The sequence below is a fragment of the Lolium perenne genome, chromosome 7 (assembly GCF_019359855.2).
Source record: "Lolium perenne isolate Kyuss_39 chromosome 7, Kyuss_2.0, whole genome shotgun sequence".
Classification (NCBI taxonomy): Eukaryota; Viridiplantae; Streptophyta; class Magnoliopsida; order Poales; family Poaceae; genus Lolium; species Lolium perenne.
This window is the reverse complement of record NC_067250.2, coordinates 104,689,073-104,761,161: the sequence shown is the minus strand read 5'-3', so window position 1 is coordinate 104,761,161 and position 72,089 is coordinate 104,689,073. Positions and strand designations below refer to the sequence as shown.

At 42.4% G+C, this 72,089-nt stretch overlaps 2 protein-coding genes and 1 pseudogene across 11 annotated transcripts; all 3 read right to left on the bottom strand.

The window, feature by feature from the left end:
• Positions 1-15,135: 15,135 nt before the first annotated feature.
• LOC139833343 (uncharacterized) lies at positions 15,136-18,265 on the bottom strand (annotated as a pseudogene).
• Positions 18,266-21,750: 3,485 nt separating this feature from the next.
• On the bottom strand, positions 21,751-28,081 carry LOC139833136 (uncharacterized). Of its 10 annotated transcripts, XR_011748275.1 has the most exons (8): positions 27,456-28,080; positions 27,311-27,374; positions 26,876-27,217; positions 26,722-26,745; positions 26,593-26,632; positions 26,198-26,476; positions 23,259-25,985; positions 21,751-22,132 (listed from the first exon to the last, which is right to left on the bottom strand). XR_011748275.1 is itself a non-coding variant. In XM_071823310.1 (6 exons), exons 3-6 carry the CDS (start codon positions 26,836-26,838, stop codon positions 25,973-25,975), a joined length of 360 nt encoding a protein of 119 aa, XP_071679411.1. In that variant the 5' UTR covers positions 26,839-27,217; positions 27,311-27,374; positions 27,456-28,067; the 3' UTR covers positions 25,739-25,972. The 10 variants fall into 10 exon arrangements, 2 of the variants coding, with proteins under 2 accessions (XP_071679411.1, XP_071679410.1); XR_011748278.1 differs by lacking the exon at positions 26,722-26,745 and having other exon boundaries at positions 27,103-27,217; positions 27,456-28,081; XR_011748274.1 differs by having other exon boundaries at positions 26,593-26,745.
• A 23,608-nt stretch (positions 28,082-51,689) lies between these two features.
• On the bottom strand, positions 51,690-54,346 carry LOC139833486 (uncharacterized). Its single transcript, XM_071823782.1, has 2 exons — positions 52,052-54,346; positions 51,690-51,955 (listed from the first exon to the last, which is right to left on the bottom strand). Exon 1 carries the CDS (start codon positions 54,107-54,109, stop codon positions 52,193-52,195), a length of 1,917 nt encoding a protein of 638 aa, XP_071679883.1. The 5' UTR covers positions 54,110-54,346; the 3' UTR covers positions 51,690-51,955; positions 52,052-52,192.
• Positions 54,347-72,089: the final 17,743 nt, after the last annotated feature.

Here is a 72,089-nt window from a genome sequence, read left to right as displayed (position 1 = left end):
TGGCATCCCTCTAGCCCAAGCAAACTAATTATTATGATCATCACTGTGTCACAGTTCACATCAGTTATCTGTTTAAGCAATCAAAAATAAACAGATAAATGAAACAGGCAAGTTATTGATGCACTGGATCTTACAGATGATCCAATGGATCATTGCAAGCATCCACTGATGCTTGGACAAGCACCAGCACCCACAGGCTAAGCCTGTATGAAGCACAAACAAAGCCTTTGGTTGAGCACCAGTGAATCACAGAGAGGAGCACACACTTGCTCACAAGCAAGTAATGATAAATTGATCACCAGAGCATCATTAGCTCTTGCTACTGATCACCACAGTCAAGCATAGCATCAACACATGCACCAGATAATTTACATAACCACAAAACAAGAACAATGGCATAGCAGACAATCAAATACATGACATATAATTGTATGCAGAAGCACACTAACAAGGGTTAGAGATGTCTAGTCAACCAACATGCTCAGTAGGACATTCCCATGAGCTACAATTCTATAATCATCACACAGGGGCACTGGTACTTGCATACTACAAGAATCATGCATCATGATTAAGCCAGGGCCCAAATTATGCACACACAGGATATCCCTGTGGTAGTAATTATCATAGAAGCCAGTCAGTAGGCCATGAGCATCACTGGATGCTCATGAGCAACCACATCAGGGTCACAGTAGGATTACAGGATACCACAGTAGTGCAAAGAACAAAGCTAGAAGAACAGCAGCAGCTAGCACGCATGGCAACAGCAAAGAGCATAGCGGCATACGCACAGTCAGAGCAAGCACAGCAACATCATGGCACGGCCACACCTCTGTGAGTAGAGGCAGGCCAGTGACCAAGCTAGGAGAAGGAAGAGAAGAAGCAGAGCAAGGAGAAGAAGAGGGGTGGCGCACTTACCGTGGACGAGTAGACAGGCGCGGCCATGGCGGCCACGGCGGCGCACGCCGGAGCGCAGCGGCGCCAGACCAAGCCAGGCCATGGCGGCACCGTGGTAACACCCGCACCACGGCGGCGAAGCCAGGGCGAAGTCCAAGCACCCGGAGCGCCAGGAACGGCGGGATCGAACGGATCCCGTAACCCTAGCACCAGAGGGGGTCGAGGCCGAGAGCAGCTGGACGCCCGCGTCAGATCGACGCGGATAGGATTGACCGCCGTCGTGGGGCGCGTCGATTGCGCACCATGGCGGGGGCCAAGTCTGGCGGAGCTCGCCGGAATCAAGCGGCGACGGCGGAGGCGACGCGGGTCGCCAGAGCGAGTTAGGGTTAGGGTTCGGACATGCGAGCGAGTGAGAGAGAGAAGAGTGGGGCTGGTCGAGCCAGACCGGACCGGTCGGTTCGACCTAACCCACTGGGTTGCACCGACAGGTGGGCCCAGGGGTGTTTTTGTCTTTTCACAAACAAATAAAAATGCTAAAGCTTTGAATAATAATAGAAAATTGACAAAAGCTCTAAAAAAATAATTAAAAATATGAAAATAGATCAGCATAAAATCCTCTATAATAATAAAATACAAAAGGGAGTTTTTGAAGACAATTAAAAATAATTCTTCATTTAAGGATTTAAATAATCATTTAAATCACACATAAAATTTTCAATAATAAAATAAGTCCATTAATGAATTGGGACTTCAAAAACACCTTGACAACATTTCAAGGTTGTATTTTACTTTAATTCATGTATCCCCAAATTATTCTTAGTATTAACCTCTTACACGAATTAATAACAATGTCGGAAGGGGGGAACAAACCCTAAAAATGGAATCATGCATAAATTGCTTCTTTAACCATTGCCCTTATCGGACAATGATGCTATTTTTCAGAACAAGAGGACAAGGGTCAGTCCATACCTTCCAACTGCAGAACTTTGCAGTGTTCAGGCAAGTTCATCACTTGCTCATGTCACTTGAAGTATTTTTATCAAATTACTTGCAAAGTATTATGGTTATCACTATTGCACAAAAATCAAAACCACTACTTTCATAACTATGAATATGACTATGTGGTGGGCAATGGAACCATGGATCGTGTTGATATGGTGGAGGTTCTATTGCACGGGTTTATATCCATCTAGGATTAAACAACAAATGTCGCCAGTGATTCTTGTGCCGTAATACCCGTGTTAACCATAAGATCCGGAGTGGGACGGAGTAGTCAAAAGTGTTTCCACCTCTCGTTCATCAACGGATGCGCTTTACCGTAGTACACTTGAAATCCAAGGGGGCAAGCTGGTGAGGCTGGGGAGTCCTAAGTCCCCACGGCATAGTCCGTAGTACACTTGTCGCCCGAAGGAGCAAGCTGGTGAGGCTGGGGAGTCCTAAGTCCCCACGGTATTGCGGTCTATGATGGGTTGCAGCTACCGGCGATGGAGTTTGGTTCGATCCCAGACTGTCGTCGTGGTCGGGGTCCACCCTGAAATATGGGAATCATGGGACCGGCGAGGACCCAGGGTCGGGGCATGCAACAAAGGGTGGGTGTTCGAGGTAGCGGAGGAACATGATTGGCTAGACCTTATACCAGGCCTCACACCTAAGGAAGTGTGAACGGGAAAGCTGCCCGGTTGGCACCAAGGTTAAGATCTCTTATGGGTAAAGCAACACACCTCTGCAGAGTGTAACAAACTGTGACCTGTCACTCCCTGTTCCGGGATTGAGGAACTGCGAACGCGGCCGGAAAGGAGCTCCATGAAGTTCTAGTAAACCGGTGAAGGCTGACGGACATAGCTCTTTGAAATAAAAGCAATCTCTTGAAGAAATGTTTATCAAAACTTGCATTGGTATTAGACTTTCTGGTCTAATATCGTAGCTAGTGCATTAAACACCTCTTATCTATAATGAACTTGTTGAGTACGCTCGTACTCATACCACTCTTAAACCCCATGCTTAGATTGTCTGAACCGTCTGGAGGAGGAGGACTACGACAGCAATGATGGAGCCGAGATCATCGGCTACGAGGAACCAGACCTCTCAGGAGGAGTGGAAGGCGTAGACTACATCATCGTCTACGGATCCGGGGAGGCTTCCGGAGGAGAACAAGCCTAGAGATCTCTGAGGAGTAGTAGTAGCCAAGCAGCACAAACTCTTACTACAGAGCTGCTTGATTAAATAAATGTTTAGTTTAATGAGACAATGGTATTGTAAGTTAAGTTGGGTTCGCCTCGAACCCAGGAGTTATCCTCTTAGGACCCAAGAGGAGCTCCGAGACGACTTGTGTATGATGATTGTAATAATCTGTGAATGAGTTATGGACCTTGCTATGTTCTGTTGTACTACTCTGAGGGATGTAATATTTGCGGAATGGTACTTCGCGAATGTTATATCAACGACTGGCATACTACAACATGCAGTGGTATGCAGGGTCACCACAGTTGGTATCAGAGCAAAAGCTTTGACCTTAGGTTGGAACCTAGTAAATGGGACTAAACGTTAGGAGTCAAATAGGATTAGTAAAGAATTCTCTAAAAATATGGTGAATATTCAATTGGGAATATAATAATCATATCTTTTAGTGCGATAATTCTTTATTATCTCTATTATGATGCATTATTACTAATCTTATAATCTTTCTATTTCTACAGCCAACATGGCAAGTGCACGACCGGGAAGAAACGTGAAAGTTATGGATTCCACACTGAACGATTACCAAGGAGGACTTGCTGATATCTTACGAGCCATGCTATTGGAATTTGGGTGTGATCCCCAGATTCCAGTAAAGAAGTACATGTTCTTTGATGGACCGGTGTTAGCCAAGTGCAGAGTAGGACTGCGACTTCCCGAATCTTTGGGAATGAGCGTAGTCATGCCAGCTGGAGAAGCTAGGACAACCAACACAGCCTATCATATAGCTGTTATGAGAGCCATAACCGACATACGGGAACATAAGACAAAAGAGCTTATGGATTCCGAGTTCTCCCATATTCCTCATAATCAGGAGGAGGAAGATCCCTTGCTCAACCACTACAAATACGCCAAACGCAAACCCATAGCAGCGGCAAAATATATGGATAATAGCCGTAACTTCATATCATTACTCTTTCAGCTGAATCATCATCTGATAGGAGCTATTGATACGATGCTAGAGGAATTTACCGAACCCAAGGAGGAGAGTAGGGGGAAAGAACCTATGGAGAATGTAGTGCACACACCAGTTTATTCAGCTGGTGACTACATCAGCTTTGATCCACTTGCACGTGAACCTACACACTACACACAGGAACTACTGAATAGTTCCTATGGGGGATACGAAGGCGGAGCGGAATCCGGAAACAACCAGCGTTCGAGACTCCGATCGAGAATTCTAGGGGTTGGCGTTGGGGTAGTGATACGAACCCATAGTACTACCGAGTATTATGATGGAGAGATGAACGATGATGCAACAACCCAGAACCAGAGCTATCCTAGTAATGAAGGAGTGGATGGAGGATATCCGACACAGGTTGAGTCGGGTATGGGTTTTGGTAACCCTTATGGTGGGGCTACAGGAGAGTACACCCGATGGGTGGACTATGATGCACTCAACGATCAGTTTGTGAACACTGATTTCTCCTTAGGGTCATCATCGGATTCGGATTACAAGCCAACGGGGAGACCTTATGTTCCAGGGTCTATCAGGAGGACGACACGTTCGACCGGATGGAAGCCTGGAATGTATCGGGAGTGAAGAACGATTAGAAGTCCACCAAGGGAGGCGTGGCTATAATACACAAGTACCACGTGTATTATAGTTTGTAATATTTGTATAAATTTGTACATATACTTTAATAAGTGAGTTTGCATACTCACATCGACTTGAGTACTGTAATAAGACCACTTATGTTTGTATATACAGAGTATATGTTTTGTATGATTTGGATTTGCTTCTTGATTTCCATTGCGTGACTAGTTCTGTGCACAATGTTGAGCTCAGAAAACTTGCGCATGGAGTAATTATGAGTATCATCTTGTGTTGCAGAACTAGGGGGATATGTCGGGAACGTTAGGAAACGAGACGGAAGCGCAGCGCATGGAGCGCGAAGCTAAAGAGAAGGAAGAGGCTGAGGGAGCAGCCAGAGACCAGTTTCCACCACCACCACCCATGACGCAGCAAAACTTTATCCAGTACATGCAGCTGGCGGAAGAGAGGCAGCGTGTAACACTGGAGCTGCAGAACAAATTCCTTCAGGATCTGATGCAGCAGAATAGGGTGGAGAGACCTGAGAACCAGGGAGTCACATTAGCAGACTTCCAAAACACCAAGCCGATATCTTTCGCATACGCGCCGAGCCGATGGATGCGGAAGATTGGTTGATGGAATGCGAGCGCAAGCTCAACACTGTTGGATGCAATGACCAAGAGAAGGTCCGATATGCTACCCATCTGCTATGTGGACCTGCCGCATCATGGTGGGACAACATTGTAGCCGTGTATCCGGCAGGAAAGGTATTTACCTGGGAGGAGTTTGCAAGGAAGTTCAGGGAATCCAATGTCCCTGAAAGTATTGTAGAACTGAAGCGTCGAGAGTTCGAGAGTCTAGAGCAGAAGGACAAGGCAATCCTGACCTATGTCAGGGAGTTTTCAAAGCTGTCCCGGTACGCGGTTGAGGAAGTCAATACCGAGGACAAGAAGAAGAAGAGATTTCTGAGGGGGTTAAGTCCCCAGTTCAAGGTACAGCTGCGGATGATGAGAGCAACGGAATTCCAAGAGTTGGTGGATGCAGCCATCACTCTTGAAGATGACTTTAAACAACTGCAAGAAGAAAAGAGGAAGAAGGCCAAGTATGAGCCTAAGAGGTTTGTTAGTAACAAGCCCAATACCAGCTTGAGTTTCAAGCCACGGTACAACAACTACAACAACGGTTACAATAACAGGAGGAACCAAGGAAACCAAGCCGCAAACCAGATTGTTTGCCGCATTTGTGGAGTTAGAGGGCATCTTTCACAAGATTGCCGGAAACCCAAGATCATATGCTTTGGTTGTCGCCAGGAGGGGCATATGATGAAGGATTGCCCTAACAAGAAGAATAGTGGAGGAGGTCAATCTGGAGGAGGAGGAAATCGAGGAAACACCGGAGGGAACTGGAAGAATAAGAAGCCCTTCGGCAAGCTGAACTGTACCAGTCTGGAGGAGGTGGTCAACTCTGACCAGGCGGTGATAGGTACGCTCCAGATACTCACTCATCCTGGCAAAGTACTTTTTGATACTGGTGCAACTACATCATTCATTTCTCAACAATTCATCATCAAACATGGGATTAGTTGCACTAAGTTAGATACACCCATAACCATACTTTCTGCGGGGGGAACGATATTAGTAACCCATGCCAAACAAAAACAAGTCATTATGATCAATAAGTGCGCGTTTGACGCGGACCTGTTCATTTTACCGATGAAGGACATTGATGTCATTCTTGGTATGAACTGGTTAGAAGCTAATGGAGCATTGATCGACTGTGTAAACAAGACGGTGTCACTAAAAAGTCCCGATGGAAGTAGAATGATCTACCAAGGCGACAATCATACTCAGATTGAAGTGGAGCTACAGCTGAATAGCATGAAAGAAGTGAAGTTAGAAGATATACCTGTAGTAAATGAATTCCAGGATGTGTTTCCTGCAGAATTACCTGGTATGCCACCAGATAGGGAGATAGAATTCACTATCGACCTAATTCCAGGAACAGCTCCGATTGCTAAAGCACCATATAAGATGGGGTCTAAGGAACTGAAGGAACTTAAGGAGCAATTGGATGACTTGGAGCAAAAGGGATTCATTCAGGAGAGTGTTTCACCATGGGGATCACCTGTGATCTTCGTAGATAAAAGGGATGGAGGAAGAAGGATGTGCGGAGACTACAGAAATCTGAACAACGTCACAATCAAGAACAAGTATCCACTTCCAAGAATACAAGATCTATTTGATCAGGTTAGAGGAGCGGGAGTCTTTTCCAAGATTGATCTAAGATCGGGTTATCACCAGATAAAGATCAAGAAGGAGGACGTTCCGAAAACTGCCTTTGTCTCAAGGTATGGTCACCATGAATACCTTGTAGTACCTTTTGGATTAACCAATGCCCCAGCAATATTCATGAATCTCATGAATAAGATTTTCATGCCATATCTAGATAAGTTTGTCATCGTATTCATCGATGATATTCTGATATATTCCAAGAACAAGGCAGAACATGCCGAACATTTGAGGTTAGTGTTGCAAACACTAAGGGAACACCAACTTTATGCCAAACTCAGTAAGTGTGAATTTTGGCTAGATCAAGTGGAATTTCTTGGTCATGTCATTAGCAAGGATGGAATCGCTGTCAACCCGAACAAGGTAGCAGCAGTTTTAGAATGGGAAGCACCCAAGACTGTCAAGGAAATCCGAGGATTCCTAGGAATGGCAGGATACTATCGGAGATTCATTGAAGGATTCTCTAAGATAGCAGGACCTATGACAAAGTTGCTAAGGAAGAATACACCATTCGTTTGGTCAGAGGAGTGTGAGAAGAGTTTTCAAACTCTGAAGGAGAAACTCACCACGGCACCGGTGTTAGCAGTTCCGGAAGTCGGCAAGGACTACACCGTGTACTGTGACGCATCCAAGCATGGATTGGGTTGCGTACTCATGCAAGATCGGAAAGTGATATCCTATGGATCGAGGCAACTTAGACCTCATGAAGTGAACTATCCAACACATGACTTGGAATTAGCAGCGGTCGTATTCGCACTTAAAACATGGAGACATTTTCTCTATGGAGCTAAGTGTGAGCTCTACACAGACCATAAAAGCCTCAAATATTTCTTCACTCAGAAGGAACTCAATATGAGGCAGAAAAGATGGCTAGAATTGATCAAGGATTATGATCTAACAATCAATTACACACCAGGGAAGGCTAATGTAGTAGCAGATGCCCTGAGTAGGAAGAGTACCGGAGGAGTGGAACAAGAAATATCACCGGAGTTGAGGAAGGAAATAAGCCAAGCCCAAATACAACTTTGGGAGAAGGAAGCTCATGAAGGATTATCAGCGTTGCAAGTAGCCGATGAACTAAATGTTAACTTGAAGAATGAGATAATGATGGGTCAGTTGGACGATCCATTTATTGTAGAAGAGATGAGGAGAATCGATGAGGGAAGACCATCAGAATTTCACCGGGGAGAATCTGGATCTTTGTGGTTCCAGAAGAGGATTTGCGTTCCGGATATTGCTGGAATTAAGGAAGTAATACTCCGGGAAGCTCATCAGACACCATATTCAATACATCCGGGTAGTACAAAGATGTACATGGATCTAAAGGAACTATTCTGGTGGAATAACATGAAGAGGGAGATAGCACAATATGTGGCAGAATGCCATACACACGAGTGAGTGAAAGCAGAACACCAGAGTCCGGCAGGGAAGTTACAACCTCTACCTATTCCAGAGTGGAAATGGGAGGAGATAGGGATGGATTTCATCACCGGACTACCCATGACTAATAAAAAGAAGGACATGATATGGGTAATCGTGGACCGGTTGACGAAAAGTGCACACTTTTTAGCAGTAAACCAGCAGGATAAAGGAGAGAAACTTATCGATCTTTACATCAAAGAGATCGTAAGTAAGCATGGAGTGCCAAAGAAGATCGTATCGGATCGAGGATCCGTGTTCACATCAGCATTCTGGAAGCAGCTTCACGAAGCTTTAGGATCCAAGTTGGATTATAGTACCGCGTATCACCCACAAACTGGTGGGCAAACTGAGAGAACCAATCAGATCTTAGAAGATATGCTTAGGGCTTGTGCCCTAGACTTCGGAGGATCATGGGAGGAGCATCTACCTTTAGCAGAGTTTTCATACAACAATAGTTATCAAAGCAGCATCAAGATGGCACCATTTGAAGCTCTGTATGGGAGGAAGTGTAGATCACCAATATGTTGGTATGAAACCGGAGCAAGCAAAGAGTTCAACCCTGATTATGTCAAGGAAAAACAACAAATCATTGACATTATCAGAGACAGGCTCAAGATAGCCCAGAGTCGGCAAAAGAGTTATGCCGATCAGAAGAGAAGAACATGGGAGCCACAAGTTGGAGACATGGTTTATCTTAGGGTAAGCCCGATGAAAGGACTCCAGAGGTTTGGAGTAAAAGGGAAACTCAGTCCTAGATTTATAGGACCTTTTAAGATACTGAGTCAGAATCGAGGTTTAGCCTTTGAATTGGATCTACCAGGAAGGTTAGCTCAAGTTCATAATGTATTCCATGTGTCACAACTTCGGAAATGTTTGAAGACCCCAGATGAACCAATATCACATGAGGAGCTCGAGTTACAACCAGACTTGACATACATCGAGAAGCCAGCCAAGATTCTCGAGGAAAGCTGGAAACAACTCAGAAATAAGGCGATCAAGTATTGCAAGATACAATGGAAGCACCACCCTGAGAGGGAAGCCACCTGGGAAAAAGAGGAAGACCTGAGGAAAACATACCCCGAGCTGTTCAGGTATTCCAACCACAACTTCGGGACGAAGTTTTCTTTAAGGGGGAAAGGCTGTAATGTCCCAGGTTTAGAGACGATCGAGGGGTAGATTTTAGAAAGGGATGTGCATTGCATAGTAAATTCTGGGGAAATTTCGCGCTTTTAAACAAAAACTGCATCGAAGGGGGACAAGTTTCTCTCTCGACACCTTACAGGGTTAGGGTTTCGAGAGTGCGACAAACTTGCATTTCTCTTCACTAGTTAGGGTTTCGAGATGAGAGGGGAGAGTTTGTTTGATTGAACTCTAAATGATAAGACATGGTTGAATTCAAACCAAGGTTGAATTTGAATTTCAAATTCCAACAATAAATAATTACCTTAAATAATTCAATTAAGTAAATTCATTAAGTAAATGAACAATAATAAATAAGATGAACAAATATAATAAAGTAAAGCTCATTAGGAAAAACTTTGAGCTTTATTGATCATCACACAATTTACATTGTCTTTACAATATTCATAATTAAGAATAAATAATAATACAACACATTACAAGAATTGCTTTGATAAAAGATGAAAAGGAAAATTACAAGTAAATGAAATATATCCTAAACTACAATGTGATCTTTAACTTGGTGATCTTCATATCCATTTGATCATCATCTTGAAATCTGCACACAAACACAAAGAAAGGAAATCAAGTGTTATGCCAAGTGGCATAGCCACTTGGCAGATTAGTAAAGAAATGGAATTGGAGAGGATATGCACATGGATCTGCCGAGCTGATCCATCTCCAAGTCCTGGTACACCACACCAGGCTACACACACACACAGGCAGCTCACAGTACATGTGTGCATGCTCAACACCAAGGCATGGGGTGTGCATGCATCACAGCACACACACACACCAGCAGTGAGTCATAAGCTGAGCCAGACCAAGCTGTCGACCAGGGGAAGAAGAGGCCAGCCATATATAAACCTCCTCAACAGTGAACCCTAGCCATTCCATCGGCAGCATCTCCAAAGAGTAAGAACACCAAGAACAGGAAGAACAGCCAGAGCTGTTCAACCTGTCCAAGATCACCACTGAACCAAACCAAGATTCACAAGCTTGCAAGGAGGAGAAGGGCAGGCAAACCAAAACCACCAGAAGCAATCCTCTACACCAACAACTCATTCTAGGAGCTGGAGTGAGGTATACACATCATCATGAACAAACCAGAGGTTTTTGTTCATAGATTGCACAGGCATGAGCACAAGCACACAAAAGGGTGGGGTAACCCTGTTTTGATCATCACTTGGTCATAGACCAAGTGTAAACCTGGTATAAATGGCAAAGCCCAGGGATCAATCAAGCCCATGACCATGGCTATGCCAACCAGTATAGTGGTAGCATCTTCCAGATGGAAACAGGAAAGAAAACCATCCCAGAAACTTACCCAAGCATAACCAGTCTACACTAGCCCATTTGAAAACCATCAGAAATGCAGAGATATTGATCTACTGCAAGTATTTGTCAACACCAAAAGCTCTGGCAACCAAATTTGGTCAAGCCAGAGAGTAACTGTCCATACAACTCAAGCCAACAGTGTGGGAGCTTCTGAACAGCCGAGATTGACTGTTGAGGCCACCTCAACCAACCAAATCAGTTAAACCACCAAGCCATCACAAGCATCATCACCCAGAAGGGTTCAGAGTGGGCTAGGGTTCCCAAAAATATATTGGCATCCCTCTAGCCCAAGCAAACTAATTATTATGATCATCACTGTGTCACAGTTCACATCGCCATCTGTTTAAGCAATCAAAAATAAACAGATAAATGAAACAGTAAGTTATTGATGCACTTTGGATCTTCACAGATGATCCAATGGATCATTGCAAGCATCCACTGATGCTTGGACAAGCACCAGCACCCACAGGCTAAGCCTGTATGAAGCACAAACAGCACTGGTTGAGCACCAGTGAATCACAGAGAGGAGCACACACTTGCTCACAAGCAAGTAATGATAAATTGATCACTGCAGCATCATTAGCTCTTGCTACTGATCACCACAGTCAAGCATAGCATCAACACATGCACCAGATAATTTACATAACCACAAAACAAGAACAATGGCATAGCAGACAATCAAATACATGACATATAATTGTATGCAGAAGCACACTAACAAGGGTTAGAGATGTCTAGTCAACCAACATGCTCAGTAGGACATTCCCATGAGCTACAATTCTATAATCATCACACAGGGGCACTGGTACTTGCATACTACAAGAATCATGCATCATGATTAAGCCAGGGCCCAAATTATGCACACACAGGATATCCCTGTGGTAGTAATTATCATAGAAGCCAGTCAGTAGGCCATGAGCATCACTGGATGCTCATGAGCAACCACATCAGGGTCACAGTAGGATTACAGGATACCACAGTAGTGCAAAGAACAAAGCTAGAAGAACAGCAGCAGCTAGCACGCATGGCAACAGCAAAGAGCATAGCGGCATACGCACAGTCAGAGCAAGCACAGCAACATCATGGCACGGCCACACCTCTGTGAGTAGAGGCAGGCCAGTGACCAAGCTAGGAGAAGGAAGAGAAGAAGCAGAGCAAGGAGAAGAAGAGGGGTGGCGCACTTACCGTGGACGAGTAGACAGGCGCGGCCATGGCGGCCACGGCGGCGCACGCCGGAGCGCAGCGGCGCCAGACCAAGCCAGGCCATGGCGGCACCGTGGTAACACCCGCACCACGGCGGCGAAGCCAGGGCGAAGTCCAAGCACCAGGAGCGCCAGGAACGGCGGGATCGAACGGATCCCGTAACCCTAGCACCAGAGGGGGTCGAGGCCGAGAGCAGCTGGACGCCCGCGTCAGATCGACGCGGATAGGATTGACCGCCGTCGTGGGGCGCGTCGATTGCGCACCATGGCGGGGGCCAAGTCTGGCGGAGCTCGCCGGAATCAAGCGGCGACGGCGGAGGCGACGCGGGTCGCCAGAGCGAGTTAGGGTTAGGGTTCGGACATGCGAGCGAGTGAGAGAGAGAAGAGTGGGGCTGGTCGAGCCAGACCGGACCGGTCGGTTCGACCTAACCCACTGGGTTGCACCGACAGGTGGGCCCAGGGGTGTTTTTGTCTTTTCACAAACAAATAAAAATGCTAAAGCTTTGAATAATAATAGAAAATTGACAAAAGCTCTAAAAAAATAATTAAAAATATGAAAATAGATCAGCATAAAATCCTCTATAATAATAAAATACAAAAGGGAGTTTTTGAAGACAATTAAAAATAATTCTTCATTTAAGGATTTAAATAATCATTTAAATCACACATAAAATTTTCAATAATAAAATAAGTCCATTAATGAATTGGGACTTCAAAAACACCTTGACAACATTTCAAGGTTGTATTTTACTTTAATTCATGTATCCCCAAATTATTCTTAGTATTAACCTCTTACACGAATTAATAACAATGTCGGAAGGGGGGAACAAACCCTAAAAATGGAATCATGCATAAATTGCTTCTTTAACCATTGCCCTTATCGGACAATGATGCTATTTTTCAGAACAAGAGGACAAGGGTCAGTCCATACCTTCCAACTGCAGAACTTTGCAGTGTTCAGGCAAGTTCATCACTTGCTCATGTCACTTGAAGTATTTTTATCAAATTACTTGCAAAGTATTATGGTTATCACTATTGCACAAAAATCAAAACCACTACTTTCATAACTATGAATATGACTATGTGGTGGGCAATGGAACCATGGATCGTGTTGATATGGTGGAGGTTCTATTGCACGGGTTTATATCCATCTAGGATTAAACAACAAATGTCGCCAGTGATTCTTGTGCCGTAATACCCGTGTTAACCATAAGATCCGGAGTGGGACGGAGTAGTCAAAAGTGTTTCCACCTCTCGTTCATCAACGGATGCGCTTTACCGTAGTACACTTGAAATCCAAGGGGGCAAGCTGGTGAGGCTGGGGAGTCCTAAGTCCCCACGGCATAGTCCGTAGTACACTTGTCGCCCGAAGGAGCAAGCTGGTGAGGCTGGGGAGTCCTAAGTCCCCACGGTATTGCGGTCTATGATGGGTTGCAGCTACCGGCGATGGAGTTTGGTTCGATCCTGCATCGTCGTCGTGGTCGGGGTCCACCCTGAAATATGGGAATCATGGGACCGGCGAGGACCCAGGGTCGGGGCATGCAACAAAGGGTGGGTGTTCGAGGTAGCGGAGGAACATGATTGGCTAGACCTTATACCAGGCCTCACACCTAAGGAAGTGTGAACGGGAAAGCTGCCCGGTTGGCACCAAGGTTAAGATCTCTTATGGGTAAAGCAACACACCTCTGCAGAGTGTAACAAACTGTGACTGTCACTCCTCGTTCCGGATTGAGGAACTGCGAACGCGGCCGGAAAGGAGCTCCATGAAGTTCTAGTAAACCGGTGAAGGCTGACGGACATAGCTCTTTGAAATAAAAGCAATCTCTTGAAGAAATGTTTATCAAAACTTGCATTGGTATTAGACTTTCTGGTCTAATATCGTAGCTAGTGCATTAAACACCTCTTATCTATAATGAACTTGTTGAGTACGCTCGTACTCATACCACTCTTAAACCCCATGCTTAGATTGTCTGAACCGTCTGGAGGAGGAGGACTACGACAGCAATGATGGAGCCGAGATCATCGGCTACGAGGAACCAGACCTCTCAGGAGGAGTGGAAGGCGTAGACTACATCATCGTCTACGGATCCGGGGAGGCTTCCGGAGGAGAACAAGCCTAGAGATCTCTGAGGAGTAGTAGTAGCCAAGCAGCACAAACTCTTACTACAGAGCTGCTTGATTAAATAAATGTTTAGTTTAATGAGACAATGGTATTGTAAGTTAAGTTGGGTTCGCCTCGAACCCAGGAGTTATCCTCTTAGGACCCAAGAGGAGCTCCGAGACGACTTGTGTATGATGATTGTAATAATCTGTGAATGAGTTATGGACCTTGCTATGTTCTGTTGTACTACTCTGAGGGATGTAATATTTGCGGAATGGTACTTCGCGAATGTTATATCAACGACTGGCATACTACAACATGCAGTGGTATGCAGGGTCACCACATTTGGTCTCGTGCAGTTGCTCCTGGTGGCTTTCCTGCTTCTCTCTGGGCGTCCTTAGGCCGCGGCGGTTTGGCCGGTGTGGTGTGCTCTCCCTTTCCTGGTGGTCGTGTTCTGGGGCTGCCTCGGAGCTCAAGTTTAGCACTTCCCTAGCTCTCGGGTGAGCTCTTCCCATGTCCGATGGTTCGACGCCTTCGAGCCAAGGCGAGAGGGTAGGGGCCCTCTTCGGTGTGGGAACCGGAATGTGTCTTGGTGTTTGCAGTTCAGGGGGCCTTCCTCGCTCATGAATCTCCATCCTGCTCGTTGGCAGTGCCTCGTCGCGCCTTCGCTGCTCGTTGCCCTCGGTGCCGGAGAGTTGTAGTCTTCGCTTTGCAAGTCCCTTTGGTGCTTGCTAGGAGTGTTGAGTTGTAAGCCTTTCAGGGTGTGCCCTTGTATCGTTCGGCCGTTGTGTTGTGTGGTGTGGTGGCCGGTTGATGGCTTTGTTAATTCAAAGCTGGGCTCCTAGCGAGCCTTCTGTTTAAAAAGAAGGCAAGAAGAGGCATAGAAAAAACGAGCAAAGATACTAAGAAGACGCATAGAAAAAACGAGCAAAGACCATAGGATGCAGCAGATGACCATGTTGTTGAGACTACCTGTTCAGCTCTGCTTGACACAGATGTGCCAACCAGATGAACAACAAGGTACTAGTTAACTGATAGATCCAAGCATCCCCCGAAGCAACAACACAAGTTACACAAGTCACTATGTAGGCATACAAGTGGACTCATGTCTACAGATATTAGGTAGTACTAATACAGATAAGTGAGCGAATCACACTTTTAAATCCTGCAAGTCCATTTCATAGGCCATGGCATACACATTGCAAGGGCCAACATAAAGCTACATATCAGGACAATGTCAGGCTGTCAGCATCAACAGCACGTCAGTAGCCACATCATATGAAAGCGGAAGAACAGAAGTGCAACAAAGAGCCATTTCTGCATCTCACCAAAACAGAATATAACTTAGGTAGCCTGCAGAACAATCGATGTCAACAGTCAAAACCAATTTGTACCAGTCATTCACCGAAAAACAACGAAGTATATCTCTCAACAATATACATCAACTGATAATTATGGAGATAATTAATGATAAGAAAAAATAAACGATGAGAATCATCCCGTATTATTAGACAAAACTAAAATCATCCTGGCAATAGAAGAACAATTAGTTTGTAGTGTTTTACACAGCTTTAACATCTATTGTTGCCATGTTGTGAGTTTTGGGCTACATAATTACATATCACCGGTACAAACTAAAAGATCAGTGGCTCAATTCCTCCACATGCAAATACTGAACTTCCTAGATTCTCAAATCATTCAAGATTTTTTTTGTACCATATGCATATCAAAGGCCCATGTAACAAAACGGAGAAGTATGATATCTAACTCATAAATATGGTTTTTCAAAATCCATGAACTAGCCAATTAAGAAATCAATCAAGCTCGTGGCATACATATAGACCTCAAACAAGAGATCATGCATCATCTTATTGATTAAGTAATCAAGCAAGAAGATAAATTTACAGTACCTGTTCAACAAAAATAGCAGATTAGAAGATCTCATGTGTTCACATTTTCAGCTCCATCTCCACCAGCAATCCACCTACCTACAAGCAAAATAAGTCAAAAATTTATGGAAAAGTCAAATCGTTAGGAACGCATATGTGCAAAAGCTTGTACATATGCGATGTACGATTAACCTGAGGATAAAACTATACTTTATGACAGGGATAAAAATACGTAAACAAAGCTAAAAATTGCCAAGTCCAAAGGAAAACGATATTAATCATTTAACAAGTAACGAGGGACATATTATGGCAATTTCGGTGTTCAAAGAAAATGTACTCAACTAGAATTACTTGTAAATATCTATTCAACCTTTAAGTAACCCGACATTATTATAACAAATATGTACCAGAAGTAATGGGGATGAATCTCATCAAAAGATGTAGTTCAATTTCCTACGTGTGCAATGCAAGAGATGAGGTATTACGGTATTACCTGCAGTACAGAAATTTGTATAGGGATAATATATTCTGGAAGTCCTGTATTCTCTTCTACCAATATACTTGAACTGCATGGACTCAAGCTGGAGGATGTAGTCACGAGAATCTGAAGACAGAAAAATCACATTTGTGTCCTCATCATACCCTGGCATCAGGAACAGATCTTCCAAGCACGCAGATTGTGAAAAGAGCTCATCATATTGAACGGTTTTCCGCAGCTCCCATGAAATAATACCATCATAGTTGGACCTCCTCGCCCATAACTGAATGCTCTGTGTTGACTCTGACAAAATGGCGAGGCCGAGGCCATTATCCTCTCCTCGTAAGATCTGAAAGGACTCGTCGACGTCCAAATCAGTAATGTGGGCTTCTGACGGCTTCTGAATCACAGCAAGGGCCAGCCTTTCCAAATCTAACTCAAGGATACCGCCTCCATCAAGCAACCAGCAAAGTGCATTCCCAACCAATATGCTTGGCCTTCTCCAAGAAATCACATTTGTAGTGGCTGTGGAGATATTATCTCCCCATACACCAGACATGGATTCATAGATGCAAAACGGATGCCTTCGTGTGTTTAGCATCATGGCATACGAATACCAGTTTGAATGGGCACAAGTGGCAATCATCGTGCAGGTGCTGCTCGTCACCGGCAGGGCACAACACCGCAGCACTCCAGATGTAGTTATCTTGGTGATTGTCTAATCCCGGTGGAAAAGCCACGCTGCACTGTACTCCGGTGAGGGGGTCCCACAAGACGGCCTCGCGGCTCTTGCGGTCGAGGAAGAGTGCGATGCCGTCGCGGCAGCCGTGGAAGGACATGAGGAGGTGGACGTGGAGGGTGGTCCACAGAGTCCAACCAGCGAGGTTCTACGGTAGGGCGAAGTTCACGACCCGGATGCGGTCGGGCCGGTCCAGCATGGGAGTGAAGACGGGAGCTTTGTCGCATTCTTTGTCAGAGAAACCGATGAGCGGTGGTTTCCGGTGGTGTTTGCAGAAGCGGCGGATGAATCGGGGGTGGGAGAGGATGCAGCGCCAGCGCTTGCAAACGAGGGAAGCACGGGGGAGCGAAGACGGTTTTGGAGGGAGGCGGAGGAGGATATCCTGGAGGAGGTTTTCGTCATCCAGCGGCGAAATGTGGCGGCTCATCTGAATGTGGATAGAGCGGAAGCTCGGAGGATGTGCTAATCGATTGAATGCCCAATGCAACTTGTACCTGGAAGCTAATCGATTAAATTCCCCTTTCTTTCATCTGCACATTGATAAAAGATGCATCCATCTTATTGGAGTTAACCATGTATTTTGTTCCCCTAAATAGCACAAGACTCTGGAGTGGAGAGACTCGCCCAACGGAAGCACAAGAGCCAGGATCCACCGCGTGTGCTGCTGAGACACAACCATCAGCCCAGATCCATTCACCGGGCTAGCTAGGGTTCCTATGAGGGCTTGCAATGGAAGGAAGGAGGACATCAAGAAACAAAATGTGGGATGGAAGCAGCAACTAGAGCTTGCAATGGAGACCGGGAAGCTCACCTCAACGGATGCTGCGCCGATTCGGAGATCCGCCGCCGCTGCTGCGTGCAGGTCGCCGTAGCAGCCGCCGGCCGGACGAGTACAAGGAAGGAAGAGCGGCTCGGGTTGGACTGCTGGACTGCTGCGTTCTGTTTTTTGTTCACTTCTGTGATTCTGCGTCCTTGCCAGCCGAACCAGACGTTTCGATGGATTTGGGTCAGGGTAGTTTCGTCTTTTCGCTACTAAACTTCATCTAGTCTAGTGTAAATGGACAAACATTCCAAAGACAGAAAAAGGGAAATATTGTTTAATCATGGTGATAAATTGGAATGCTCGAATTTGCAGTCTAGTAGGAGTATGATCTTTGTATGTGATTAACTCTACAACCCATACTTTTCGCAAAAAAAAACTCTACAACCCATACCGCAAAAACAAAACTCTACAACCCAAATAGACCCTAAGACAATTTGAATATTTCTTTATATGGGAGTTTAAACTACTGTTTTTGTTTTTTTCTCGAAATATAGGGGCCAGGCCCCCCGTTCCATTAAAATGCAACCAGAATTCATTACAAGTCCAAGTCTCGAGGCCAGCTCAACATTTTGAACACATGAAAGCGATCAGAAGGGAAAAAAAAGAAAAGAACCAGAGAAGGAGACTACAAGAGAAGCTACATCCTGACTAAACAAGCACTATCAATCAATTTCTCATAAGCCAACGATCATTGAGGCTACCTGAGGAACATCTAAGACCAGTTTTGCTCTGTCCCAGATCCATCAGTGTGTTCAAGTCTAGGCAATCTGCAACAGCTCCCCACGTCGATGGTCCAACGACATCAGGTTGTTGTCCAACATGCTCAAATGGCAATCCTTGCACATCGGCATCTAGCTTCTTATGTTTGAGGAGAGCCATTTTAGCATCCGTTTTACACATGGCCATCTTAAACCCTGAAAACACATTTCATTACGAACTGTCCAAATAATCCACATGGTAGCATAGGAGAAAATATTTAAAACAGAGTTCATATTTTCACTAATCCACCACCTAGCCACCGATTCAAAATCAGCGACAAGGTTCTTATTAAAGCAGGAAGAGATATCTTCCCCAAAAAAGAGCAACAACCCAGTCGAAAAACAAGTGATGAATAGACTCTTGTTCATTGCAAAATAAACAAGTCGAATCATCTACATGTCTACGTTTACTCAAGTTATCTCTAGTTAGGAGCTTATTGTTTGAGGCCAGCCACAAGAAAATTTGGATTCGTGGAGGTATATGTAGCTTCTAGACAGCTAGGTATGAACAAGAATGATACCACCATTGTTAACAATCCCATAAAAGTACTTAACAGAATAGACACTAGAAGGATAAAAAAACCAAATGCGAGCATCATCATCATCGGAAAAAAGAGATGGTCTGAACCAAGGCAACCAGTTCAAGCCTTATAGAAAACAAAGCAGGGCTAACAGTTCTACGAAAGCTAGGTAAACTTCAAATTAATCCCATCCCAAGTGTCAGCAAGAGTGCAATGTTGCTCATTAACGATAATGTAAAGATCCCAAAACAAGATAGTACAGGAGCAATTTCCTAACCAAATATGTTTCCACAAGAGGATCCTCTTACCGTTTCCCACTTGCCATTTAAACCCAACCTTAGTCACGACTGCCCTCTATCTTACCGCTTTCCAACAGGGAGAACAATGCAATGGGTTGGCCCGAAAGATGTTGGGAGACAGATTATACTTATAGTCAACTATCAATTTCTAGATTTTATTATTATCAAGATGCTATCTCTTAATCCAAGAAGCTAGAAGACATAGATTGAAATATCGAAGGTTATGGATACCCAAGCCACCAAATTACTTTTTCTGACTAATAAAGTCCCAAATAGCTAAGTGATATATATAGGAATCCCCAATATTGTTTTAGGAAAAATGGGCCATTTGGGAGTTAATTATCTTGATGGCCCACTTTAGGAAATTTCAAGAAAGAAAGAAGATATGTGGGAATAGATGCAATACATGCTCACGGCAAGATCAATCTTTCCTTATATGATAGGAGCTTCCCTTTCCAGCTAATTAAAGATGCATTTGATAATTTTATCAATGATAAATTACAAATCCTATTTTCTAAGCTTAGAGAAATGGAGGGTAACTCCTATGTAGATAAATGTAAAATCACTCAATTTACAACCAAAGTTTTGTGCAAATAAATTGGCTTCTTCCTAGTCATAGAAAGCAAATCACTTTTATGATAATTAATGCACATTTTGGACATTTGCTCAAAACAAGTAAGAAACCACTTAAATCTTTAGCCATCTCAATATCTTCTTTAACAAATAAGATGGTTTCATCAACATATTGAAGGCTAATCATACCACCTGGAGCCACCCGAGTGATGCATGTAAAATGCATGCATGCACTTTATCCTTTATTAGCATGAATTGCCGCATATTTGCAACATATATGATGATAATACCATGTTTTACATTGATTTATGGAGATTTACCAATGATCTCCTTTATTTGGTTTATAACTCTGCAGAATAGGAATTCCCTGTTTTGTGTATTTTTTCACTTTCAGAGACCAATACAGAGTCAAATTGAGCTAGAATTTCGGGGACGTCATTTTTCACCAGAAGAAGCAAGATGGGCTTTTGGAGCACACCTGGAGAGGCCTGATGGCCAAAAGAGGCCAGGTGGCACGCCCTAGGAATCCCCAATATTGTTCTAGTAAAAATGGGCCATTTGGGAGTTAATTATCTTGATGGCCCACTTTAGGAAATTTCAAGAAAGAAAGAAGATATGTGGGAATAGATGCAATACATGCTCACGGCAAGATCAATCTTTCCTTATATGATAGGAGCTTCCCTTTCCAGCTAATTAAAGATGCATTTGTAAATTTTATCAATGATAAATTGCAAATCCTATTTTCTAAGCTTAGAGAAATGGAGGGTAACTCCTAGGTAGATAAATGTAAAATCACTCAATTTACAACCAAAGTTTTGTGCAAATAAATTGGCTTCTTCCTAGTCATAGAAAGCAAATCACTTTTATGATAACTAGATTTAAATGTGCGCCTTGGCGCACGAACCCGTAAAGTTTGTGTTAATTTTCATTTTGTAAACATCGATAGAAATTAAGCAATTAATGAAAGTGAATAATTATATGTTTAATTCTTCTTGATAGAGGGAAAATTTATCAGTAGATGAAGAGAAGCGAAATAACATAACATATCATGTGGACGGTAAATTAGAAAAATGCACTGCATATAAATGTCAAAAGTAGAAAAATATTGTACACAAATATGAAAACATTGTTATGAAATAACGATAGTTAAACATAGGGAAACATCAAAGAGTTTGCTTGGCAGCTTGAAAATGAGTGAGAACAGAAACTATGCAAAAAAAAATAGCTTGATACGAATAATATAATTTTACTCCCAAATTAATTAGTCTTCTTCAACAACATGTTACGCGTACATAGGGCATGTGTCTAGGTGGAACGATCCCATAAAATTCACACCAATGTGATGCGTGTACATAGGGCATGTGTCTTGGGTCACGATCCCGTAAAATTCACACCAATGTAAAGTTTGTATAACGTTTGATAAAAGTTAGGTGATAAGATGATAATACGATTTGTAGATTTTACAGAACAGAGACAGTAGGAAAAATTGGGATAAAACCCATAAAATCATAAATAGAGTAGCACACGCTTATGTACAATCAGGAAAATAGAGAAATATCCTTAGGCTCACAGACCCGGTAATCAAACATTAAATAAAAAACTATCTGATGGGTGAAACACTATGTAAATGGTCTAACATGTCTTACTACAGGGTGTTGATTGTATACAATAATCAATAGCCTATACAATGTTTGCTCGATGGATAGCCAGGCTTCTCCAATAGATTGATGTATATGACATACCAATAGAGGAAGGTCGCCGTCACTTCATACTTCGTGGGTATAGTGTTGTACAATGAATCTGGAAGCTGCCATGATCAAGACCCTGGATGGAATCTCAACAACAACCATGGCTTAAACCTGGTAAGAAAGGACGGGGTATCATATTAGCCAAGGCAAATCATTTTTTTGATTGATCCATTAGTCGGTACGTATTTTAATTTCCGAAAGAGTCAGGTGGGAAAAGAAAGAATATATCTCACAAAGTATATGTAAGGGAACATAATAATATACATGCAAGCCATTGATTATTTTATATTTCTGTCAACCTCTATTTTCTGGAAAATTTCACCCAAATTTTCGAAAGGTATGCAGTTTTCAACCAGTTCATTGGTGTGTGCATTCTTTTGATCTTCTTGACATGAATTTTCACCATCGAGCAAGTGAAAAAAACATAGTTAATCTTTCTCTGGGAAACATTGTCTGATATCTCACATTCAAATTTCCACAAACAATTGTGTCATCTCGGACTGTGAGTAAAAAAATAGTTAGAATGATTATAGAAACACCATGTGAAAACCATGTCCATGGAGGCATACCTCTTATCCAAACATATATCAAATCACCACTTCATAACATAGACATTCAGAAAATAGCAACGTCCCTACTTCCAAGACTAAGTAACAAGTGTCCATCCAAAGTTGTAAAGAAGTTTACTGTTTATAAAAGAACTATATTTTGTACAGATCAATAAACTGGCCGCTATTTCAATGTGTCCAACCAAATTTCACAAATAAATATTACATGAAAAGCCTGGAACATGGTCTACAATTTTTATTCAGGGTGTGCCTCGAAATTATGCGTGTAGAAATACAAGACTTAATTCTAAACTCACCGCACCAAACAGCCCAAGGAAAACCTTAATAGAAGATGTTTGAACGTCAACACTGGCTAACACTTCTGAACCTTAACTCTCAATGTTGGCATGCAACCGTACTAATTTTCCAATTTGCTACTGTAAACTGAACAACATGTCTGTCTTTTCATATATAGAAACTACAAAACAAACAACACCTGCAGAATTATTTTAGGGAGTTCCAACTCTGATTTTTCTCTTCATTGGATATAGGGACAGAGAAGAAACAAAACATAGCTTAGCAAACCCAGCTAATTAACCATTTTTATCCCATAGTAAATCCATCTATTGACCATATGCTTTGATTCTACCGAGAACCAGAAACAGCAAGGGAATTCTAAGATAACATACCTTATGCCAAGATGGAGGCCGTCAACCTGTACTCCAGCAGCAGCGGTGACCCAACGACAGCGGAAACGTACTTCAGCATAAGCAGCGACCCACATGAAATGCTCCTGAAATGAACATGGGTTTGTCTAGCATCATTTAATTTTTACAAGTGAGAGAGCTCTTGATTGTACATGTCCCCACTTCCACATTTCTAGGCAACTGAGGTGCGTCAGGTACTGGAAAAAATCCCACGTGATTAGACCCTTGCTATTTGCACGGACGTTTGCATCAACTAAACAGAGTGGATGAGATTAAATAGCAAGGTTATATAACAACAGAAATAGAGAGAAGTAATCCTTCAACAGCCACAAATAAAACGATCAGCTGGTCATGGGAGTTACTCAGACATTCCATCAGTGTAATCCACCGAAACAATCAAAGAGAAATGATAAAAATAATAATTGAGATGCTCCAAAACAGACCTCATTTGGCGGCATGGACTACAGAAACAACGGATAATCTGAAACAATGATTTTCCGTGGCCACCTGCATCCTCGGATGATAGCTCCATGAGCTAGACACTCCACCGATTAGTCACTCGCTCCCAGCAACATATATATTGATATCATTTGTTCCAAGAATTAATCTCTCTAGAGCCATTTTTTTATTCATGAGCAATAATAAAGCACATAATCGACTTCGGTTGTAGACCACAACAAATTCTAGATCACATAGATTTACAACGTGAAAATTATTGTGTAGATTTACAATGATCTGGGATTTGTATTATTCTAGATCCCATGACATGATCCATAAATTTATTTAAAGTCATTTTGACATATTAAAGATGATGCCCTCGCATTTGCGAGGGCCACTAAGCTAGTTTCTCAAAATAACATATGTATTCTATTACAGATGCCCTCATCAAGCTATCGTTAATCTAATTTAGCTAGAATACTTTTATTCAAATTTTTAACCCAAATATGAATATTACTCAGAGAATTAGACAATACACAGTAACTGAGATAATTACACGGCCAGGATCTTATACAGGTCCACAAATCGTACAACATCACACTTAATTCAGTAGGAGTATATAAATTTCTTTGCAGAAACGTTAGGAAATGGATTAGAGAAAATTAAAAACATGAGATGAATTGGGTGTGATCTTGGGTACTGACCACTCCTCAGCTCCTCCTTGTCGTTCATTACAGTATGTGATGTCCCTTGGTTTACAGCCAGCCACGTAGGCTAAGGGCTCCCTCGACACAGTCGGCGGAATTGGGGTTCTTGTCGGCGTACTCGCCGACCTGGTACAACACACTGACAATCTTTTTGCTGCCTATAGATGTCTGCAAAACTAAAGACATAAATCATAACAGGGCATCGTTCAGAGCTCCATCTACCAACTGTATTACTTCAGCAAACGAAATTTGTGATGAAATCACGAAAGTCAGACTGGATCCGCCATCATATTTCACAGGAAAAATTTACATTCAAAATACAGGCCATACGCATAAACCCTTAGTCTATTAATGATGAGCTCTTGACCAAATTGCCAAAATGATTATTTAATGGAGAACAGAACTCCAAAACAAGAAATAAAATTTAAGAGGGAAAATACAATTACTTTCCATGTTTAATTAGTCGCTCCTATGCTACAATGTTGAGACTTTCCCTCAAGGCATTATTTTCCAAGCCTAGCAACATAGTTTGTTGAGTAAGAACTCCATTTCAGCAGACATATCGTATCACTTCAGACTGCATTATTCAGATATGTATATAATATAACAGAAATCAATAGCCATAATTGCCATGAGAATATGTAATAGTTCCTTGCAAAAAAGAATCACGTGCTAGTTAGACTTTACTCCACGACTTCTCAATATTCTGGCCTTCATGATTAACAAGGGAAAAAGCTAAATGCCTAACGTCATAATTTGAGAAACACATATTATCAGCTAGTATATTTTCCATAACCGAATTTACTTAGTAAGTAAGTAAACAAGCAAATAATCATAGGACTGCTAGATGTCATAGAAATTTCATAGCACAGAAGCATCATAATTATTCTTAACTTGTTCCACGGGGAGTGGCGATCTGATCTTCAAATTGCACGTTGACATGGACAACCAAACCCAGCAGAACACCATGGCACTTCATGAATTTTAGCCAACCTTAGCTCTTTGCACCCTCAAGAGATAATAACACACCGAGATGAATGCCAACTGCTAAGTTGAGGAGAGAGGAAGAGAGATGGAGCGGTCAACTGCTAAAGAAGCCTCTCATTTGGTTTCCACTCCGTGTTCCTTTGTCCGTACATCAATTGAAGGCAAAGAAAACCACAAACAGCAGCCAGTACTGGCAAACACAAGTGCTCTCGGAATGTAGTGTCTGAACAATAATAGCATGTACAAATATTTCATAGAGTAGAGGACAGTAAAGGGGCCAGATGTTGGCAACATGCTGTTGTAAGGAGTTGAAAAAGATGGCCAGAAAAATAGAGCAAAAATAACTTGACCAGTGAACAATTGTCAGATAACATAGCAAGGTAAATAGATGCATTAGTATGAATCTGAACTGAAATACATGCTTCAAAACGTAAACTGCAGCCGCATCTTCATGGTTCTTGATCATGTGCCGGACACATTCCATTTTCATCTTAACCAGTGTGACCAAGGTAATATGCTTTCCTGAACCACAACATTCAATTGACATCTGAACCGGTTGGTAGATCAATATAGCTTCCTGCAAAAAAAAAGGTAGATCAATATAGCCAAGGCAACGGGCAGTAGATGCATGATGATTCGTCAATGTTTCTTGGTGCCAAGAAAATGGAAGCCCACAATTACCTAACCCTTGACAGCAGAGAATTTTTTTATTAAACGCTAACTACATACATGGGATTTGGCCATCCAGTTATTGTTCACGCAGATACATTTTAAAAGTTATTAAGTCACCTTTCGAATCCTCCTCCAAATATATAGAGAGGAACCTCGATCTTTGTTGACGGCACTCCTCCCGTAGGAGCAGCGGCTGGCACTCGGTGCTCCTCCATCGGTGCTCCTCGAGGTGATGGCAACAGCACGCTCCTCCCGATCATCTCCTCCTGACAGAGCAGCGGTTGGCGCTCCTCCCTACCCTCCACTGTCACCAAATTGCACTGGCGTCTTCTTATCTCTGGGCTGTTACATGGCGAGGCACCGACATAAAACCACAACTTGGAGGAGAAGCGCCAGCTACATGTAAAAATATAGTTACCTCAGTTTATGCCTAATCCATACTGATGCATCACAGAAGCAGAACCCATACGGAAAATATAAGTAATGGAGATGGAAAAGATAGGAGAGCTAACCTGTGCGTCACACATGCATAACCGATATTAATTTCAGAACCTATAAATTGATAAAAGGGAAAATAATTAGTATAAGCGAAAAGCTAACTCTTCAGAAAATCCAAATTCATTCACGCCCCAAACCACTACCTGTATTATCAAAGTTTTTCTGGTCTGGCACCACTAACATGAGAGTAAAAGGGAATCTGTTAGACTTTGCTTTTTTTTCCAACCCTTACCTCGCCGAATTTGAATGAGGATTAACATCTATAGGAAAAGTAAGGCACACAAATAATGGAGCGACCTCAGAATGGAGGTCTAGCATAGTTGACCGGCCTTTGTTTAGAGATGATCTCCATTATGAGGTCTCGGAAGTCACTCCGCTCGTTCATCATTTCGGCGCTCGCATAATCCAACACCAAAATTAGTAGTAAGCGGTGTCCAAGCCGAAGTTTTAAGACACTCTCCACTGCACCTAGTAGCTTTTAGCCAAAATTCGTAAAATTTGTGAGAAAATGTCAGCACAAATACCTGGATCTTTACTGAACCCAAGAATCTCTTCATCTGTGCTCAATCAAGAGATCAAAACAGGGAAGAATCTGCTTCGTTTTTTTGTCGAACGTCTTGTTGGCATGGATAAGTACATCTGCCCAAACAAACGAAACTTATGGACTAAATCGAGAGATAGAGACAGAGGGAGAGAGATAAATCATAAGGAAGATTTAGGGACTATAGGTACCTGCGTTCCTTGACTTCCTTCCATGTCAGTTAAAGTGTGGTGGCAGCCCCCTCTGTTCTGGTCGCTATTACAGTTGAGCGCCGAGTGAGGGCAGGGGACACGGAGAACAACCGGGTGGAGAAGGGAGGGGCTGGAATCTGCTTACCCTCGCTCATCGCAGTCGTCGGGTAGGAGAAGGCGAGGCAGCACAGCGCCGCGACATGCTGCTCTAGTTGAAGACAGAGCGCAGTAGCAACAACTGAAGCAGCGGCTCGTCCCCAACCTGTTACGCACGGTGACGAATCTGCTTGTCTCTTTGACCAGCGAGAGGAGAACGGCATGAGTGGCGGCCCTGCTCCATCTTGAGATAGTTGATGTTAAGGAGAAGAGATGGCCCCGGCAGCGTTAATCCGAACCAAAGCGACTTGACGCTAGGTGGGAGGTCGGCCGCGCCGCCGGTCGGCCGCGACGAGGTCGCCCGCGCCGCCCGTCACCGGCGCAGGAGGGGATTGGGAGAGGAGGCGCAGGAGGGGGAGGTGGCGGCGGGGAGGCGGAGGACGACGCCGCTGCTCCCGCATGCTCGTGCCGCGGCGGCGGACGGCGGCGCTGCGGACGACGCCGCTGCTCCCGCATGCTCGTGCCGCGGCGGCGGACGGCGGCGCTGCCATGCGCAGGCGAGGGAAGGGGCGGCGCGACGGGAGGAGAAGGGGCGGCGCGACGGGAGGAGAAGGGGCGAGGCGGCGCGGGGTGGCGGCGGGAGGCAGGTGCACGAGGGAGAGGAGGAGGAGGGTTGCGTGCTCTCTCCTCGACGACCCCGGGCCGGGCGGGCTTCACATGACCCATGGATAAAAAACGGGTTCGCGCGAGGGCCTCGTTCTGGACTACTCCACCAGTGAAAAAATGGACGGATGAGATCCACCACCAAACAAGATCCAACGGCTACGAGCCTCAAATCGCTGTGAGGCCCCCTATGGGGGGCATCATATATACCTTTAGATTAATGCACATTTTGGACATTATTTGCTCAAAACAAGTAAGCATACAATTAAATTTTTAGCCATCTCAATATCTTCTTTAACAAATAAGATGGTGTCATCAACATAATGAAGGCTAATCATACCACCTAGAGCCACCCGAGTGATGCATGTAAAATGCATGCATGCACTTTATCCTTTATTAGCATGAATTGCCGCATATTTGCAACATATATGATGATAATACCATGTTTTACATTGATTTATGGAGATTTACCAATGATCTCCTTTATTTGGTTTATAACTCTGCAGAATAGGAATTCCCTGTTTTGTGTATTTTTTCACTTTCATAGACCAATACAGAGTCAAATTGAGCTAGAATTTCGGGGACGTCATTTTTCACCAGAAGAAGCAAGATGGGCTTTTGTAGCACACCTGGAGAGGCCTGATGGACAAAAGAGGCCAGGTGGCGCGCCCTAGGAATCCCCAATATTGTTCTAGGAAAAATGGGCCACATTTGGGAGTTAATTATCTTGATGGCCCACTTTAGGAAATTTCAAGAAAGAAAGAAGATATGTGGGAATAGATGCAATACATGCTCACGGCAAGATCAATCTTTCCTTATATGATAGGAGCTTCCCTTTCCAGCTAATTAAAGATGCATTTGATAATTTTATCAATGATAAATTGCAAATCCTATTTTCTAAGCTTAGAGAAATGGAGGGTAACTCCTAGGTAGATAAATGTAAAATCACTCAATTTACAACCAAAGTTTTGTGCAAATAAAATGGCTTCTTCCTAGTCATATAAAGCAAATCACTTTTATGATAATTAATGCACATTTTGGACATTATTTGCTCAAAACAAGTAAGCAACCACTTAAATTTTAGCCATCTCAATATCTTCTTTAACAAATAAGATGGTGTCATCAACATATTGAAGGATAATCATACCACCTAGAGCCACCCGAGTGATGCATGTAAAATGCATGCATGCACTCTATCCTTTATTAGCATGAATTGCCGCATATTTGCAACATATATGATGATAATACCATGTTTTACATTGATTTATGGAGATTTACCAATGATCTCCTTTATTTGGTTTATAACTCTGCAGAATAGGAATTCCCTGTTTTGTGTATTTTTTCACTTTCAGAGACCAATACAGAGTCAAAATTGAGCTAGAATTTCGGGGACGTTATTTTTCACCAGAAGAAGCAAGATGGGCTTTTGGAGCACACCTGGAGAGACCTGATGGCCAAAAGAGGCCAGGTGGCGCGCCCTAGGAATCCCCAATATTGTTCTAGGAAAAATGGGCCACATTTTGGAGTTAATTATCTTGATGGCCCACTTTAGGAAATTTCAAGAAAGAAAGAAGATATGTGGGAATAGATGCAATACATGCTCACGGCAAGATCAATCTTTCCTTATATGATAGGAGCTTCCCTTTCCAGCTAATTAAAGATGCCTTTGATAATTTTATCAATGATAAATTGCAAATCCTATTTTCTAAGCTTAGAGAAATGGAGGGTAACTCCTAGGTAGATAAATGTAAAATCACTCAATTTACAACCAAAGTTTTGTGCAAATAAATTGGCTTCTTCCTATTCATAGAAAGCAAATCAGTTTTATGATAATTAATGCACATTTTGGACATTTGCTCAAAACAAGTAAGCAACCACTTAAATCTTTAGCCATCTCAATATCTTCTTTAACAAATAAGTTGGTGTCATCAACATATTGAAGGCTAATCATACCACCTGGAGCCACCCGAGTGATGCATGTAAAATGCATGCATGCACTTTATCCTTTATTAGCATGAATTGCCGCATATTTGCAACATATATGATGATAATAGCATGTTTTACATTGATTTATGGAGATTTACCAATGATCTCCTTTATTTGATTTATAACTCTGCAGAATAGGAATTCCCTGTTTTGTGTATTTTTTTCACTTTCAGAGACCAATACAGAGTCAAATTGAGCTAGAATTTCAGGGACGTCATTTTCACCAGAAGAAGCAAGATGGGCTTTTGGAGCACACCTGGAGAGGCCTGATGGCCAAAAGAGGCCAGGTGGCGCGCCCGCCTTGCTAGGGTGCGCCACCCCCCTCTTTCATCCATCGATCGTCCAATTCGCTTGACTGTTTTGCGAACCGACATATTTTGACCTAAAACCCACTATATATATGACCCCGAGTGTTCTCTAGAGGAGAACGCCGCAGAAACACAAAAACCCACTATATATATGACCTCCAAGTGCAGAGTGTTGTAGTAAGCATATTTTCTCCACAGAGACTGACTCGAGGGTTTATATCGAACTATCGGGAATTGACTTAGAAGTTGAATTCTTCCTCTCCTCTTCTAGCAACATGCAAAATAAAGTTCTTTCATTGTATTCCCAACTCCACAGCGTGGTTGTCAAGCACAAGGTTTCGTATTACTAATAGGAAAAACAAAGATAAATTAAAGTAAAATATAATAAAGTAAACAACCTAAGAAAACTGAATAAAATCATTAAAAGGCTAATGGTATTTGGATTTTGTGCGTGCGTAAGTGGAGAAAGTATTAATCCGTTGATGTGTCGTGGTACTATGGTACTATGGTTTTTTTAGCTAGTAAGTCCACCCAATATTGTTCTAGGAAAAATGGGCCATTTGGGAGTTAATTATCTTGATGGCCCACTTTAGGAAATTTCAAGAAAGAAAGAACATATGTGGGAATAGATGCAATACATGCTCACGACAAGATCAATCTTTCCTTATATGATAGGAGCTTCCCTTTCCAGCTAATTAAAGATGCATTTGATAATTTTATCAATGATAAATTGCAAATCCTATTTTCTAAGCTTAGAGAAATGGAGGGTAACTCCTAGGTAGATAAATGTAAAATCACTCAATTTATAACCAAAGTTTTATGCAAATAAATTGGCTTCTTCCTAGTCATAGAAAGAAAATCACTTTTATGATAATTAATGCACATTTTGGACATTATTTGCTGAAAACAAGTAAGCAACCACTTAAATTTTTAGCCATCTCAATATCTTCTTTAACAAATAAGATGGTGTCATCAACATATTGAAGGCTAATCATACCACCTAGAGCCACCCGAGTGATGCATGTAAAATGCATGCATGCACTTTATCCTTTATTAGCATGAATTGCCGCATATTTGCAACATATATGATGATAATACCATGTTTTACATTGATTTATGAAGATTTACCAATGATCTCCTTTATTTGGTTTATAACTCTGCAGAATAGGAATTCCCTGTTTTGTGTATTTTTTCACTTTCAGAGACCAATACAGAGTCAACTTGAGCTAGAATTTCGGGGATGTCATTTTTCACCAGAAGAAGCAAGATGGGCTTTTGGAGCACACCTGGAGAGGCCTGATGGCCAAAAGAGGCCAGGTGGCGCGCCCTAGGAATCCCCAATATTGTTCTAGGAAAAATGGGCCACATTTGGGAGTTAATTATCTTGATGGCCCACTTTAGGAAATTTCAAGAAAGAAAGAAGATATGTGGGAATAGATGCAATACATGCTCACGGCAAGATCAATCTTTCCTTATATGATAGGAGCTTCCCTTTCCAGCTAATTAAAGATGCATTTGATAATTTTATCAATGATAAATTGCAAATCCTATTTTCTAAGCTTAGAGAAATGGAGGGTAACTCCTAGGTAGATAAATGTAAAATCGCTCAATTTACAACCAAAGTTTTGTGCAAATAAACTGGCTTCTTCCTAGTCATAGAAAGCAAATCACTTTTATGATAATTAATGCACATTTTGGACATTATTTGCTCAAAACAAGTAAGCAACCACTTAAATTTTTAGCCATCTCAATATCTTCTTTAACAGATAAGATTGTGTCATCAACATATTGAACGCTAATCATACCACCTAGAGCCACCCGAGTGATGCATGTAAAATGCATGCATGCACTTTATCCTGTATTAGCATGAATTGCCGCATATTTGCAACATATATGATGATAATACCATGTTTTACATTCATTTATGGAGATTTACCAATGATCTCCTTTATTTGGTTTATAACTCTGCAGAATAGGAATTCCCTGTTTTGTGTATTTTTTCACTTTCAGAGACCAATACAGAGTCAAATTAAGCTAGAATTTCGGGGACGTCATTTTTCACCAGAAGAAGCAAGATGGGCTTTTGGAGCACACCTGGAGAGGCCTGATGGCCAAAAGAGGCCAGGTGGCGCGCCCTAGGAATCCCCAATATTGTTCCAGGAAAAATGGGCCACATTTGGGAGTTAATTATCTTGATGGCCCACTTTAGGAAATTTCAAGAAAGAAAGAACATATGTGGGAATAGATGCAATACATGCTCACGGCAAGATCAATCTTTCCTTATATGATAGGAGCTTCCCTTTCCAGCTAATTAAAGATGCATTTGATAATTTTATCAATGATAAATTGCAAATCCTATTTTCTAAGCTTAGAGAAATGGAGGGTAACTCCTAGGTAGATAAATGTAAAAAAAGTTTTGTGCAAATAAATTGGCTTCTTCCTATTCATAGAAAGCAAATCAATTTTATGATAATTAATGCACATTTTGGACATTTGCTCAAAACGAGTAAGCAACCACTTAAATCTTTAGCCATCTCAATATCTTATTTAACAAATAAGATGGTGTCATCAACATATTTAAGGCTAATCATACCACCTGGAGCCACCCGAGTGATGCATGTAAAATGCATGCATGCACTTTATCCTTTATTAGCGTGAATTGCCGCACATTTGCAACATATATGATGATAATACCATGTTTTACATTGATTTATGGAGATTTACCAATGATCTCCTTTATTTGGTTTATAACTCTACAGAATAGGAATTCCCTGTTTTGTGTATTTTTTTCACTTTCAGAGACCAATACAGAGTCAAATTGAGCTAGAATTTCAGGGACGTCATTTTTCACCAGAAGAAGCAAGATGGGCTTTTGGAGCACACCTGGAGAGGCCTGATGGCCAAAAGAGGCCAGGTGGTGCGCCCGCCTTGCTAGGGTGCGCCACCCCCTCTTTCATCCATCGATCGTCCAATTCGCTTGACTCTTTTGCGAACCGACATATTTAGACCTAAAAACCACTATATATATGACCCCGAGTGTTCTCTAGAGGAGAACGCCGCAGAAACACAAAAACCCACTATATATATGACCCCCAAGTGCAGAGTGTTGTAGCAAGCATATTTTCTCCACAGAGAGTGACTCGAGGGTTTATATCGAACTATCGGGAATTGACTTAGAAGCTGAATTCTTCCTCTCCTCTTCTAGCAACATGCAAAATAAAGTTCTTTCCTTGTATCCCCAACTCCACAGCGTGGTTGTCAAGCACAAGGTTTCGTATTACTAATAGGAAAAACAAAGATAAATTAAAGTAAAATATAATAAAGTAAACAACATAAGAAAACTGAATAAAATCATTAAAAGGCTAATGGTATTTGGATTTTGTGTGTGCGTATGTGGAGAAAGTATTAATCCGTTGATGTGCCGTGGTACTATGGTACTATGGTTTTTTTAGCTAGTAAGTCCACCCAATGTTGTTCTAGGAAAAATGGGCCATTTGGGAGTTAATTATCTTGATGGCCCACTTTAGGAAATTTCAAGAAAGAAAGAACATATGTGGGAATAGATGCAATACATGCTCACGACAAGATCAATCTTTCCTTATATGATAGGAGCTTCCCTTTCCAGCTAATTAAAGATGCATTTGATAATTTTATCAATGATAAATTGCAAATCCTATTTTCTAAGCTTAGAGAAATGGAGGGTAACTCCTAGGTAGATAAATGTAAAATCACTCAATTTATAACCAAAGTTTTGTGCAAATAAATTGGCTTCTTCCTAGTCATAGAAAGCAAATCACTTTTATGATAATTAATGCACATTTTGGACATTATTTGCTCAAAACAAGTAAGCAACCACTTAAATTTTTAGCCATCTCAATATCTTCTTTAACAAATAATATGGTGTCATCAACATATTGAAGGCTAATCATACCACCTAGAGCCACCCGAGTGATGCATGTAAAATGCATGCATGCACTTTATCCTTTATTAGCATGAATTGCCGCATATTTGCAACATATATGATGATAATACCATGTTTTACATTGATTATGGAGATTTACCAATTATCTCCTTTATTTGGTTTATAACTCTGCAGAATAGGAATTCCCTGTTTTGTGTATTTTTTCACTTTCAGAGACCAATACAGAGCCAACTTGAGCTAGAATTTCGGGGACGTCATTTTTCACCAGAAGAAGCAAGATGGGCTTTTGGAGCACACCTGGAGAGGCCTGATGGCCAAAAGAGGCCAGGTGGCGCGCCCTAGGAATCCCCAATATTGTTCTAGGAAAAATGGGCCACATTTGGGAGTTAATTATCTTGATGGCCCACTTTAGGAAATTTCAAGAAAGAAAGAAGATATGTGGGAATAGATGCAATACATGCTCACGGCAAGATCAATCTTTCCTTATATGATAGGAGCTTCCCTTTCCAGCTAATTAAAGATGCATTTGATAATTTTATCAATGATAAATTGCAAATCTTATTTTCTAAGCTTAGAGAAATGGAGGGTAACTCCTAGGTAGATAAATGTAAAATCACTCAATTTACAACCAAAGTTTTGTGCAAATAAATTGGCTTCTTCCTAGTCATAGAAAGCAAATCACTTTTATGATAATTAATGCACATTTTGGACATTATTTGCTCAAAACAAGTAAGCAACCACTTAAATTTTTAGCCATCTCAATATCTTCTTTAACAAATAAGATGGTGTCATCAACATATTGAAGGCTAATCATACCACCTAGAGCCACCCAAGTGATGCATGTAAAATGCATGCATGCACTTTATCCTTTATTAGCATGAATTGCCGCATATTTGCAACATATATGATGATAATACCATGTTTTACATTGATTTATGGAGATTTACCAATGATCTCCTTTATTTGGTTTATAACTCTGCAGAATAGGAATTCCCTGTTTTGTGTATTTTTTCACTTTCAGAGACCAATACAGAGTAAAATTGAGCTTGAATTTCGGGGACGTCATTTTTCACCAGAAGAAGCAAGATGGGCTTTTGGAGCACACCTGGAGAGGCATGATGGCCAAAAGAGGCCAGGTGGCGCGCCCGCCTTGCTAGGGTGCGCCACCCCCCTCTTTCATCCATCGATCGTCCAATTCGCTTGACTCTTTTGCGAACCGACATATTTTGACCTAAAAACCACTATATATATGACCCCGAGTGTTCTCTAGAGGAGAACGCCGTAGAAACACAAAAACCCACTATATATATGACCCCCAAGTGCAGAGTGTTGTAGCAAGCATCTTTTCTCCACAAGAGTGACTCGAGGGTTGATGACGCGTAAAGCACACGCCAGTTGGGAACCCCAAGTGGAAGGTGTGATGCGTACAGCAGCAAGTTTCCCTCAGTAAGAAACCAAGGTTTATCGAACCAGTAGGAGTCAAGAAGCACGTTGAAGGTTGATGGCGGCGGAGTGTAGTGCGGCGCAACACCAGGGATTCCGGCGCCAACGTGGAACCTGCACAATGATACGTCTCCGACGTATCGATAATTTCTTATGTTCCATGCTACTTTATTGATGATACCTACATGTTTTATACACATTATATGTCATATTTATGCGTTTTCCGGAACTAACCTATTGACGAGATGCCGCAGTGCCAGTTCCTGTTTTCTGCTGTTTTTGGTTTCAGAAATCCTAGTAAGGAAATATTCTCGGAATTGGACGAAATCAACGCCCAGGTCCCTATTTGGCCCCACTTCGTTTCTCCCTCGGTCTTCTGGAAGCTTCGTGGAAAATAGGACCCTGGGCGTTGATTTCGTCCAATTCCGAGAATATTTCCTTACTAGGATTTCTGAAACCAAAAATGCAGAAACAAAGAATCGCTCTTCGGCATCTCGTTAATAGGTTAGTGCCGGAAAATGCATAATAATGACATATAATGTGTATAAAATATGTGAGTATCATCATAAAAGTAGCATGGAACATAAGAAATTATAGATACGTTTGAGACGTATCAAGCATCCCCAAGCTTAGTTCCTACTCGTCCCGAGTAGGTAAACGATAACAAAGATAATTTCTTAAGTGACATGCTATCATAATCTTGATCAATACTATTGTAAGCACATGTAATGAATGCAGCGATCCGAAGCAATGGTAAATGTAATGAGTAAACAACTGAATCATATGGCAAAGACTTTTCATGAATAGTACTTTCAAGACAAGCATCAATAAGTCTTGCATAAGAGTTAACTCATAAAGCAATAGTTTCATAGTAAAAGCATTGAAGCAACACAAAGGAAGATTAAGTTTCAGCGGTTGCTTTCAACTTGTAACATGTATATCTCATGGATATTGTCAACATAAAGTAATATAACAAGTGCAATATGCAAGTATGTAGGAATCAATGCACAGTTAACACAAGTGTTTGCTTTTTGAGATAGAAGGAAATGGGTAAACTGACTCAACAATTAAAAGTAGAAGAAAGGCCCTTCGCAGAGGGAAGCATGGATTGCTATATTTGTGCTAGAGCTTTTATTTTGAAAACAAGAAACAATTTTGTCAACGGTAGTAATAAAGCATATGTATCATGTAAATTATATCCTACAAGTTGCAAGCCTCATGCATAGTATACCAATAGTGCTCGCACCTTGTCCTAATTAGCTCGGATTACCTGGATTATCATCGCAATACATATGTTTTAACCAAGTGTCACAGTGGGGTACCTCTATGCCGCCTGTACAAAGGTCTAAGGAGAAAGTTCGCATTGGATTTCTCGCTTTTGATTATTCTCAACTTAGACATCAATACCGGGACAACATAGACAACAGATAATGGACTCCTCTTTAATGCATAAGCATTTAGCAACAAATAATGTTCTCATAAGAGATTGAGGATATTTGTCCAAAACTGAAACTTCCACCATGAATCATGGCTTTAGTTAGCGGCCCAATGTTCTTCTCTAACAATATGCATACTCAAACCATTCAACTCATGGTAAATCGCCCTTACTTCAGACAAGACGAACATGCATAGCAACTCACATGATATTCAACAAAGAAATAGTTGATGGCATCCCCAGGAACATGGTTATCGCGCAACAAGCAACTTATAAGAAATAAGACACATAAGTACATATTCAATACCACGATAGTTTTTAAGCTATTTGTCCCATGAGCTGTATATTGCAAAGATAAAGAATGGAAATTTTGAAGGTAGCACTCAAGCAATTTACTTTGGAATGGCGGAGAAATACCATGTAGTAGGTAGGTATGGTGGACACAAGTGGCATAGTGTTTGGCTCAAGGATTTTGGATACATGAGAAGTATTCCCTCTCGATAAAAGGTTTAAGCTAGCAAGGTTGTTTAAAGCAAACACAAGTATGAACCGGTACAGCAAAACTCACATAAAAGACATATTGTAAGCATTATAAGACTCTATACCGTCTTCCTTGTTGTTCGACCTTTACTAGAAAATATCTAGACCTTAGAGAGACCAATTATGCAAACCAAATTTTAGCAAGCTCTATGTATTTCTTCATTAATAGGTGCAAAGTATATGATGCAAGAGCTTAAACATGAGCACAACAATTGCCAAGTATCACATTATTCAAGATATTATACCAATTACCACATGTAGCATTTTCCGTTTCCAACCATATAACAATCTAATGAAGTAGTTCAACCTTCGCCATGAATATTATGAGTAAAGCCTAAGGACATATGTGTCAATATGCAACAGCGGAGCGTGTCTCTCTCCCACACAATGAATACTAGGATCCAACTTTATTCAAACAAAACAAAAACAAAAACAAACAGACGCTCCAAGTAAAGCACACAAGATGTGATGGAATAAAAATATAGTTTCACTAGAGGAACCTGATAATGTTGTCGATGAAGAAGGGGATGCCTTGGGCATCCCCAAGCTTAGACGCTTGAGTCTTCTTGAAATATGCAGGGGTGAACCACCGGGGCATCCACAAGCTTAGATCTTTCACTCTCCTTGATCATATTGTATCATCCTCCTCTCTTGACCCTTGAAAACTTCCTCCACACCAAACTCGAAACAAACTCATTAGAGGGTTAGTGCATAACAAAAAATTTCACATGTTCAGAGGTGACACAATCATTCTTAACACTTCTGGACATTGCACAAAGCTACTGAAAGTTAATGTAACAAAGAAATCCATCTAACATAGCAAAACAGGCAATGCGAAATAAAAGGCAGAATCTGTCAAAACAGAACAGTCCGTAAAGACGTATTTTTCTGGAGCACCAGACTTGCTCAAATGAGAAAACTCAAAACTAATGAAAGTTGGATCACGCACGTAAATTGGCATAATTGTCTGAGTTACCTACAGAGACTACTGTACAAATTCGTGACAACAAGAAATCTGTTTCTGTGCAGTAATCCAAATCTAGTATCAACTTTATCATTAAGGACTTTACTTGGCACAACAATGCAATAAAACTAAGATAAGGAGAGGTTGCTACAGTAGTAACAACTTCCAAGACTCAAATATAAAACAAAAGTACTGTAGTAAAATGATGGGTTGTCTCCCATAAGCGCCTTTCTTTAACGCCTTTCGGCTAGGCGCAGAAAGTGTGTATCAAGTATTATCAAGAGACGAAGCATCAACATCATAAATTGTTCTAATGATAGAATCAAAAGGTGACTTCATTCTCTTTCTAGGAAAGTGTTCCATACCTTTCTTGAGAGGAAATTGATATTTAATATTACCTTCCTTCATATCAATGGTAGCACCAATAGTTCGAAGAAAAGGTCTTCCCAATATGATGGGACAAATGGAAGAACGATTGCACAGGATCCAAGCAAACGAAGAATCTGCCCGTGGTGGCGCCTGGCGAAATGCCCGATAATGGCGAGATGCCGATCTATTCATCCTGAATCCCCACTCCAAATCCCTCTCCAGATCTGATTCCTCTTGCTGATTTCTTTGGCCTCTCTATCATCACGATCTGGTTCTCTCCAAGATTAATCCCCGCTCTCCCTCCACTCTATTGAACTACATTCGAAAATCCCCAATTTCTCACTTCTTCCTTCCTTCGAGTTTTCCAGCCCCGATTTCCTCTCTGTGTTGTATTGCTGCTCTTTCTTGGCTGCTGCTGTGCCTTGTTCCGCCTCGCGAGAGAGTATATCTTCAACCGCCGTCTTGATTAGGCCGGCCTGGATTTCCTCGTTTCTAGTATTCACTGCAGCAAAGGACACCTTGAGAGCAGATCCTGCTCAAGTGGAAGAAATTCAAAGCCACTTTCACAAACACCATGAAAGCCCTCGGCTGGAATTGTCAAGGTATGGGTAGGAGCATTCGCAGCAAGAAAATGATGCATCTTGGCAGGATGATCCATTCTACGAAAGCTCAGATAATATTTGTTTCGGAAATCAAATCTTCAAAAGTGAAAGCATCAGATCTTGTTGCTAGGTTTAGCATGCATGCTAGTGTGGTAGTTCCTTCTCAGCATCGCTCTGGTGGGCTCTGGCTAATGTGGAATGATAGCCTACAAGTAAATGTTCATAGCACTAGCTTCCATATTATTCTAGCTACTGCGGTTTGTACTACTAATAATCAGAAGTTTGGCCTAGTTTGTATTTATGGTGATCTATATCATCGCTAAACTAGTGATATCTGGAATAAGGTAGCTTCTTTTGTGTATGACAACCCGAGCCTCCCTATAGTTTGTATAGGAGACATGAACGATCTTTTATATGATATGGACAAGAGTTCTCCCAATATAAATCATGCTCGTATGTATGCTTTTCGTACTCTTGTTAAACAATGTGGTCTCTTTGATTTAGGATTCAGTGGTCCTGCTTATACTTGGACAAATAAAAGATTTTCTTCTAAACCCACCTTTGAAAGATTGGACCGTTGTTTGGTTAACGCTGATTGGTGTGCTGCTTTTCCTATTTCTAATGTTTATAACATGCCTATTATTCATACTCTTAGTGATCATGCCGCCATTCTTCTTTCAACTGATGGTCCTCTTCGTAGAGTTAAACGCTCTTTCAAATTTGAAAATTGGTGGTTAAAAGAAGATGATTTTCAGAACTATGCGAAAAATGATTGGCTCTCAACTGCAAATAGATCTTTCTCGGCAAGGACTAATCATCTTGCAGGTACACTCAAGATTTGGTGTAAAAAAAAGAAACCTTTACATCTTGAGCTGAACAATATAGAGGAACAGATCAAGCAAATCCAAATGAAGCCGCTCGCACAACAGGACCATGCACTAGAGATGTCCCTGGCTACAAGGTATGAACAGTCTATGACTAAACTTACAGATTACTATATGCAACGAGCCAAAAAACAATGGATAAAAGATGGAGATAGGAACACTACTTTCTTCCATCATGCAGTTGTTAAAAGACGAAGAAGGAATACAATTGTTTCAGTGAAGGATGAATATAACGTGCTGCAATTCATGCCAGACAAAATAAGCAACACTTTCGTAAATTATTTTAGATCTATCTTTGCCTCTGGAAAAGCTAACACTGGCAGGCCTTCCATTGGAACGAATCCTCCTCAAGACACCCAGGACTACACTTATAGCATACCAGATGAACATGAGATTTTGGACACGCTAAAGGACATGAAAAGAAATGCATCACCGGGACCGGATGGCTTCAATGTGGAATTCTACATAGCAACATGGGAATGGATTGGGAATGATGTTGTACAGTTGGTAAGAAGCTTCTTCCAAACAGGTATTATGCCATCCCACATCAATGAAACCCATATTGCTCTCATCCCTAAAAAGCTTGTTCCTTTAGTTCCGGCTGATTATAGACCTATTAGCCTCTGTAATGTCATCTACAAAATCATTGCTAAATGTCTAGCTAATAGACTCAAACCTCACTTGCCAGATTATGTGCATCCCTCTCAACAAGCTTTTATCGAAGGTAGGCGCATAAGCAACAACATTATAATTGCACAAGAAATTACACATTCTTTTGCTTTAAGCTCCTGGAAAAACAAATCTTTCATGCTAAAAATTGATCTTGCAAAAGCTTTCGATAGACTTGAGTGGAATTTCATTGTCACGGCTCTCATTCGTAAAGGGATGCACCCTCATTTCATCAATTTAGTCCACTCTTGTGTTTCTTCGCCGACTTTTTCAGTTGTTATTAATGGACAACCTTTTGCAAAATTCAAAGGGAGCAGAGGCATAAGACAAGGGTGTCCCTTATCTCCTTATTTATTTGTTCTTGCTATAAATGAATTATCCATTGCTTTGCAACATGCCATGTCTGAGAGTTGTCTCGCAGGTATAACTCTAGGACCAAATTGCCCCTCGAGGGACTCACTTCTTTTTGCAGATGACCTGCTAGTTTGTGGACAAGCAACAGTACAAGAAGCAGTACAAATGAAAGATATTTTGGAAGACTTCTGTCAAAGATCAGGACAAATTCCAAATTGGAGCAAATCTGGAATTGTCTTTAGCAAGCACGTCACTCCATCTATCATCCAAGATATAACTCAAATCTTCCCGGTGCCAATGATTGATAAAAATTTCATCCACCTTGGACATCCTCTCATTCTTCCAGCAAAAGATAGAGCTACAGCCTACAATTTCGTCCTAGACCAATTCAAATCCAAGCTGGGTACCTACAAAGCTGACAAACTCTCTCACGCAGCCAGACTTGAACTTATCAAATCAGTCTTTGCTTCCATCCCGGTCTACTACATGTCAAACATCCTTTTCTCCAAAAAAATTCATCGCAAAACTCACTGCTATTATTAGGAATTTCTGGTGGACTGGTGTTCGAGAAGAAACAAAATCCAAGTCTCTTTGTCTAAGAGCTTGGAAGGACATATGCACACCCAAAAATGAAGGAGGTTTGGGAATTAGAAATCTTCAGGCTATGAATCAAGCCCTCATTCTCATGGCGGCTTGGAGAATTGCAGATCAGCCCAATGAATTTCTACATTCTGTGCTCAAATCAAAATATTTTCCGGACTCCTTGCTTTGGCGCCCAAATTCAAATGCACCCAAATCAGCCTTCTGGGCCTCCATAATCAAAATGCTCCCAGTCCTAAAGGCTCACTCCTTCTATCAAATAACACAAGGCAACATTTCAGTTTGGAGCACACCTTGGTTTACCGACTGGGCTCACATATACGATGCTCTAATCATTCAGCCTGCTGGCTTTTCCTACCCAGCCCAAGTAAAGGACTTGTGGCTCCCTAATTGTCAAGTGTGGAACACTCAACTCATTGATACTCTCTTCCAGATTCCCATGGCCATTGCAATAAAAAACACTCCAATTATTTCGTCTCAAGATGAAGACATACTCTGTTGGAAACTAACACCTACAGGCAAATGTAACACCAAAAGTGCATACCGAGCTTGTCTTAAAAATATGCAGGATAATGGAGAACCAAAGCCAAGGGAGGTAAATGCAGCCACCATCCAGTTACTAAAAATTATTTGGCAGAACAAACAGGTAACTCCAAGAGTCCAAGCTTTCGGATGGAGATTACTTAGAAAGGCTATACCAACTGGTGCTCGGGCAGGTAAGTACACGAGACACATCAGCAAGCTTTGCTCCAGGTGTGGTATGGAAGAGAATGACTTTCACCTTTTCTTCACTTGCAACTTTGCTAGGGCTGCTTGGTTCGGCCATCCATGGTATATTAGAACTGATGCTCTTATCTTGAATACAAACTCTCTATCAGATCTACTTCTAAAGCTATTAAATATGAATCACCCAAATGCCACACTTGCCAATGTTTTAACTTTTATGTGGTGCTTATGGAAGTCAAGGAATGATAACTTATTTAATAAGAAAAAAGGATACCCAACTCAAATTATTCAAATGGCTAATGCAATAAAGCACAATCTTGAAATGGTGGATGTTTTGCAGGCTAAAACAGAGAAGAAACAGGTGCAAGAAGAAGAACCATCCATACAGGGACAAACATGAGGACAATTACATGCACACCATCAGATTCCTCCACAGGGCCACACCCTCAAATCAGATTTGTTAATTTCAGGATCAAAGTTTTTTTCAGATGCTGCTTGGAAAACGAAGAAAGCACCAGGCATGACTTCAGTAACAACTACAGGAATTGGAGTGTACGGTCAAATTCAGGATAAGACTTTTGCTGCTACGGTAATGATACAAGCCTCTATTCCAACAACTTCTTCTGTTCTTCAAGCAGAGGCAAATGCACTTCTATTCGCTGCTCGGATTGCATCGATATTTAACCTTCAGCAACAGGCTTTTCTGACGGACAACAAAGTGCTTGCAGCAGCTGCATCATCCAAGTCAACTAAGTTCTAACAGGTTCCATGGGAGATTAGAAGTCAGATTGCAGAATATAATCAGTTATTAAAATCTTCCTCAGTAGCAATATACCATGTCAAGAGGGAACTCAATGAAATAGCTCATAATTGTGCTCATCAGGCTCTTAGACAAGCTTTGTCTCAGCCTATCTATAGTTGCACTAGTTCAACTCATAGAAACTTTAATTGTCCTATACTTTCAGCAGTTCAACGGATACAATTTCCAGGTCTTGTAATACATGTTGTAAACTGTCTATGAGTTGAATAAAGTTTTGGCGCCTCCGGCGCCTCTCCTTGTTCATAAAAAAATGATGGGACAAGATGCATTGCATTCAATATCCAAGACAACAAAATCAACGGGGACAAGGTTATTGTTAACCATAATACGAACATTATCAATCCTCCCCAAAGGTTTCTTTATAGCATTATCAGCAAGATTAACACCCAAATAACAATTTTTCAATGGTGGCAAGTCAAGCATATCATAGATTTTCTTAGGCATAACAGAAATACTTGCACCAAGATCACATAAAGCATTACAATTAAAATCATTGACCCTCATCTTAATGATGGGCTCCCAACCATCTTCTAACTTCCTAGGAATAGAAGTTTTAAGTTTTAGTTTCTCTTCTCTAGCTTTTATGAGAGCATTTGTAATATGTTTTGTAAAGGCCAAATTTATAGCACTAGCATTAGGACTCTTAGCAAGTTTTTGTAAGAACTTTATAACTTCAGAGATGTGGCAATCATCAAAATCTAAACCATTATGATCTAAAGCAATGGGATCATTGTTCCCAATGTTGGAAAAAATTTCAGCAGTTTTATCACAGGCAGTTTCAGCAGTTTTAGCAGTTTCAGGCAGTTTTGATCGCTTTGCATTAGGAGTAGAAACATTGCTAACACCAATTATTTTACTATTGATAGTAGGAGGTGCAGCAACATGTGGAGCATTAGCATTACTAGTGGTGGTAATGGTCCAAACTTTGGCTACATTATTCTCTTCAGCTAGTTTTTCATTTTCTTCTCTTTCCCACCTAGCATGCAATTCAGCCATTAATCTTATATTCTCATTAATTCTAACTTGAATGGCATTTGCTGTAGTAACAATTTTATTTTCATTATCCCTATTAGGCATAACTTTCAATTTCAAAATATCAACATCAGCAGCAAGACTATCAACTTTAGAAGCAAGTATACCAATTTTCCCAAGCTTTTCTTCAACAGATTTGTTAAAAGCAGTTTGTGTACTAATAAATTCTTTAAGCATGGTTTCAAATCCATGGGGTGTATTCCTATTATTGTTGTAAGAATTCCCATAAGATTTACCATAACCGTTACCATTATTATAAGGATATGGCCTATAGTTGTTACTAGAATTGTTCCGATAAGCATTGTTGTTGAAATTATTATTTTTAATGAAGTTCACATCAACATGTTCTTCTTGAGCAACCAATGAAGCTAACGGAACATTATTAGGATCAACATTAGTCCTACCACTCACAAGCATAGACATAATAGCATCAATCTTATCACCCAAGGAAGAGGTTTCTTCGACAGAATTTACCTTCTTACCTTGTGGAGCCCTTTCCGTGTGCCATTCAGAGTAATTCATCATCATTTCATCAAGAAGCTTTGTTGCTGCCCCCAAAGTGATGGACATAAAGGTACCTCCAGCAGCTAAATCCAATAGGTTCCGTGAAGAAAAATTCAATCCTGCATAAAAGGTTTGGATGATCATCCAAGTAGTCAGTCCATGGGTTGGGCAATTTTTTACCAAAGACTTCATTCTTTCTCATGCTTGTGCAACATGATCAGTATCTAATTGCTTAAAATTCATTATGCTACTTCTCAAAGAGATAATTTTAGCAGGAGGATAATATCTACCAATGAAAGCAACCTTACATTTAGTCCATGAATCAATACTATTCTTAGGCAAAGATAGCAACCAATCTTTAGCTCTTCCTCTTAATGAGAAAGGAAACAATTTTAACTTTATAATGTCACCATCTACATCCTTATACTTTTGCATTTCACATAGTTCAACAAAATTATTAAGATGGGCAGCAACATCATCAGAACTAACACCAGAAAATTGCTCTCTCATAACAAGATTTAGTAAAGCAGGTTTAATTTCAAAGAATTCTGCTGTAGTAGCAGGTGGAGCAATAGGTGTGCATAAGAAATCATTATTATTTGTGTTTGTGAAGTCACACAACTTAGTATTTTCAGGAGTATTCATTTTAGCAATAGGAAATAAAGTAAACTAGATAAAGTAAATGCAAGTAACTAATTTTTTGTGTTTTTGATATAGCAGACAAGATAGTAAATAAAGTAAAACTAACAACTAATTTTTTTGTGTTTTGTTTTAGTGCAGCAAACAATGTAGTAAATAAAAGTAAAGCAAGATAAACACAAAGTAAAGAGATTGGAAGTGGAGACTCCCCTTGCAGCGTGTCTTGATCTCCCCGGCAACGGCGCCAGAAATTTAGCTTGATAACGCGTAAAGCACACGCCCGTTGGGAACCCCAAGTGGAAGGTGTGATGCGTACAGTAGCAAGTTTCCCTCAGTAAGAAACCAAGGTTTATCGAACCAGTAGGAGTCAAGAAGCACGTTGAAAGTTGATGGTGGTGGAGTGTAGTGCGGCGCAACACCAGGGATTCCGGCGCCAACGTGGAACCTGCACAACACAACCAAATTACTTTGCCCCAACGTGACAGTGAGGTTTTCAATCTCACCGGCTTGCTGTAACAAAGGATTAGATGTATAGTGTGGAAGATGATGTTTGCAGAAAACAGTAGAACGAGTATTGCAGTAGATTGTATTCGATGTAAAAGAATGGACCAGGGTCCACAGTTCACTAGAGGTGTCTCTCCCGTAAGAAATAGCATATTGGGTAAACAAATTACAGTTGGGCAATTGACAAATAAAGAGAGCATAACAATGCACATACATGATATGATGAGTAGTGTGAGATTTAATTGGGCATTACGACAAAGTACATAGGCCGCTATCCAGCATGCATCTATGCCTAAAAAGTCCACCTTCAGGTTATCATCCGAACCCCCTCCAGTATTAAGTTGCAAACAACAGACAATTGCATTAAGTATGGTGCGTAATGTAATCAACAAATACATCCTTAGATATAGAATTGATGTTTTATCCCTAGTGGCAACAGCACATCCACAACCTTAGAGGTTGCTGTCACTCTCCCAGATTTAATGGAGGCATGAACCCACTATCGAGCATAAATACTCCCTCTTGGAGTTACAAGCAATGACTTGGCCAGAGCCTCAACTAGCAACGGAGAGCATGCAAGATCATAAACAACACATAGATAGATTGATAATCAACATAGCATAGTATTCATTATTCATCGGATCCCAACAAACGCACATGTAGCTTTACAGATAGATGATCTTGATCATGATAGGCAGCTCACAAGGTCCAACAATGATAGCACAATGAGGAGAAGACAACCATCTAGCTACTGCTATGGACCCATAGTCCAGGGGTGAACTACTCACACATCAATCCGGAGGCGACCATGGCGGTGTAGAGTCCTCCGGGAGATGATTCCCCTCTCCGGCAGGGTGCCGGAGGCGATCTCCTGAATCCCCGAGATGGGATTGGCGGCGGCGGCGTCTCTGGAAGGTTTTCCGTATCGTGGCTCTTGGTACTGGGGCTATTATCGATGAAGGCTTAAGTAGGCGAAGAGGTAGGTCAAGGGGCGTCACGAGGGGCCCAGACGATAGGCCGGCGCGGCCAGGGCCTGGGCCGCGCCGCCCTGGTGTCTGGCCACCTCGTGGCCCCACTTCGTTTCTCCCTCGGTCTTCTGGAAGCTTCGTGGAAAAATAGGACCCTGGGCGTTGATTTCGTCCAATTCCGAGAATATTTCCTTACTAGGATTTCTGAAACCAAAAATAGCAGAAAACAGCAACTGGCTCTTCGGCATCTCGTTAATAGGTTAGTGCCGGAAAATGCATAATAATGACATATAATGTGTATAAAATATGTGAGTATCATCATAAAAGTAGCATGGAACATAAGAAATTATAGATACGTTTGAGACGTATCAAGGGTTTATATCGAACTATCGGGAATTGACTTAGAAGTTGAATTCTTCCGCTCCTCTTCTAGCAACATGCAAAATAAAGTTCTTTCCTTGTATCCCCAACTCCACAGCGTGGTTGTCAAGCACAAGGTTTCGTATTACTAATAGGAAAAACAAAGATAAATTAAAGTAAAATATAATAAAGCAAACAACCTAAGAAAACTGAATAAAATCATTAAAATGCTAATGGTATTTGGATTTTGTGTGTGCGTATGTGTAGAAAGTATTTATTGGTATTTTAGGATTATTCCGTTGATGTGCCGTGGTACTATGGTACTATGGTTTTTTTAGCTAGTAAGTCCACCCAATATTGTTCTAGGAAAAACGGGCCATTTGGGAGTTAATTATCTTGATGGCCCACTTTAGGAAATTTCAAGAAAGAAAGAAGGTATGTGGGAATAGATGCAATACATGCTCACGGCAAGATCAATCTTTCCTTATATGATAGGAGCTTCCCTTTCCAACTAATTAAAGATGCATTGATAATTTTATCAATGATAAATTGCAAATCCTATTTTCTAAGCTTAGAGAAATGGAGGGTAACTCCTAGGTAGATAAATGTAAAATCACTCAATTTACAACCAAAGTTTTGTGCAAATAAATTGGCTTCTTCCTAGTCATAGAAAGCAAATCACTTTTATGATAATTAATGCACATTTTGGACATTATTTGCTCAAAACAAGTAAGCAACCACTTAAATTTTTAGCCATCTCAATATCTTCTTTAACAAATAAGATGGTGTCATCAACATATTGAAGGCTAATCATACCACCTAGAGCCACCCGAGTGATGCATGTAAAATGCATGCATGCACTTTATCCTTTATTAGCATGAATTGCCGCATATTTGCAACATATATGATGATAATACCATGTTTTACATTGATTTATGGAGATTTACCAATGATCTCCTTTATTTGGTTTATAACTCTGCAGAATAGGAATTCCCTATTTTGTGTATTTTTTTCACTTTCAGAGACCAATACAGAGTCAAATTGAGCTAGAATTTCGGGGACGTCATTTTTCACCAGAAGAAGCAAGATGGGCTTTTGGAGCACACCTGGAGAGGCCTGATGGCCAAAAGAGGCCAGGTGGCCCGCCCTAGGAATCCCCAATATTGTTCTAGGAAAAATGGGCCACATTTGGGAGTTAATTATCTTGATGGCCCACTTTAGGAAATTTCAAGAAAGAAAGAAGATATGTGGGAATAGATGCAATACATGCTCACGGCAAGATCAATCTTTCCTTATATGATAGGAGCTTCCCTTTCCAGCTAATTAAAGATGCATTTGATAATTTTATCAATGATAAATTGCAAATCCTATTTTCTAAGCTTAGAGAAATGGAGGGTAACTCCTAGGTAGATAAATGTAAAATCACTCAATTTACAACCAAAGTTTTGTGCAAATAAATTGGCTTCTTCCTAGTCATAGAAAGCAAATCACTTTTATGATAATTAATGCACATTTTGGACATTTGCTCAAAACAAGTAAGAAACCACTTAAATCTTTAGCCATCTCAATATCTTCTTTAACAAATAAGATGGTGTCATCAACATATTGAAGGCTAATCATACCACCTGGAGCCACCCGAGTGATGCATGTAAAATGCATGCATGCACTTTATCCTTTATTAGCATGAATTGCCGCATATTTGCAACATATATGATGATAATACCATGTTTTACATTGATTTATGGAGATTTACCAATGATCTCCTTTATTTGGTTTATAACTCTGCAAAATAGGAATTCCCTGTTTTGTGTATTTTTTCACTTTCAGAGACCAATACAGAGTCAAATTGAGCTACAATTTCAGGGACGTCATTTTTCACCAGAAGAAGCAAGATGGGCTTTTGGAGCACACCTGGAGAGGCCTGATGGCCAAAAGAGGCCAGGTGGCGCGCCCGCCTTGCTAGGGTGCGCCACCCCCTCTTTCATCCATCGATCGTCCAATTCGCTTGACTCTTTTGCGAACCGACATATTTTGACCTAAAAACCACTATATATATGATCCCGAGTGTTCTCTAGAGGAGAACGCCGCAGAAACACAAAAACCCACTATATATATGACCCCCAAGTGCAGAGTGTTGTAGCAAGCATCTTTTCTCCACAAGAGTGACTCGAGGGTTTATATCGAACTATCGGGAATTGACTTAGAAGTTGAATTCTTCCTCTCCTCTTCTAGCAACATGCAAAATAAAGTTCTTTCCTTGTATCCCCAACTCCACAGCGTGGTTGTCAAGCACAAGGTTTCGTATTACTAATAGGAAAAACAAAGATAAATTAAAGTAAAATATAATAAAGTAAACAACCTAAGCAAACTGAATAAAATCATTAAAAGGCTAATGGTATTTGGATTTTGTGTGTGCTTATGTGGAGAAAGTATTTATTGGTATTTTCGGATTAAATAGTAGCAGTAAAGTGTGGTAGTGGTGTTGGAAAGGTGTTTCTAATTATTTAAAATCGACCGAGGTTCATGGGTTCATTTGTCTACTCTCTTTTTATGTTGTAGTGGACACACACAATTCATCAATGACATAATATTGGTGGAACTTCAACATGTGTTCGATAAACATTCATATGGACATTACGTTCTAACATAGAGATGATGCAATACATCTCTCTTATACTCCTCAAGAAAGAGAAAACTCCAAGTAATCTTGAATTAAGAATCAACAGAGTATATCCTTAAGTAATTTGACATAATGTTGAATCTCAAATATGCTACATTGAAAAAACTAGATTATCACACTGTCGCATGATAATTATAGCACATGTATTCACATTATCCCTAGTGAGGCAACTAAATAAAGGTAAATGCCATAGTAGATCTTGAATTTGTTATCACTATTTAATTACTACCACCATGATACTCCATCTAATACATACTCCCCCACACATATTCTTCCATACAAGTTGGATCAGAGTAAGTACTTAAAAAAGGGGTACATGATGTGCATCTGTCAATAAGTAGGATACCCCTAGTAGAATTTATCCATTCATAGGCCAATTATTAACTTCAATCCCCACACTTCCTCCCTCAACAAACTACGTAGACCATTTCCTAGCGAATTGATTCATACACAAAAGTCTGCCCCCTCGTGAATGGTCTCATGCATGACAACAACCCTTGAGGATATTTGTTCCAGCCATGAAGGCAATTTGAGTGGGTCTTGTAACACCGCGAGAAAAATCGCTTCTTTAACTTTCTTCTCACTAAAAGGAGATGTTAAGCTAGCTTTATCCTATTGAAATAGTTGACGGATATCACCAGTGACCTCCTCATCGAAAATGAAGAACCAAACTACTTCTTGTAGTAATGCAAATGATCATAAACAAATCATGAAAGATGACAATGATAATCCAATCATTGTCCGCAAGAGTTTGGTGGATTTTTTAGCCAACCCCATAGCTATACAACAAAAAAAACCATTTGCCATACATAGTTGCGAGGAAAGCAAGATTTAAACTTGAGAATCCACTTCTCAGTAAATTAATGAGCATGTAATATACACAGATCATCGGGATGAAATGAGAAGTACATGATTCTAAACTAAAAAGGCAAAAAACTATAGGAACAAGAAAGGTACAAGTTAATGATAGTTTAACATCATTAACAAGTTAATCTTCCAGAAATGTGTTAAGAGTTCCGGCCGGAACCCGTTTGGTCGAGGGGCCTTATTATGCCCAATTTGCAAATCGCTTCTTTAACTTTCTTCTCACTATAAGGAGATTTGAAGCTACCTTTCTCATGTTGGAATAGTTGAGGGATATCACCCGGGACTCCATCATCCAAAAAGAAGAACCAAACTACTTCTTCCTGTAGTAGTGGAAATGATCATAAAGATAACAATGAAGATCCAACCATTGTCCACAAGAGTTTAGTGGATTTTAGCGAGCTCCATAGCTATACAACGAACAAATAAACCATTTACCATACATAGTTGAGAGAGAAATAAGATTTAAACTTGAGAATCCCCTTCTCAGTAAATGAGTACCGTAATGTACACCGACCATGAGGATGAAAATGAGTACATCATGCTAAACTAAAAAGGAAAAAAAAAACTATACCACCAACAACAGGAAAGGTACAAGTTAAATGACGAATCAACATCATATCCTACAAAACCTTGTCATGTCTGTCACAAACGCAATCAATGGCCTCCAGTGTCAATGCCCTAGTCCCCAACCCAGTTGGCAAGAGTGTCACCTGAAATGATAATCACACAGATTGCTACAAACCATTGACCTATGTATGTTGGGATCAAAGGGGTCAAGGAAAGTATAGGCAAAATTAATTAAGCACCTGAAGTGTATATACACACATTGCTAGGCAGATGTGAAGGAGGAGGAGTCAGCTTGCTGTGTTCTTCCTACGTACATGCATGCCGTGCCAACAGCATCTCTGATCTGCAGCGCGCGGGTGGGTGGATGGATGGATTGGTCCTCAGTGGTAACCTTTTGCTCCTCTGGATTGGTATAGCTCCATCCTGATCTTGGCCTCCGGTAACAAGTTGTCGATCAACGGGTCCTGCACCATGTAGGCCTGCTTGGACGCCCACTCCAGCACGGTGAGGATCTCCGCCTGCACGAGGTCCTCGCTGTCCGGGACGTTCTGCGCGATGTAGCACACGAGCAGGAGCGCCGCCACCTGTACCACCTGCTCGCCGAAGTAGACCAGCTGGACCAGGTGCTTGGCGCCGCCGGCGTTGATGATGGCCTTGGAATGGTCCACGTGTAGGTAGTTCTCCGTGCAGGCGAACTTGGTCAGCGCCACGGCGGCCTCCTTGGAGACGTCGGACTCCCGCTCGTCGAGGAGGTTCACCAGCGGGCCTATGATCCGGGTCTCCGTCGCCCGGAAGGTTCTCGACAGGCACCCCAGCGACATTATGCAGGGGATCAGGAGGTCGTCGTACTCCCCTTTCGTGACGACGCGGAGGAGCTGGTCGACGACGGCGCGCGCCGCGGGGGACGTAGGCTTGAACGCCGACCGCCGGAGGTCCGCGTTCTGCTCTGCGACACGGCATATTTCCATGAGAGCCAGGGCGGAGTTGTACTGCACATCGGGGACGCCTTTCTCCAGGAGGATGGAGAAGCAGAGCAGAGCCCTGGACTCGGTGATGTTCTTGCACACGGCCGGGTTGCCCGTAGCGAGCTGGCACAGCGCCCTGGCGGCGTTGGACTTCATGTACGCCTTGGTCTCCTCGTCCTCGTACTCCCTCCCTCGCGTGCTCGTCCCCGACAGGGACACGTTGTGCTGCTTCGTCCCGGCCACGCTGCCGATGCTCGCGGCGGCGCTTGCGGCAGCAGCGCTTGCGGTGGTGGTGCCGCTTGAGCTGGTGCCCCCACCGGCGCTTCCGCCCGCGGTAGGCTTCGCCGCCAAGTTGGCGCCGGCGTGCTCCGCAGCGTCTAAGGCGTCCTGATGCGACGCGTGGTTGCCGCTACCCTTCCTGTCCATGAGCACGGAGTGGATGGACATCCTGGAGGCGACGGCGTATTTGGAGTGCTCCTGCACCGTCTCGAATGCGAGGTGGGAGACGAGCAGGCGGATGACGTTGCTCTGCATGAAGGCGTCCTGGCATTTGGGGTGGTTGGTGGCGAGCTCGGACACGGCCCACGCCACCATGCCCTGCACCTTCATGGGCGCGTCCTTGAGGATCTTGGAGAAGGCGGTGCAGACGCCGGCGAGCACCATGAGCTCCACGCACTCCGGGTCGCGGCCGAGGAGGCCGATGGCGAGAGCGGCGTTCTCCTGGCCCTCGGGGCGGCCCTCCTTGATGAGGCGCAGCAGCGGCGGGACGCCGTCCTCCTCGATGATGAGCCTGCCGTAGCGGTCGTTGTCGCGCGCAAGGGAGACGACGCTGGCCGCGGCGTCGGCGCGGGCTTCGGAGGTGCCCGTGTAGAGCACGGCGATCTGCTCCCAGATGAGGAAGAGGATGGGCTCGTTCTGGGCTATTGGTGGCAAGCCAATGTGGTCGTCGAGGTCATCGCCGGCATTGGCGTAGTTGGACACCCGGAGGATCCAGGAGAGGTCGCCGAGGGAGTTGTCGAGCTGGTTGGATGTCCTCTTGAACGAGCCGGCGGGGATGATAGTGAAGACGCGGTGGACGATGCCGTGGCCGCGGCAGCGGTCGAGCAGCAATGCGGCCTTGTCGAGCGCCTTGCCGGTGTCGTCGAGAATTCGGCGGGCGGGGCGCTCGTAGAGGTCGGCACGCGCGGCCTGGCGGAGGAGGGAGGCGAGGCGCTCGACCTTGGCCTTGAGCTCCAGGCACTCCTGCCGGTTTGTCTGCGCCTCCTCCGCCCACTTGATCACCTGCTCCGCGACCTGGATCGGCCGCGCCAAGATCGCCTTAAGGTCGTCCATCCTGCGCCGCCGCGGCCCCGCCCCCTCCTAACCACCCGTCGATCAGCGGAGCAATGTCGAGAGAAATTGTCGATCTCTCTGGGTTCCCGGTTCCGGCCGTCCTCCGGCGGCGGCGGCGGGGAATGGGGAATGTGCTAATTTAGCTTCGTTTTTTTGGGCACGGAAATGGAAGGGAGCGGGAGCGCAGGGGCGCGACATGCGAGGGATGAGGCGCGAGCTCCTCCTGGCCGCCTTGATGGCTGGATGGGAATGGGAGAGGACGCGACGGCGGTTTCCTTTCTTCCTCTTCCTCTACCCTTTTTGGGCGTTTCATTAGAGGCCGTTAGATATGAACTGAATGGCCATTTTCTTTCTACAAAACACAGCGATCAAGCTTGAATCTGCGGCAATGAATCTAAGAAGTTTCTGCGTTTCAGACAGACCTGATTGCTCTTTCGAGTTAAGGATTGATTGGTCATGGCTGTATATCCGTGGCTAATGGCTGACAAGGATTGTGAATTTGTATGGTACCTGTAGAGGGATCGATGTCTTGATTGGGTGCATATTCTTTCTTTATTTTGAAAATGCAGCTTTAATATATTTTTAAAAGTTAAAAATTTCAAACAAAAACTCATGTGTACATTTTACATCGTACTTGTGCACAAAATCTTTCCATAAATCAACTTGTCGTTTGGACTATGTAAGAAACAAAAAAAAAATCATGCTAAAAATAATGCTTTTTTGTGAAATATGTTTTCTCTTTTTTACATCGAAAAAAAAATCGTTTTTCGCGAAACTGTACGAACGCACATAGGTTGTCGAGATGTACATGCTAATTTTTCTGTTGGAATTCTTTTACAATCAGAAATATGTTTTTTTTTGGGTGGAGGAGGCATATGCACCCGAGAGCCGAATTGAATTTTCACTACTAGTAGCCAATTAGTGATGTGTGGGTTGAAGGGGAAGTTAAACTCTCCTTTAGAGGATGTTTCAATCAAAAGATAACGGGCGTTGGGAAGAATTAGTTTCAATTGTACATGATTTGGTGTTCACTGACGAGGATGATATCTAGGGGAGTTGGGCGTCGTCGCGTGTCAAGTTCTTCGCGTGGCTCCTCGTGCAGTCCAGAGTGCACTCGAGGGACCTCCTGCTCCGAAGACGGTCATCACTAGGGAGGAGGCTGGTTGCCCCTTGTGCCCTTGCATGTTGTAGATGGCCAAGCATATGGTCCTCCAATTTCCACACGTAGTCGGGCTCTGCTTGATGATTGGTGTTGTCGTGCCTACATCATCGGTCTTCACCTCCCGTTCCCTCCGCCGTAGGTCTCATGCGAGTGTAGCTGACATTTATCCTTCTCTGCTGCTGACATCTGTGAAAACAGTGTAGCGCAATGGTTTTCCGCGAGGTTGTGTTGTCCCTCACCTTCACCTTGAAGCTCTGCCGTGACGATGTGTATCTATGGCAGGCACGTATCCCCATCGAGCACCGTCCATCTGTGGTGGCTCGCTCGTGTGCTTGTGTGACGCTGTCACGTCTCCCTTTCTCTGCTCTTATGTCATGTGAGAGCCTCGCCCCCTCCATGTGTAAACCTGATACTCTTTAGGTAAAAAATGAATGTCGATGCATATTTTCATGAAGATGTTTTTACAAGACCGATTGGAGCTAATCTTCGAGTCTTTCATGGTTCCTTTGGGGCGACATTACTAGTTACCTCCCACACATGTAGCATCCCCCGTGATGGTGAAATCTTTGGCGAATAGGATGGATGCAACAATGTTGCAGTTGAACTGGTGTAACATCCCAAGTTTCAACCAAATAAATAAAGAGATGGAATTTCAAATACTCAAAATTCACAACTAACAAAAACCTTTGTTATGCATCAAGTGCTACATATAGTTTTATGCATAGTGTGCATTCTTTCTTGTGTGCCTTTGCCATGATGGATGTTTATGTGGTGATCAATGGAGCTTAAACCCTAATGCATGATCATAGCAACCCAAATAGAGTGAAATAAAGAAAGAGAGAACAATACTATATTCACTCACATACACATTTGGCCAATTATGCAAAACCCTAATCAAGGCCACCATTGCTTGCTCTCTTGGTTGTGAAACACTTATATATCAATAACAAACACAATTGCATCAAAGAAACAAGAATCAAATCAAAGGAAAATTCAAATTTCACTTACATATGGTAATGGTCACTTTGCCCCTTTTTAATATCATGTCCACTTTGCACCCCTGGATTAGAAGATTTCTAAACCAAAACCCCTCACTTCTTTCCATCTCATCCAAGACCTTGTCAAGTTCAACATTTCTTGTGTTGACCATTATGGTTGACTCTGCCTAGTTTGACCAGAATAAAGGTGACAAGCGGAGACTTTGAAACAAAGGGAAGATTATCCCAAATTTGAAACTTCGCAAACTTGCACCAAATTGACCACCACCACCACCATTCTACTCCCATATTTATTCAAAGCAACTCCACCAAAAAGAATTTCAAAATTCAAAGAAAAGTTTCATGCGGCCATACTATCGAACACCTTGCGGGCAGAATTTCAGTTTTAACACACACCCTTTTATCCACCAGTTTTTAGCCTAAATCACTTTTGGTTTGTGATCATTGTGATCCTCTACACCCCCCGCATCACTGCCAGTACATGCCCTTGATGAAAAAAGCCTGTGGAGAGCAAAAACTAACCATGCTGTGCACCATGCCAACACACATGCACTCAATCTCTCTGAGCCTCCCCTCTCTCTCTAACCTTGTCCTGGAGAATCTCCAAGCCTTGCTGATCATCACGGTGCACGGACCTGGCACGCGAGAGGCTGGCATTGGCCAGGCCAGCACGCGTCCAGCACGCCCAGTCCATGCCAGAGGCATGCTCACCGCGTACTAGACGCGCCAGATCGGCGAGTCGTGCCGTCGCCTCCGTCCTCCCCTGCATCCCTACTTCTGCATCAAGCACCGCATCTACACCCTCTAGCTCGTAGACATTCTCAAATGCACGCGCATGCACCATCGCCGTCGTCCTCGTCGACTTTCGGCCGCCCGTACCGTGACAGACATCGCAGGCGCCCGATCGATCCCGTCGCCCTTTTTCAGCGCTGATACGTCTCAAACGTATCTATAATTTCTTATGTTCCATGCTACTTTTATGATGATACTCACATGTTTTATACACATTATATGTCATTATTATGCATTTTCCGGCACTAACCTATTGACGAGATGTCGAAGAGCCAGTTGCTGTTTTCTGCTGTTTTTGGTTTCAGAAATCCTAGTAAGGAAATATTCCCGGAATTGGACGAAATCAACACTCAGGGGCTTATTTTTTCCACGAAGCTTCCAGAAGACCGAGGGAGAAACGAAGTGGGGCCACGGGGCGCCGCCACACTAGGCCGGCGCGGCCTAGAGGGGGCCCGCGTGGCCCTAGCGTGTGGGGCCCTCGTGACTCCTCCGACTCCGCCCTTCCGCCTACTTAAAGCCTTCGTCGCGAAACCCTCTGTACCGAGAGCCACGATACGGAAAACCTTCCAGAGACGCCGCCACCGCCAATCCCATCTCGGGGGATTCAGGAGATCGCCTCCGGCACCCTGCCGGAGACGGGAATCATCTCCCGGAGGTCTCTTCATCGCCATGATCGCCTCCGGATCGATGTGTGAGTAGTTCACCCCTGGACTATGGGTCCATAGCAGTAGCTAGATGGTTGTCTTCTCCTCGTTGTGCTATCATGTTAGATCTTGTGAGCTGCCTATCATGATCAAGATCATCTATTTGTAATGCTACATGTTGTGTTTGCTGGGATCCGATGAATATTGAATACTATGTCAAGTTGATTATCAATCTATCACATATGTTGTTTATGTTCTTGCATGCTCTCCGTTGCTAGTCGAGGCTCTGGCCAAGTTGATACTTGTAACTCCAAGAGGGAGAATTTATGCTCGATTGTGGGTTCATGCCTCCATTGAATCTGGGACAGTGACAGAAAGTTCTAAGGTTGTGGATGTGCTGTTGCTACTAGGGATAAAACATCGATGCTTTGTCTAAGGATATTTGTGTTGATTACATTACGCACCATACTTAATGCAATTGTCTGTTGTTTACAACTTAATACCGGAAGGGGTTCGGATGATAACCTGAAAGTGGACTATTTAGGCATAGATGCATGCTGGATAGCGGTCTATGTACTTCGTCGTAATGCCCTGATTAAATCTCATAGTACTCATCATGATATATGTATGTGCATTGTTATGCATTCTTTATTTGTCAATTGCCCAACTGTAATTCGTTCACCCAACATGCTATTTATCTTATGGGAGAGACACAACTAGTGAACTGTGCACCTCGGTCCATTCTTTACATCTGAAATACAATCTACTGCAATTGTTCTTTACTGTTCTTCGCAAACAAACATCATCTTCCACACTATACGGTTAATCCTTTGTTACAGCAAGCCGGTGAGATTGACAACCTCACTGTTACGTTGGGGCAAAGTACTTTGATTGTGTTGTGCAAGTTCCACGTTGGCGCCGGAATCCCTGGTGTTGCGCCGCACTACACTTCGCCGCCATCAACCTTCAACGTGCTTCTTGGCTCCTACTGGTTCGATAAACCTTGGTTTCTTACTGAGGGAAACTTGCTTCTATACGCATCATACCTTCCACTTGGGGTTCCCAATGGACGTGTGCTTTACGCATATCAAGCTAAATTTCTGGCGCCGTTGCCGGGGACCTGAAGAAAAGTTACACCACAAAGATTTCTATCTCCCACGTCAACTGCACGCCAGCAGCTAAATTTCTGGCGCCGTTGCCGGGGAGATCAAGACACGCTGCAAGGGGAGTCTCCACTTCCAATCTCTTTACTTTGTTTTTGTCTTGCTTTATTTTATTTACTACTTTGTTTGCTGCACTAAAACAAAACACAAAAAAATTAGTTGCTAGCTTTACTTTATTTACTGTCTTGTTCTCCATATTAAAAACACACAAAAATTAGTTACTTGCATTTACTTTATTTACCTTTTGTTTATTTCATCATGTTTCCTCCTAAGTATACTCTAAAAAACATACCGGTAGGACGAGGGTCTATAATTGGAAGAGATAATATAGAAGATTTTTTCACTCATGTTAGTACATCTGAAGATTTTTAAGATAGACACTTGGTAGAACTTGCTCCTACTTATGAAATTGCTGCTGCCTCTTTAGTACACATGTTGGAAACTAAATTTGTTAATCTCAATCCTATAATTCAGCATATGTTTCTTACACTCTCTGATATGGAGGAAGGAGAAAAGAAATATTTTGTCATAGAAACCCTTCTTAAAGAATTTGGTGGTGTAGCAATAGAGGTTAGAAAAGTCTTTATTAAATATAAGATGCTTGGCTCTTACACCAACTTTGCTAGTACCCTTGAAAAGATGGACATTGATAGAATAAAGTACACTAATAATGTTAATGATGGAGGGGAGATTAAGACATCAATACCTTGCAAGCTCCTAGGAATGCATGAAACTCTAGAAAATAACTATGGTTGGCTTGTTCCTGAAAATTTGTTTGATGAGAATAGCGATCCTAAGAATAATGAAAAAGGAGCCTCTGAAACTTACATAGATAAGATACAATGCATAGTTGAGAAAACTCCAAACCCCTCTGTCGATGCTTCATCTCTTGATAATACTTGATTCACACTTTCTGCGCCTAGCTGAAAGGCGTTAAAGAAAAGCGCTTATGGGAGACAACCCATTATTTTACTTCAGCACTTTTGTTTTATATTTGAGTCTTGGAAGTTGTTACTACTGTAGCAATCTCTCCTTATCTTTATTTTATTGCATTGTTGTGCCAAGTAAAGTCTTTGATAGTAAAGTCAATACTAGATTTGGATTACTGCGCAGAAACAGATTTCTTGCTGTCACGAATTTGGGCAGGGTTCTCTGTAGGTAACTCAGAAAAATCTGCCAATTTACGTGCATGATCCTCAGATATGTACGCAACTTTCATTCAATTTGAGAACTTTCATCTGAGCAAGTTAAGTGCCCCATAAAAATTCGTCTTTACGGACTGTTCTGTTTTGACAGATTCTGCCTTTTATTTCGCATTGCCTGTTTTGCTATGTTTGATGGATTTCTTTGTTCCATTAACTTTCAGTAGCTTTGTGAAATGTCCAGAAGTGTTAAGAATGATTATGTCACCTCTGAATATATGAATTATGCACTAACCCTCTAATGAGTTTGTTTCGAGTTTGGTGTGGAGGAAGTTTTCAAGGGTCAAGAGAGGAGGATGATACAATATGATCAAGAAGAGTGAAGAGTCTAAGCTTGGGGATGCCCCCGTGGTTCATCCCTGCATATTTTAAGAAGACTCAAGCATCTAAGCTTGGGGATGCCCCCGTGGTTCATCCCTGCATATTTTAAGAAGACTCAAGCATCTAAGCTTGGGGATGCCCAAGGCATCCCCTTCTTCATCGACAACTTATCAGGTCACCTCTAGTGAAACTATATTTTTATTCAGTCACATCTTATGCGCTTTACTTGGAGCGTCTGTTTGTTTTTATTTTTGTTTTGTTTGAATAAAATCGGATCCTAGCATTCTTTGTGTGGGAGAGAGACACGCTCCGCTGTTGCATATGAACACATGTGTTCTTAGCTTTATTCTTAATGTTCATTACGAAGGTTGAACTACTTCGTTCATTGATATATGGTTGGAAACGGAAAATGCCGCATGTGGTAAATGGTATAATGTTTTGAATAATATGATACTTGGCAATTGTTGTGCTCATATAGATCATGTTTAAGCTCTTGCATCATGTACTTTGCACCTATTAATGAAGAACGACATAGAGCTTGTTAAAATTTGGTTTGCATGATTGGTCTCTCTAAGTCTAGATATTTTCTGGTTGAGGTGTTTGAACAACAAGGAGACGATGTAAAGTCTTATAATACTTACAATATGTTCATATGTGAGTCTTGCTGTACCATTTATACTTGAGTTTGCTTCAAACAACCTTACTAGCCTAGCCTTGTATTGAGAGGGATTCTTCTCGTGCATCCAAATCCTTGAGCCAAAAACTATGCCATTTGTGTCCACCATACCTACCTACCACATGGTATTTCTCTGCCATTCCAAAGTACATTACTTGAGTGCTACCTTTAAACTTCTATTCTTTGCCTTTACAATACATAGCTCATGGGAAATAGCCTTAAAAACTATTGTGCTGAAGAATATGTACTTATGTGTCTTATTTCTTAATAAGTTGCTTGTTGAGCGGTAACCATGTTTCTGGGGACGCCATCAACTTTTACCTTTGTTGAATATCATGTGAGTTGCTATGCATGTTCGTCTTGTCTGAAGTAAGGGTGATTTTCATGATCAAATGGTTTGAGTATGCATATTGTTAGAGAAGAACATTGGGCCGCTAACTAAAGCCATGAATCATGGTGGAAGTTTCAGTTTGGACACAAATCCTCAATCTCTTATGAGAATTTTATCTGTTGTTAAATGCTTATGCATTAAAGAGGAGTCCATTATCTGTTGTCTATGTTGTCCCGGTATGGATGTCTAAGTTGAGAATAATCAAAAGCGAGAAATCCAATGCGAACTTTCTCCTTAGACCTCTGTACAGGCGGCATAGAGGTAGCCCCTTGTGACACTTGGTTGAAACATATGTTATGTAATGATAATCCGTGTTAATCCAAGCTAATTAGGACAAGGTGCGGGCACTATTAGTATTCTATGCATGAGGCTTGCAACTTATAGGATATCATATACATAACACATATGATTTATTACTACCGTTGACAAAATTGTTTCTATGTTTTCAAAATGAAAAGCTCTAGCACAAAAATAGTAATCCATGCTTCCCTCTGCGAAGGGACATTCTTCTACTTTATTGTTGAGTCAGTTTACCTACTTCTTTCTATCTTAGAAGCAAACACTTGTGTAAACTGTGTGCATTGATTCTTACATGTTTACCTATTGCACTTGTTATATTACTTTGTGTTGACAATTATCCATGAGATATACATGTTGAAGTTGAAAGCAACCGCTGAAACTTATATCTTCCTTTGTGTTGTTTCAAAGCTTTCTACTAAGAATTTATTGCTTATGAGTTAACTGTTATGCAAGTCTTATTGATGCTTGTCTTGAAAGTATTATTCATGAAAAGTCTTTGCTATATGATTCAGTTGTTTACTCATTGTCTTCATCATTGCTTCGAATCGATGCATTCATCTCATATGCTTTACAATAGTATTGATCAAGATTATGATAGCATGTCACTTCAGAAATTATCCTTGTTATCGTTTACCTACTCGAGGGCGAGTAGGAACTAAGCTTGGGGATGCTTGATACGTCTCAAACGTATCTATAATTTCTTATGTTCCATGCTACTTTTATGATGATACTCACATGTTTTATACACATTATATGTCATTATTATGCATTTTCCGGCACTAACCTATTGACGAGATGCCGAAGAGCCAGTTGTTGTTTTCTGCTGTTTTTGGTTTCAGAAATCCTAGTAAGGAAATATTCTCGGAATTGGACGAAATCAACGCCCAGGGGCTTATTTTTCCACGAAGCTTCCAGAAGACCGAGGGAGAAACGAAGTGGGGCCACGGGGCGCCGCCACACTAGGGCGGCACGGCCTAGAGGGGGGCCGCGCGGCCCTAGCGTGTGGGGCCCCCGTGACTCCTCCGACTCCGCCCTTCCGCCTACTTAAAGCCTTCGTCGCGAAACCCTCTGTACCGAGAGCCACGATACGGAAAACCTTCCAGAGACGCCGCCGCCGCCAATCCCATCTCGGGGGATTCAGGAGATCGCCTCCGGCACCCTGCCGGAGAGGGGAATCATCTCCCGGAGGTCTCTTCATCGCCATGATCGCCTCCAGATCGATGTGTGAGTAGTTCACCCCTGGACTATGGGTCCATAGCAGTAGCTAGATGGTTGTCTTCTCCTCGTTGTGCTATCATGTTAGATCTTGTGAGCTGCCTATCATGATCAAGATCATCTATTTGTAATGCTACATGTTGTGTTTGTTTGGATCCGATGAATATTGAATACTATGTCAAGTTGATTATCAATCTATCACATATGTTGTTTATGTTCTTGCATGCTCTCCGTTGCTAGTAGAGGCTCTGGCCAAGTTGATACTTGTAACTCCAAGAGGGAGTATTTATGCTCGATAGTGGGTTCATGCCTCCATTGAATGCAGGACGATGTAAAGTTCTAAGGTTGTGGATGTGCTGTTGCTACTAGGGATAAAACATCGATGCTTTGTCTAAGGATATTTGTGTTGATTACATTATGCACCATACTTAATGCAATTGTCTGTTGTTTACAACTTAATACTGGAAGGGGTTCGGATGATAACCTGAAAGTGGACTATTTAGGCATAGATGCATGCTGGATAGCGGTCTATGTACTTCGTCGTAATGCCCCGATTAAATCTCATAGTACTCATCATGATATATGTATGTGCATTGTTATGCCTTCTTTATTTGTCAATTGCCCAACTGTAATTCGTTCACCCAACATGCTATTTATCTTATGGGAGAGACACCACTAGTGAACTGTGGACCCCGATCCATTATTTACATCTGAAATACAATATACTGCAATTGTTCTTTACTGTTCTTCGCAAACAAACATCATCTTCCACACTATACGGTTAATCCTTTGTTACAGCAAGCCGGTGAGATTGACAACCTCACTGTTACGTTGGGGCAAAGTACTTTGATTGTGTTGTGCAGGTTCCACGTTGGCGCCGGAATCCCTGGTGTTGCGCCGCACTACACTTCGCCGCCATCAACCTTCAACGTGCTTCTTGGCTCCTACTGGTTCGATAAACCTTGGTTTCTTACTGAGGGAAACTTGCTTCTATACGCATCATACCTTCCACTTGGGGTTCCCAACGGACGTATGCTTTACGCGTATCAAGCGCCAGAGAGACGTTAAGCATCGCCATGCCGTTGCCCATCGAGTGTCGTCCTCGCCTTGGCCCTTCGAGCACCGGAGACGCCGTGCCATGCCCAACCCTTCTCAGCACCCGCGGCACCCCCTCCATTCTATAAATAGAGCGCTCCCGCACCCCAATTCTTCACACACACTGATTCTCCTCCCATCTCTGCTTCTCCTCGAACCGTTAGCTAACCAAATCGTCGCCGAAGTAGCACCAATTTGAAGATCGGAGCCGCCAGTACTCAGAGATCATCGCCGTCGATTGGAGCTTCCCCACGCCTCGCCGCCGGTACCAGTCGACTCAGCATCCTCGCCAACGTCGCCGCGTACCTCGCCGTCGACCGCGGGAACGCCGGTAGGTCCTCCGACCCCCTAGGCTCGCCGCCAGAGCCACGGCCTCTCATCGGAGATGACGATGCCTGTGCGCCGTCGATCCTCCTTCTAATCCAACGCCTCTGGTTCCTCCTTACCGTTTCGCGTTAAGTGAGCCACTGACGGGTGGATCCCACCGTCAGACGGCCTGCTCGCACCAGACGCAACGTGGGCTGGCCCAACTTCTCTCCCCCGCTGCGGCCCAGCTTCTTTCCCGCCTAGGCCCGTTGGTTTGTATTCAAAATTCTGGATTAGTTAGAATTTCAATGCTGGCACCGTTTTCAAATTTGAATAGTTTCAAATCTACTGGACCAAATTCAGCAAATTTTATATCTTTAGAAAGCTTATGAAATTATCTAAATAACCCCACTGGTGTCACCCTCAGTTTCTTTGTAGAATTTGAATAGTAAAAATAACAAGGCAGGGCCTTTTCAAACTTCAAACTTTATTTAAAATTCAACCAGAAGTGATTTTGAGTTGATTCCAACTCTCATAAATCACATTTGATGTATTCTAATTGTTTATGCAAAAATATAGCATAGTTGTTTTGCATGATCATGGACTAGAGCAAAATAATGGCTATGGAGCCATTTCTAGTCCATTTAACTCATCCAAATAAATTTATCTAAATAGTATGAGAGCTACTCTCTCATTTAAATCTTGATCCTAAGTAATTCAATAAGAGGTAATGCCCTTAGTCTAATGAACCTCATATTTTATTACTTAGTGATATTAAATCATTACCATACTATGATTAAAATGCATGAGGTGTAGCACCTCATTTAAATCCTACTCTCAAATAATATATATGAAGTGTTGACCTTGGTCAACATATATTCATACCTTATTACTGTTTGAAGAGATTAAATCTTAATAAGATTCAATGAGAGGAAATTATTTTCTCCAAAGAATTAAATAGCAAACCAAAGAAGTAATTGTAATGAGAGGAAATTATTTTTCTTTAAAAGAAAACAAAGTCAAATCACCATGCTATGAATGATGTGATGCTAGAATAAGCTTGTGTGAACCTTTGGTGTGTTTAGTCTAGCATGTAAGTTTTGTGTGGTGATTGTATACCTCGTATTCGTGTATAGACGCTAGTACTGAGGAGTATCAGGAGGAGGAGGGCTACTCTCAGGAAGAGGAAGAGAACTTTGACCACTACCCTGCTCAAGGCAAGCTAATATTTTTGCAAGCCACCCTAATGCAAAGCTCCACAAGAGCAAGGCATCCTTACATATTACTTTATGTTTAATGATCCTATCCTATGTTTTTACCTTGCAATTATTTTTGCTTTGTATTTCAAATTTTACTTTTTGATTCATGATTCACTTGGTCTAGAATAGAACAAGAGCATCAAATTTAGCCTAAAGCAAACAAAGCTAGATAGCACCCCTCATGACTAGTTGCTATTGCTAAATAAATAAAATTGACTACTCTAGATGGGAACATGTGAAATGAAATGATGTTGAAAGATTTTGAAGGTGAATATGAAATGAATGACTTGGTGAATTTTGATGAAAACTGATGATTGGGTTCGGATGCGATACCATTCCAATTATACAAGTACCCCCACAATACCTGATTATGGGTAGGGCTTAACTAGAAGCTTGTGTAGTTTAGATGGGTTCCCTCTAGCAAGCATCATAGGGGTTATGCCGAGGCTGCCTCCGTTAAAGGTGAAATGATGTGAATATGAGGTGAATGTACGACCCAAGCCCTGTGCAGTTCCCGGGTTGACGGTTTGTCTCCACCGGGAGGCCAAGCTCATGGGGAGAGGTGCCTATACTAGGTTATATAAGTGAAAGGTTATGGTTGATGATCCGCGTACTGAGTTACGATGATTCGGGGTTATCCCTGACGGATGTAATCAAAAGTTGTGGCACAAGAGTACAACCTCTGCAGAGTTTAAACCTATTCGAATAGCCGTGTCCACGGTTACGGACGATTGGAAAGGCCATACTGTTCCATTGTTAGAAATTTTGTCTTGAAAATGAATGTTGAATTGACCGATGAATTGACTTGAATCACAACTGTGTTATGGGAATTACACTAATGTTCCCACTTGAGTTAGTCTAGCCAAATGAGGAGTCTTTATTAAATATTTATGAACTAAACTTGGCTTTATGCAAATAAACCTAGAGCTTAGCACCCCTTATTAAAATTGATAAGTAATTACATTAGTATTAGTTTGCGAGTACTTTAAAGTACTCATGGCTATGTCCCTAGCTATTCAAATGCCAGACTATGAAGAGGAGCAGCAGTATCAGGATGACGGACAACAGGACGTCTACGATAACTAGGAGCATCTTCTAACGTCAAGCGTTGCCTGTGGAATAGATAGTCCACTACTACTACACTTCCGCTACTTGTTGTTGTTGATCATGTAGATCAACTATTTGTGTAATATTGGATCATGTGATCTATTGTTGTAAGACGATTATGTGTTGTAATAAATGATGACTCTATGCTACTTAACTATTATGTCTCGCAAAAACAATCATCCTGGGATTGCGATGTATGGCATAATAGGCATCTGGACTTAAAAATCCGGGTGTTGACAAGTTGGTATCAGAGCCATTGTTTGACCTTAGGAGACCCTAGTTAGAATGGACGTCTGAAAAACTTAGTTTCGAAATCAATGAAGTGAATAGTTATGAAAACATATTCACACTCTTGCCTTTGAGATCTTTTTCAAGACAATAAATTCATGTTCTTCCTTATGAGTTATTTAAAATTTTGAACACTTGCACCTCTCTAACTTACTCATCTAATTACTCTACAGATGGAGCCGTTCATCCAGACCGAGGTTTACCAGCTAGGGAATGGCGGAGACATGATCTTCGAAAGGGACCTTCATGCCCTCTCGGAGTTTCTTGGACACTCGCCTCCTGAGTTCTATGGGGGTCAAGTCAACGACCAGCCCGGAGGACAGCTGCAGTGGGTCATCATGGCCGACCTCTGCGGGAAGCCTGAGTCCCCCATGTTCGGAAGAATCCAGTTCTCTCTCAGGGAGAACAACTGGGCGGACGGACTCGCACGCGCTCTGCAGGAAGCACTCGCCCGTCTGTGCGGGCAGAACGCGATGGCCATCCAAGGGGAACGCTTTGCTCACCTCGCAAGGCACAACTCCCTTGGAGTACCCCTGAACCTGTCGTTCCACCCCGTGCTGAGGCACCATGTGGACCACCTCGACTTCGTGTTGTGCGAGACTCGCACGGAGCTGGACAACTCCCGCGCTTACACCAACCACACCTATCTCCAGCTGGCTCAACAGGCTGAGACCATCAAGGTCATCGCCAAGGAGCGCAGGACTCTTCGCCGCCTGAACGCGAAGAAGGACTACACCATCCACCGCCTCAAGGCAAAGATAGCCTCACTGAAGGAGACTGTCGAAGCCCAGGCCGAACAGCTCCAGGAACTGGAGGGAGAAGGCGAGGGAGAAGACATCCAGGGAGATGGATACTCCTATGTGAGCAACGATGATGACTATGAAGAAGAGGAAGACGAAGACCTAGCCTTCCACCCCTACGTGGATGGCTATGAGCACCTGGAAGCCGGGATGGATAACACCTTCCCTATCAATGTTGATGAAGCGTAGTTTCCCATGAGCACTTGAGTAGCGTGAGTTGTATCGGTCCCTTGTATCGTAGAACGGTGAAATGGTTCTTCAAACCATCCGGTGTGTTAGTTTGTAATGGGTGTTGCTTGAATGAATAAAAGTGTGTTTAATTTCAACATATGATGAACTCAAGTTTAAGCTTTTAAAACTTTACCCAAAATAAGCCATAGAAAAATTCCCTCTCGTCTCATGATATATCTCAATGTTCAGATGGCACCTCCCACTCGCAGCGCAAATCAGGATGCAATGATGCAGATGTTGCAGATGATGATGGCAGATAGAGAGGCTGAAAGAGCTGAAAGGCAAGCCAATATCGCTGCACTACAACAGATCGCTCAGAACAACCAAGGCCATGGAAACCATGACCACCTGGGATCCAAGCTGAAGAACTTCCAGAACACCAATCCACCGGTGTTTAGCAAGACTGAAGAGCCCCTTGATGCTGATGATTGGCTCCAAACCATGGAGAACAATCTTGAAGTTGCCGGAGTGGAAGCCAATGATAAGGTGATGTTTGCTACGCACTACTTGGCAGGACCTGCACGAGCCTGGTGGACGAGTGCCCATGCATTGAATGCCGGACAGATGATGACTTGGGCAGATTTCAAGCTCAAGTTCAGCAAGTATCACGTGCCACCGGGTCTGATCAAGAAGATGAGGGACGAGTTCAGGGAACTCAAGCATGGCAGAATGACCGTGGTGGAATACCGCGACAGATTCCTCACTCTGTCAAGGTACGCCCCGGATGAGACCGATACCACTGAGAAGAGGAAGGAGAGATTCCTGAACGGACTGCACGATGAGATGCAGACTGTGCTGGTCAACATTCCTTTTGCTGACCTTGAAGCCCTGGTTGACTCCGCTATCTAGATGGAAGGGAAACTCAACCAAGCCAACGAGAACCGCAAGCGTCGCATGATGCACCAGAGTGGGCCCAGCAATACCCCGAGATATCGCCCCAGCTCAAGCGGAGGGTTTGCCCCAAGAAACAACAAGCCACCGATGCAGATGTCACGTCCGGGTTTTCAGAACCGGAGTGGAGGAAACCCTAGGCCAGGAGGCCACAACAACCACAACAACAACCCCCACCATGCCAACACCAACCACTTCAACCGCGCCCCGATGAGAGCCCCCAACAACAACAACTCCAACACTGCTCCAAGGACTGGGAGCAACGCTGTTCCCGTCGCCCCCAAGGACAAGGCCACAATCACCTGCTATGAATGTGGAATTGTGGGACACTACTCCAACAAGTGCCCCAAAAGGCTCGCCAAGATTGCTGCCAACACCGCTGCACCTGCTCAGCAGCAACGCCGTGTCACCGACGGCAAGAAGTTCACCCCCAACAACCCCAACAACCGCAGCGGCCGCCTCTTTCACATGAGCGCGAAGAAGCCCAGGAAGCGCCAGATGTCGTGCTGGGTATGTTCTCTGTTAATTCAGTACCTGCAAGAGTGTTGTTTGATTCTGGAGCATCGCATTTGTTTGTTACGGAAGATTTTGCAAGCACTAGTAAGATTCAACCCATCAGTTTGAAGCATGTCATGATAGTTCAAATACCTGGTTCAACTACAAAAGCTAGAAAAATTTGCAAAGATGTACCCATCAGAATTCATGAAATAGAGTTTTATGCAAATTTGATTTTTCTGGGAGCCAAAGGTTTGGAAGTAGTACTGGGTATGGATTGGATGTCTAAACATCATGGACTGATTGATTGTGCCAAGAAGGCCATCACCATGACTAGTAGCACCAGAGTGTTAGTAGAACACATATCTGAAAGAATGCCCAGAAAGTTTACCTGCAACCAGAGTTTAGCCAAGCCCACCTTGGATCAGATCAGGGTCTGATGTCTACACACACTTCTATTCCTGTAGACAGTGTTGGGCCTCCAAGAGCAGAGGTTTGTAGAACAGCAGCAAGTTTCCCTTAAGTGAATCACCCAAGGTTTATCGAACTCAGGGAGGTAGAGGTCAAAGATATCCCTCTCAAGCAACCCTGCAATTAAGATACAAGAAGTCTCTTGTGTCCCAAACACACCTAATACACTTGTCAGATGTATAGGTGCACTAGTTCGGCGAAGAGATAGTGAAATACAAGTAATATGGATGATTATAAGTAGTAATTGCAATCTGAAATAAAAATGGCAGCAAGCGAACATGTAACAGAACTTGTTGGAAACGATGTTTCAATGCTTAGAAACAAGGCCTAGGGATCATACTTTCACTAATGGACACTCTCAACAATGATCACATAATTGAATAAATAAATGCTACTCTCAAACACTCTCTTGTTGGATAACAAACACCATTCATTGTGTAGGGCTACAAGAGCACCCTCAAGCCGGAGTAAACAAGCTCCACAACTTCATAAAGGAATCACACACGATGCACACACTGTCACCGTCACACCGTGGAGAGTGAATCCGGAGTTCATATTAAAATAACCTCTAGAGTGCATAATAGACCGTTGCAATTTAGACCGAGTACTAACATAGCATACACACTGTCAACAATAGCTATAAAAGGGGGAAAAGATCACATCAATACTATCATAGTAATAGTTAACTTCATAATCTACAAGAGATTACAATCATAACCTACGCCAAGTACTACATGATGCACACACTGTCAACTTTACATCATGGAGGAGGAATAGACTACTTTAATAACATCACTAGAGTAGCACATAGATTAATAGTGATACAAAGCTCATGATCACATAAAGATCACACCATGGGAGAGAGAGATGAACCACATAGCTACCGGTAGAGCCCTCAGCCTCGGGGGAGAACTACTCCCTCCTTATCATGGGAGATAGCAACGGCGATGAAGATGGCGGAGGTGTCGATGGAGATGACTCCGGGGGCAATTCCCCGTCCCGACGACGTGCCGGAACAGAGACTTCTGTCCCCCGAAACTTGTCTTCGCGATGGCGGCGGCTACGGAACTCTTTGTGGAATATCACTGGATATTTTAGGGTTTTCGCGACGGGGAGAATATATAGGCGGAAGGGCGGCCTCGGAGGGGCACCAGGGTGCCCTCCCCACCTGGTGGCGCGGCCAGGGGTGGCCCCGCGCCCAGGTATGGTGTGGGAGCCCCTTGGCCCCCCTCTGGCCCCTCTCTGGCTCTCCGGGTCCGTCTCGTCAAAGTATTGACTTCTGTCTTCGTTGGGTCCAATTCCGAGATTATTTCCTGTGTAGAATTTCCGAAACCAAAAACAGCAGAAAACAGGAACTGGCGCTTTAGCATCTTGTTAATAGGTTAGTCCCAGAACATCAAAACGTTGTAAAGTGTATATAAAACATGCGAGTATTGTCATATAACTAGCATGGAACATAAGAAATTATAGATATGTTTGAGACGTATCAAGCATCCCCAAGCTTAGTTCCTACTCGCCCTCGAGTAGGTAAACGATAACAAGGATAATTTCTGAAGTGACATGCTACTATCATAATCTTGATCAATACTATTGTAAAGCATATGAGATGAATGAAGTGATTCGAAGCAATAGTAAAGATAATGAATAAACAACTGAATCATATAGCAAAGACTTTTCATGAATAGACAAGCATCAATAAGTATTGCATAAGAGTTAACTCATAAAGCAATAGATTCTTAATAGAAGGTTTTGAAGCAACACAAAGGATGATTAAGTTTCAGCAATTGCTTTCAACTTGTAACATGTATATCTCATGGATAGTTGTCAACATAAAGCAATATAACAAGTGCAATAAGTAAACATGTAAGAATCAATGCACACAGTTGCCACAAGTGTTTGCTTCTAAGATAGAAAGAAGTAGGTAAACTGACTCAACATAAAGTAAAAGAAAGGCCCTTCACAGAGGGAAGCATGGATTACTCATGTGCTAGAGCTTTTTATTTTGAAAACATGGAAACAATTTTGTCAATGGTAGTAATAATTCATATGTGTTATGCATAAAACCTCCTATAAGTTGCAAGCCTCATGCATCGAATACCAATAGTGCCCGCACCTTGTCCTAATTAGCTCGGATTTCCATGGATTATCATTGCATTACATATGTTTCAACCAA

Bases quoted from the DNA above. Each gene is read 5' to 3' on its own strand.
- LOC139833486 (XM_071823782.1), bottom strand. From the start codon at position 54,109: ATGGACGACCTTAAGGCGATCTTGGCGCGGCCGATCCAGGTCGCGGAG.
- LOC139833136 (XM_071823309.1), bottom strand. From the start codon at position 26,761: ATGTTAGTGGTGCCAGACCAGAAAAACTTTGATAATACAG. The intron at 26,633-26,721 runs GTAGTGGTTTGG...ATCAATTTATAG, and splicing joins GAAAAACTTTGATAATACAG to GTTCTGAAATTAATATCGGT. The intron at 26,477-26,592 runs GTTAGCTCTCCT...TTTTACATGTAG, and splicing joins TATGCATGTGTGACGCACAG to CTGGCGCTTCTCCTCCAAGT.